At 42.0% G+C, this 72,089-nt stretch overlaps 2 protein-coding genes and 1 long non-coding RNA gene across 3 annotated transcripts; all 3 read right to left on the bottom strand.

Annotated features, from left to right (window-relative positions):
• Positions 1 to 18,305: 18,305 nt before the first annotated feature.
• Positions 18,306 to 21,437, bottom strand: LOC308326819. The gene is made up of 4 exons (XR_013965133.1): positions 20,458 to 21,437; positions 20,148 to 20,198; positions 19,905 to 19,961; positions 18,306 to 19,406 (listed from the first exon to the last, which is right to left on the bottom strand). It is a non-coding gene; the product is annotated as an uncharacterized lncRNA (long non-coding RNA).
• A 1,766-nt stretch (positions 21,438 to 23,203) lies between these two features.
• On the bottom strand, positions 23,204 to 51,601 carry LOC308334487 (protein NLRC3-like; the record flags this gene model as incomplete). Its single annotated transcript, XM_080791277.1, has 7 exons — positions 23,204 to 23,278; positions 25,575 to 25,627; positions 26,187 to 26,257; positions 41,983 to 42,165; positions 45,267 to 45,395; positions 47,840 to 48,016; positions 49,863 to 51,601. The coding sequence occupies 7 exons, from the start codon at positions 51,599 to 51,601 to the stop codon at positions 23,204 to 23,206; spliced, it is 2,427 nt and encodes an 808-aa protein (XP_080647403.1).
• A 64-nt stretch (positions 51,602 to 51,665) lies between these two features.
• On the bottom strand, positions 51,666 to 60,688 carry LOC308334479 (uncharacterized protein; the record flags this gene model as incomplete). Its single annotated transcript, XM_080791264.1, has 6 exons — positions 51,666 to 51,670; positions 52,389 to 52,516; positions 52,815 to 52,928; positions 55,075 to 55,188; positions 57,785 to 57,898; positions 60,471 to 60,688. 6 exons carry the CDS (start codon positions 60,686 to 60,688, stop codon positions 51,666 to 51,668), a joined length of 693 nt encoding a protein of 230 aa, XP_080647390.1.
• Positions 60,689 to 72,089: the final 11,401 nt, after the last annotated feature.

Here is a 72,089-nt window from a genome sequence, read left to right as displayed (position 1 = left end):
CATAAAAACATAGTTTTAAACACTTTATGTACGCTTAAAAAATATTTCTCCTAGTATAATCATAGTACCTGATGATCATGTTTTAGGGGGATTTAAAAAAAATCATCGCTCCATCTTTAACATTGTTGCCTGAGCCTCTCAGAGACTGCTGGTGTTTACAGCTTGGTCAAAATATATAAGACTCTTTCTAAGTGTTTTCTTTCATTTATTTTATTATTACAATTATTAATCATTATTAATTACAATTTTCAATTTAGGAATTTACTCTTAATTTGAAATAATTAAACTAAGAACCTCATCCGCCTACAGTAGAATATCCCGACATTGAAGACTTGTCAAGTCTGTGAAATAGACAGACAAAGGTAGCCTAAAACCATGACAGAAACAAATTAAGTGGCGTATGCAGGAATTAATTATTACCTTGGGGAATATCTGCCTGGGCACACAAATTCATTGATTCATTAATTGTCATTTCTAATTAATTAATTAATATGCATTTTTGCCTTCAATTTCCTAAACATGTCAGGTGTCAGAACTGCATTTAAATGAACAATTTACTGGACAATACAACCAACCAACCAACCAACCAATACAACTGGACAACACACCAACCAATACAACTGGACAATACACCAACCAATACAACTGGACAACACACCAACCAATACAACTGGACAACACACCAACCAATACAACTGGACAATACACCAACCAATACAACTGGACAACACACCAACCAATACAACTGGACAATACACCAACCAATACAACTGGACAACACACCAACCAATACAACTGGACAACACACCAACCAATACAACTGGACAATACACCAACCAATACAACTGGACAATACACCAACCAATAAAACTGGACAACACACCAACCAATACAACTGGACAACACACCAACCAATACAACTGGACAATACACCAACCAATACAACTGGACAATACACCAACCAATACAACTGGACAACACACCAACCAATACAACTGGACAACACACCAACCAATACAACTGGACAACACACCAACCAATACAACTGGACAATACACCAACCAATACAACTGGACAATACACCAACCAATACAACTGGACAACACACCAACCAATACAACTGGACAATACAACTGGACAATACACCAACCAATACAACTGGACAACACACCAACCAATACAACCAGGTGTACTTAATGAACTGGTGGGTGTGGCCACATAAAAACATAGTTTAAACACTTTATGTACGCTTAAAAAATATTTATCCTAGTATAATCATAGTACCTGATGATCATGTTTTAGGCCAGTTAGTCTAGTTTTAGTCCACTAAATATAAGATTTTAGTCGACTAAATCTACAGGTTTTTATTTGTTGACAAAATTGTCAGTATATTTAGTCTTAGTTTTAGTCATTGTAGCTTAGTTTTGATGTAGTTTCCATGTAGTTTTCGTCAGTGGAAAAAGGTAGTTGACGAACAAGTCCCCAAATGAGTGCAACTGGCTGCCCAACCCTGACCGCCAGGGGCGCTGTTGCGCAGTAGCAATCAAGGAAAGATCCAAGATAGATGAAAGATTCCTGACAGAGTGGATTAAAAACTTGTTTTATAAAAGTACACAGTTCATGACACTGTGTTCCTTTTATGCCCATAAATGGGCATGCTGAATTGCCCATATATGGCGATCTCTGTACCTTGTCTTTTAGTATATGGAGATTCCTGATGGCATCGGTATATATGCCCATATATGGGCATACCCCTTTTGTACCCGTATATGAATCTAACTGATTTTGATTGCTGTTGCCATGACGACACATTGAGGTTAGAGTAACTCCGTTGGGAACTCCTTATATGGTTATGGCTGAGTCATGGTGACACGAGCACAGCGGCCAGGCTATTGTCCAGGTTAGTTGGAGGCCAGTGTCGCTGATGTCAGAACTGTGACATCAGCGTGACAGTGTCTACAGTATCTGTCCATAAAAGAAGATCGCACTGCAGACTCATAGTGCTCATCAGTGCTCTCTAAGTTACAGCAACACTCGCCTAACAGCAGCTTTAGAGCTGAAGCATCTCTTCCATCCCAGAGCGTCCACAATGCCTTCATCTGCCCTAACGTTGATGCTCCTCCTCTTAGGCGCCGTGGCCTCCATGTCTGTTCCGGTCCAGAAGAGCATGGGCTCAGTGACCGGCCTGTATGGAGAGACCATCGTGGTGCCGTGTCCTTACCGCCTTCCCCCGGGGGACACACTGGAAATGGTGATTTGGACACGCATGTTGAACAGTTTGAACGTTAATTTGTTGATAAAACATTCCAACATGACCGAAGCTGAGATTATCGTCCCGCGGTTTAACATCTCTGCTGACTCCAGCCTCCTGATCAGCCAAGGAACGCTGACCGACCAGGGGGTCTACGTTTGCCTGGTTTCGTCTGACTACAAATACCAGCGTTATCCCAGCTCCGTGTCGGTCTACAAGAACCCGGCGTTCCCTGTCGTCGTCGAGAAAGCAGAGTTCATGGTGGAAGGTGCGCTGACGACGTTGGGAACGTGCGTGGCGAGGGACGCCCACCCCGCAGCCAACATCACGTGGCAGAAGAACAGCCAGCCGTTGGAGTCCGACGGGACGCGCGTTGTCCTCACGTCCACCGTGGCGGTAGACTCCTCCACCGGTCTGTCCACCACGTCCTCAACTCTCCAGTACGAGGCCACCAGGCAGGACGTCGACGCACGTTTCTCCTGCCTGTCCAGCTACCATGAGCTGGGCACGGAGGAGTCTGAGCCGTTCACCGTTCCCGTCCACTACCCGACGGAGAGGCTGAGTCTAACGGTGTCGACCCCCGAAGGTCCAATCACGGAAGGGGACAATGTGACTTTGAAGTGCCTCGCGGACGGAAACCCTCCTCCCAGCAGCTACAACTTTCACCTCAAGAAACAGACGCCGGTTCTGGTGGAAAACTCTGACAGTTACACCTTGACGGCCGTCACGCGGGACAGCACCGGCGAGTACAAGTGTTCGCTGGTCGACGACGAGACAATCCAGACTTCACTCAGCATCACTGTGGGTCCTCCGGGCGGGACCAGCCGGGCGACGCTGGCGACCACCTGTGTGCTGACGGTGCTGCTGGTCCTGGCGGTGGTGGCCGGTACCGTGACCTACTGCATCTACCAGAGCAGACGGAGAGGATCCTGGACACCACCCCGCTGTCCAGACGGACCCTGATATGATCCTTCCGAGATCCCGACAGCCCCCAGCTCAGACAGCAACCCCAATGTGCAGCTGACAGCCCCCAGCTCAGACAGCAACCCCAATGTGCAGCTGACAGCCCCCAGCTCAGACAGCAACCCCAATGTGCAGCTGACAGCCCCCAGCTCAAACAGCAACCCCAATGTGCAGCTGACAGCCCCCAGCTCAGACAGCAACCCCAATGTGCAGCTGACAGCCCCCAGCTCAGACAGCAACCCCAATGTGCAGCTGACAGCCCCCAGCTCAGACAGCAACCCCAATGTGCAGCTGACAGCCCCCAGCTCAGACAGCAACCCCAATGTGCAGCTGACAGCCCCCAGCTCAGACAGCAACCCCAATGTGCAGCTGACAGCCCCCAGCTCAGACAGCAACCCCAATGTGCAGCTGACAGCCCCCAGCTCAGACAGCAACCCCAATGTGCAGCTGACAGCCCCCAGCTCAGACAGCAACCCCAATGTGCAGCTGACAGCCCCCAGCTCAGACAGCAACCCCAATGTGCAGCTGACAGCCCCCCAGCTCAGAGAGCAACCCCAATGTGCAGCTGACAGCCCCCAGCTCAGACAGCAACCCCAATGTGCAGCTGACAGCCCCCCAGCTCAGACAGCAACCCCAATGTGCAGCTGACAGCCCCCAGCTCAGACAGCAACCCCAATGTGCAGCTGACAGCCCCCAGCTCAGACAGCAACCCCAATGTGCAGCTGACAGCCCCCAGCTCAGACAGCAACCCCAATGTGCAGCTGAAGAGCTATGTGGTTTCAAAGGACAGCTGCTCACCCATCGCCTGGCGGGGTGGGGCGCTGATGGCCAACAGAAGCCTGATTGTCAGAGTGGGCGGGGTCAATGGGCAGGAAACCAGGTTAAATAGATTTACTGTCATTCCTTTCAAAAAATTTAAAAAATAATAATAATAATAATAACCATCCAAAAAGATATAATAAAAATCACACCCGTGTGAAGTGAGGGGCTCTCTTATCATTATAGGCTAGTGCTACATCATCACACATCATCTCATAACGGCCAATCACAATTTACGTCTTCACTTTGTGTCCTCACTTTTGTCTTCAATGTTGTACCTGTGTGAAAAGAGGGGCGCTCTTCTCATCGTACATCATCAATTCGCCCTTCACTAAGTCCCTCCCCAACCCATCCTTGTCCAATAGGCACAATAGCAGTGAAGAAAGCTTGACCTGCCTAGCAACCGTTGCTAAACAATTTGGATTGGCATTGGACAATCACTTTTTGGGGAGGGATTTAGTGAAGGGCTAATAATGTTAGCGGACATTTGACAATGCTACATAAGGTACATAAGGTGTTCCCTTATTGGCCAAGCGCTCCCACCAACATGTGATTGGTTAGCTGATTTGCTCGTTTACATATGATGTAAGTTTTCCCTTCAATGTCAATGGCGTTTAATATTTTGTTTAATTTTTGTCATATTTAGCGGAATTCTGACGTCATTTCTCCGTTCATTGTCAATGGCAAATCTTGAGACGTGTGGGGGCGTAGCGCCCCTTAATCATAATATAGAATATAGAAGAACAAAGTGCGTGCAGGACAGTGGGTGGGGCCTTTACAATGCCTATATATGGAGAGCACCTTAAACCAGTGGTTCCCAAAGTGGGGTCCGGGGCCCCCTATAGGGGTACTTTGAGGGAGTTCCAGCCTCCAACTAAATGATAGTTTGGAACCAAATAGACCATTATGGATCTGTAACTCAGAGAGTGTACAAATTGTACATTTGTACACTCTCAAGAGTTAAATAAACATTGATTTTACAATATAAATTGTGGGTCCCAGAGATAGAAATGCCATTCAATGGGAGTCCGTAGACTAATGCATGTCAAACTGGGGGTCCTTGAAATTAAACGGGTTGAGAATCACTGCTAGAGCCGTAAAAATCTTCTCTTATGGGGGTCCCTGGCATATGTTTTAAAATGGGGGGTCCGCGGGATAATTAGTGTCAATTTGGGGGTCCTTGGGAACCACTGGGCTTAAACTATATACTGTATATGTGAAGGCCTGAAATTTTAGTATAATTACATACAATATAGTAAAAATCACACCTGTGTGAACTGAGTGGTGCAACTCCCCCCTCTCTCTCTCTCTCTCTCTCTCATTAGCAGGCAACAGTGCAGCACTATGGGCTGTATTTTGCGTGTCTTAAGTACCAGGTCAAAAGCTGGATATAGGAGGGGCTAGCGCCCCTCAAAAATCACACCCGTGTGAAGTGAGGGGCCCTCTTATCATCACACATCATCATACTCTCATTCTAACCAATCACAATTTACATCCTCGCTTTTCGTCTTCAAAGTTTGTGTTCAGCACCCTCAAAGTTTTTGTGTAGCACCCTCAAAGTTTGTGTTTAGCACCCTCAAAGTTTGTGTTTAGCACCCTCAAAGTTTTTGTGTAGCACCCTCAAAGTTTGTGTTTAGCACCCTCAAAGTTTGTGTTTAGCACCCTCAAAGTTTGTGTTTAGCACCCTCAAAGCTGGACATAAAACGGTATAATGCCCCTCAAAAAGTATTGGGAATTGGAAATTACAGTACAAATACATACATGTTTTACTTTAAGTATATAAAGGTAGTCTATTATTTATGCCTGATGCCATGATGACGTCACGTTGACGTTAGACAACACATTACATATTTGGGCGTAGGGTATAGCTGCTTTGGAAACGCCTTATATGGTCATAGTTTAGTCACGATGATGACATCATGAGTGTGATGTCAGAGAATCTAATTCAGAGAGGTTCTCAAACTGCGGGCCGGGGCCGCACGTGGGGCCACAGGACGGGGTCGCTTCCCATTGAGGGGTTTTTCCATATACCAGTGATACTCAACCTCAGGCCCGCGGGCCACATCAGGCCCGCGGGACCATTATGACTGGCCCACCAATGGAAATCTAAAAAAAAGAAGAAAAATAAATCTGGAAAATGAAATAAAAATAAATAAATCTGAATGAAGTTATCTTTAATTACATTATTATAAGTAATACTATTAGAGTTGTACTATTACTCGAACGAAAATAAAAGCTTGGGGGGGAGGGGGGGGGAGATGCAATGCAAATGAAAGACATATACTGTGTATCCCTATTCCCTGACATAATTTTATAGCTAAACGGACAGAATTCTATTTTATTTGAATGATGAAACCCAGCTGCCATTAATAGTTGGAAATGGAAATGGAAATTGTGGAAATTGCGGAAATTGCAGAAATGGAAATTGCGGAAATTGTAATTGCGGAAATTGCGGAAATGGTGGAAATGGAAATGGTGGAAATGCGGAAATGGAATTTGTGGAAATTGCGGAAATGGTAATTGCGGAAATGGTAATTGCGGAAATTGCTCTTCACTTATAGCTATCTATTTTAAGGTAGATTGTTTTATTTTACTCAGTCAGCCATATCACTACTCATTTTTTTCATGAAAAAGGTCATAGCTGGGTAATCTATTTTCAGGCAAATTGTGTTTATTGTATTTTATTTTACTCAGCCATAACAATTTATTTTCTGTTAACCAACTTGCTGGCTGGCAGGCAGGCAGACAGCTACTCATAGACAGACAGACAGACAGCTACTCATGGAGAATTGGACAGGCAGGCAGTCAGACAGCTACTCATAGACAGGCAGACAGACAGCTACTCATGGAGAATTGGACAGGCAGGCAGACAGCTACTCATGGACAATTGGACAGGCAGGAAGGCAGACAGCTACTCACAGACAGACAGACAGCTACTCATGGACAATTGGACAGGCAGGAAGGCAGACAGCTACTCATAGACAGGCAGACAGACAGCTACTCATGGACAATTAGGCAGGCAGGCAGACAGCTACTCATAGACAGGCAGACAGACAGCTACTCATGGACAATTAGGCAGGCAGGCAGACAGCTACTCAGACAGGCAGACAGACAGCTACTCATGGACAATTGGACAGGCAGGCAGGCAGACAGACAGCTACTCATAGACAGGCAGACAGACAGCTACTCATAGACAGGCAGACAGTAAGACAGCTACTCATTGACAGACAGACAGACAAATAACTACTCATGGACAGACAGACAGACAGACAGACAGACAGGCAGGCAGGCAGGCAAAGATCTACTCATGTTATGTTATTATGTTATTATAACAGCTACTCATGTTATGTGCAATAATTTGTGCAGTTATGGAAACAGCTCTTTGTGTTTATGCAAGAAAATGTAACACATTTATTTATTTACATATTGTGTGCATGCACATTGTACTTTGATACATTTTGCAAAAATAAAGCAATTGAAAGAGAGAAGTTATCAAGTATCATTAATGTCGTAATTTTATCTACTGGCCCCTGGCCCCTTGCCATTTTTGTAATGTGGCCCACAGGTAAATCTATTGAGTATCCCTGTTTTAGGGGGATTTAAAAAAATCATCGCTCCATCTTTAACATTGTTGCCTGAGCCTCTCAGAGACTGCTGGTGTTTACAGCTTGGTCAAAATATATAAGACTCTTTCTTCGTGTTTTCTTTCATTTATTTTATCTCAACAATTACAATTTTCAATTTAGTTATGTACTCTTAATTTGAAATAATTAAACTAAGAACCTCATCCGCCTACAGTAGAATATCCCGACATTGAAGACTTATCAAGTCTGTGAAATAGACAGACAAAGGTAGCCTAAAACCATGACAGAAACAAATTAAGTGGCGTATGCAGGAATTAATTATTACCTTGGGGAATATCTGCCTGGGCACACAAATCCATTGATTCATTAATTGTCATTTCTAATTAATTATTTAATATTCATTTTTGCCTTCAATTTCCTAAACATGTCAGGTGTCAGAACTGCATTTAAATGAACAATTTACTGGACAATACAACCAACCAACCAACCAATACAACTGGACAACACACCAACCAATACAACTGGACAATACACCAACCAATACAACTGGACAACACACCAACCAATACAACTGGACAACACACCAACCAATACAACTGGACAACACACCAACCAATACAACTGGACAACACACCAACCAATACAACTGGACAATACACCAACCAATACAACTGGACAATACAACTGGACAATACACCAACCAATACAACTGGACAATACAACTGGACAATACACCAACCAATACAACTGGACAATACACCAACCAATACAACTGGACAATACACCAACCAATACAACTGGACAATACACCAACCAATACAACTGGACAATACACCAACCAATACAACTGGACAATACACCAACCAATACAACTGGACAATACACCAACCAATACAACTGGACAATACACCAATTACAACCAATAATGAACCAATAAAGAAATGTTTACTTTATCAAAGCATCCTCCTAACAAAGACAACTGAAAAGAATGAGTGTGGGCATCACCCGGTGCCACTATAGACCAACGGCGGGGGAATCGACAACATAGAGGCGCCAGTGGGGGAGGATTCGCCAGAGGGGATCCCACAGAGACTGTGCGTACCAGGTCTGGAAGAGAGGTTAGAAAACCACACAGACTTGATTTTTGACTGATTTATTTCTTGTCTAAAAAAAACTGAAAAAAAAGAAGGAAGTGAAATGTGATTGTGATTGATTAATGTGACTGATTGAAAGTTGGAACTACTTTGTGAATTGTTCTGCTTTACTGTTTCTATACCTGAAAGTTTGAGTTGAGAATACACAGCCTGCTGAATGTATGGTTCATAGTATGGTAATGTTGTGCATTAGTACCATTACAACAGTGGTTACAACAGTGGTCCTTAAGGGGGTTCCAGGTGGTCCCCAGCTAATTGAGGGACCTTATAGAATATATCTTTAACTCTTGCCAGTGTAAAATAAATGGTAGGCTAGATAGATATTAAGTAGCCTACTGTACTTTTAGACAGACATAGCAGAATAGAAAATGCAATAGATATGGAAATGGTATACAACAACCACAAGAACAGCTTTCGGGGCGAGTTATCCACGGCTTTGGGGCGAGTTAACTTCAATTTCTGAAAATCAGGGGCGACCGTTCTTCACTTTTTGCGGGGCGAGATGGAAAAGGGGCGACCGTACCTGTTACCGTCAGGACGCACAGCGTGTCTGAGCCCTGAACCCCCTGGTCGGAACGGATCCTCCACCGTAGAGAGGATCGTATTTATTTTTTTGGGGAGAATGGATATTGTCAAGATAGCATTCCTCTCCAACTTCACACCTTGTTTTGGGCACTTTGATTAACGTGAAAGCAGATCAACTTGAAATCACGTCACCATTGTCCTAGTAACGGCTGATGTTCCATGGTCCTACACGGACCCTACACTGCGTAGCTGTACAAAGGTACGACTTTGTTTTTGTTATTTTTATGAAGGCTACGTGAAAGTTTCCCGTAGCTTATTTCGCTAGCATTACTCCCCTCGTTGTAAACGACAACTTCACCCTGAATACTCTTGCGTTCGTTCTCTTTAATGTGGGTTACTTTTGTTTATGCATTAAGAATAATTACACGAAACGGTCATTCAAAATTAAACATTCACTGTAACGTTATTGAGGGGAAAAATAACTTCACAGCGAAAAACATGCCATATTTGTCTAGTTTACACTTTACAGCGAGATAGCAATTGATCACATGGTGTCCATGCTTTACGCATAGCCTATTAAACATGATTCCGCCAATTATCCTATATATTCTACACTCATAATTTAGGAACAGTGTTTTTACAGTATTTGGGTTGCTTTCATATCTTCTGTTAGGACGACTGCAAATGCTATTCTGATTTATGGACACAATCGCAGAGACTTTATAAATGTAATATTAGATATACTACCACATTAGATATAGGCCACATTAGATATACTACCATCTCATAAATACAACGAATAGCGTCTCATATCACATTTGCAACCACAATCTTTTGACTTGCACCAGAAGAATGTCTTTCGGAGGATCGCAGCCACTTGATGCGCCGAGTGCATTTGGGGAAGTTGGACGCGTGCCACTGTGCACTATCTAGATTCTAGAATCATGATATCGAATAGCTGCATACTCACTTCATTCCAGCCTAAAAAGCATTAGTCCGCGGAGCCTAGCCTAAAAACCTATTTTATCGAGTCTGAGATTTCCTTTGATATGAAAGTAAATGTCAGACTCGATAATACATGATATAGCCTAAGCCTATGATACTTAAAGTCAAACTGTGATGGAAATTGATGGGGTAAATGACATAGGGAAGGTTGTAGGCTACAAATTACTTTCTTCCACATTTTGGTGATTATAGACATACCTGTAGGCTAATTATAACCCTATTTTATTATCGTTATTATTATTATTATTTGTATTCAGTACCTATAGCCTATGGGCCATTCATATGCATATCTTTTCTCTTATTACCTTATGTTTAACAACAATATAACAGTTCTGTCTAGGACTGCATTTACCGCTGCAGTTTTAACTTTTATACTGTGGCTCTATTGCTGTGGCTCTGACAACTACAGCCATCTCTCTCTCTCTCTCTCTCTCTCTCTCTCTCTCTCTCTCTCTCTCTCACTCACTCACTCAAACACAGTTAAAACACACACGCACACACACACACACACACACACACACACACACACTTGCTACACCACTGTGTAAGATGAAGTCATCCCTTTAATGGAGTTACTTTGGGCATACCGTGTTGGCATACTGTCTCTAAGACCGGCGAACCTGCACGTATTTTGTGTAGAAACCACAAAATAATAGATCTCAGTACGCACATACGACATTCACAATGATAACTACGCAATTTTGGTTTACGGTGAAATATCCCCCCAACAATTTCTGACAGAAATTTGTTGGGGGCTAATTTGCTGGGCAGAATGGTGAAATCAGCCCTCAACGGCTTCTGAAGCGATGCTGACTCCACGCACTGCATCCTGACAGCCAGTCAGCGTTGATGTTGTCCAGAAATGTATTGGCGATGCTCCCCTTCAACCACACACGTGACTTCCACACAAAATAACACCAGGACACGGCAAAAACACAGCATGACTCGCAAAAATAGATGTTTGGGATTAAAGATATAAGTTATAAGTTATAGTAATCAGGTTTAATAAGTAACGTTACTTGTAACTTGTCCATGCAATGCATCGATGAAAACAACATGCAAATCTCAGAACTGCGCTTCCCTGGCCCCAAAACATTGTTAAAAAACAAGCCTACTTTGACATATAAATGTATACGTTTAATTTGCCCAAATGAACAATCTGTTGGAATAAAAACCTTCTTCAACATTCAAACTATGTTAATATGAAAAAAAAAGAAAATCACATAAAAAAAAAAAACGATTTTATTTAGACCATTTCGACCATTTCATTCTGGCGAGTTGAGGACCAAAGTGCTGGCCTGTGTCACATATACCTTGAGTAGTAGTGCATCCGTGATGTCTCGGGCATGGGCAGTGGAGTAGCCTACAACAAACTTTGCCTTCCTGGCTGTCATGATATCGGGAAGATGCTGTGATGCACTTAGGACAGAGGAGATAACCCAGAAATTAGTCGTAATAATAATTAGTTGTACTTTTATATGTAGGCCTATTTGAATAAATTACATTCAATCTTTAGATTATTAAATGGAAATGTGTTCATTCATAAAGTCGCTGGAGATAGACAGACTGTGCTTTGACATTTACACTTATATTTATTGATAGACATTATGTTAACTCAGTCTGAGCAAGTATAGGCAAGGCACTTTTATTTATATAGCACCTTTCATACACATTCAAAGTACAGCTCATTTATCAGTTCATCAGTCTATCTATCAAGACTAGTTGATAGACATCATTGTGAGTAAGCAATGTTAAATCAATGTTTTTAAATTGGACTTAAAAACAGCTATAGTTGGACATTTCCTAATGATCTGGAATATTGTTCCAGGTTGGTGGTGTACTGCGTACTAGTAGTGAAATGCTGATTCACCATGTTTTGTTCCAACAATGGGGTGAACAATTAGTACGCCAGCCCCATATGATGTAAGGGTTCATATGGCTCCAGCTTGTCTGATAGTGATATGTAGCTGGGCCCAGATCCACAGATACATTTATAAACATCAAACAGTATAATAATTTTCCTAATAGTGCAATTTACAAAATTTCTCGTGTGAACATTTCTGTAAAACATCCCCCCTCCCCCAAATTTGCACCTGCGGCACCCCCTGCCACCAAAGATCGCCGTGCCCGCGCTTTGCGTGGGCGCTGGATTTGGCGTGCCGCACATGGTGGTACGCATGTCAATATCCCAATGTTTGGAACTATAGCCCATAGGCACCCACCTTGCGGCGATATCAAAGCGTGTCGCCACTCTCTTACTATTCCGTCTGACCTGGCAAAGGTCTGGAACGCTGTACAGGCAGTATGATGATCTACAGTGTAGATAGAGACATCCTCGCGGTGCTGTAATTTACTGCCTTCTCAAAGATAACCCACTGCTGGGGAAACTCCATCACTGCCGGTCACTTGATTGATCAAATCGTTACCATCCCAGCTCAGTGTTGGTGTTGTAAGGAGCCAACCCCTTAGTGCTTGTGATATGTGGATGAAATATAGCCCAACAGGGGGAACTAGTAGAGTGTCCCCCAGTCAAAAATGTAATTTGTGACTGGGGGGGGCTACAGTACACTTTAAGGCCCTCATTTATCAATCGAGTGTAAAATCTGCCACAGATTCGAGTGCAGGTTTCGTAGTACACCCACGTCGCCACGGCATTTATAAAGTGATCGCAAACAGCTGATCCTTCCTTAATTTCGTTCTGACGTTAATAAATGTGACGGCTGAAATCTATCTGGCACGCCCTATGAAATCAAGCCTCGCCCTCGTTTTTGCGACATGAACAACGGCAATACGTTTCCTGAGACCATGGAGACCAAGGAAAAAATAAGTTTCTCCCGTGCCTTGCTGCCCGCCTCACCCCCCTCTCTCATACACACGCACACGCAACTTGCAAGCCCAACTAACTGGTTTGTTGTTAAATAAATAAAGAACGAACACGTTTAAATAAAGTTGTAGGCCTGCACTGTCTGTTTCCTTCTCACCTCGCTTGCCTTGCTGTCATGCACGCACGCACCTACATGACACATTGACATCGCATCGCCATGAATGGAATACGTTTGTAGGCTGGCCTACTAATTTTACCCATTTGTGCGCAGTGCACGGCAAAGGCGTGAGACTTCGCACTGCTGTGATACGTCCTGTCTGTGGGTGAGTGATGCCTGCATGAGAGATAGGCTATCATGTCGTCAAGGCAGTCATAATCAACGTTTATGTAGTGATTTGATTATTGATGAACGAATCATAAACATATGAATGAAGGCTTGCCGCTTGCATGTGTGCTGGTATGTGTTGGTGACGCACGCCGCGGTCCTGTCCTCCCGACCCCCGAAAATTATCTCGCTTTTATCTGAACTGTCGAAGCACTTATTTAAATAGTGAATGATTAAGCCCCTTATGCCTATAGAGCACCGAAGTCCTGACGTAACTCGCTCATCCCGACGATTCCCCTGGTTCGCGGAAGTAATTTCTCTATGGAGAATAACATGGGGTGATCTTAATATCGTCTACTATAAGCGCTGTGGTCCAAAAATAAACAAGCTGTCTCGGCGTTATTGTTAGGGAGGTGTCTCTGTATCGTTTGCAACAGTCAGTCACTCATATATGATACAGTCTGCTTCTAGCGAAAATCTAACTAATTCAGCAGCAGTAACATTAGCGTTTTCTCTCAGTCAGTTGATTCTTCATATCCATATGAGTGAAGCGGCCGGGGTGACATGTTTATTTTTCAAACACAGTTGTTATATGAGGCGATCTAAAATCGCCTCAATGGGGATTTCAATGCAACTAAACAAATACATGAACCTGGGGACTGACGCCCTCTACTGAAAGTGACGTCAGACTTCGGTGCTCTATAGCAGATAGATAATATCACAGTACAGTGATATAGGCATCTGATGTCATGCGCTTGCACATGCGCTCCCAAATCATCTCACAAGTGCACTCGCATAACAAGGCCAGTAAAGCACTGTTAGATTAAGCACAAACTAATACATTGTAAACATGTAAACATGCTTAGATGCCTGTGACAGCGTGTCAGCAGTTCAGACAATGCTGCTCCGCTTGTGTACGACAGAAAAACAGCCGAGAACAAAGCGTACGACAGCTCCCGACCAGACGTGACTTTTTGTCCTACTCAAGTTCAATTTCAAGCTTGGCGGAAATGGTAAATGCCGAAAATGTCGGTAATTTCGGCGTGCACCCATATTTTGGCGTACGCACGGTTGATAAATGAGGGCCTAAGCCTGGATATTACTGACTGACCTTGGTTGAGATTGGAAGTGCTCAAGTTTACTTGCTGTCATATGTGTAGCCAGGCGATGTTTGTGCACACCTGTCTCTTTGCTTGTTTGTGAGGACAGAATCTAATTTATCCGCAACAAATTAGTGTTTGGGAGAGTGAGAAAAGCCCTGTGCACTTTGCACTAGCCAATCAATGACTTTAATTCTCCAATTACATCCCCATGTGGACCCTGAGTCAGACCATGTGGCAGGACCTCGGGGGGGTGTGGACCGTGACCTTTATTGACCGCATGGTTGGGGAATTGATCAACCACTTGAATCCCACCATCCGGAAATAGCATATCTACAAGCTCACAACGCATTGTGTCACACCATTTCTGGATGCTGGACAGATAAGAATGGTTAATAAATGGTTAACGAGATTATAATTGTGTTAGAAAATTGTTTGTTGAGAGAGAAAATAATTTGTGCCTTTGATGTTCTTTTTCCTCTTCAATACAATAGTGTTTTGGATGAAGGTAATGTGGAACCATGTATCTGTGTTTATAAAAACTTCTAAGACCAGAAAAAGCACTAAGACTTTACATCAGGGTCCTCCAGATTAGATCCTTGTAGATCAGCTATTTTCGCTATTATGTAAAGGGTTTGAATATTATTGCCTATAATATCATGTCTAAACTAAGGTTGACATTTCTTAAGTGTGTGTGTGTGTGTGTGTGTGTGTGTGTGTGTGTGTGTGTGTGTGTGTGAGACTGAGTGATGGTTTTGGAGTGGACAGACCAGGTTTCCACCTGACAGTAATCAAACTGCGTCTGATTTATTGCCTATAGTATGGTTTTAAAATAACTCCTACAAGAAGGAACAATATTGAACAAGAAATCTGGTAAGATAACATCTAGCACCATTGACTAATATCATGTAAACACAATGCAATATAATGGCTGTAAGAAAGTGGCCATCTCCTCTTTCACATGCTAGGCATTTATTGGGCGTCTGTGCTTTTAGTGGAATGCACATTATAAGGCTATGTAGCAGCAACGCAGATGGCAGAATGGATCCGATCTATTCCAGGCTGATTGTGATTAATGTGCCAAAAGTGACTGTAGTCCTGGGAGCTTCAGGACTCAGGAGCCATTGCCATTTTCAGGCGAAACACTTTTCACAGGCGTGTGTGCATGACTTCTCCAGTGTGCACAGAGAAAACAATCACACACATACTGTAGCCTATAGTTCATACACATACTGTATGCACGCACATGGGCAAACAACCCGTCCCTGCCCCTCGTTCCGAAGAAGCAGTCCACCGTTGTGAGACATTGATTACCGTTTAGACAAGATGTGGTGGAAATGTAAGTGCTATGGGAGAGCTAGCTTGTGGAAAAAGCAGAGATGGAGAGCAATAAAGAAAGACATAGAGATGGAGGGGAGGTAACACAAGAGGGAGAGAGAGGTGGGCGAGTAGTGAGCCAGAGACTGAAAGAAAGTCTTGATAGATTGGTGGCGCCGGGGCTGTAAAGATGACAGATACCGCTGCTACTAACTAGAGGGGCTTTATGGCTCCCGGAGAGGGGACCTATTAGAGAGGACCTATTAGGCCGTCTAATTGATCTGGACCTGCGGTTTGGCGGTCGCTCCATTCTCAGGGATCATTCTTTTTTATAACCACATCACACACATGCACACACACACACACACACACACACACACACACATATCCACAGATCCAATTTACGCTCATGCATGGCACACCTGGTCTGTACTACACATCTTCGGCATTCACACACACGCGCACACACACACACACACACACACACACACACACACACACACACACACACACACACACACACACACATACACACTCGCAGTTGCTACATAGTGGGGACGTATGACTAGAACCTCCCATGCGGGAACACCCCTTTCTAGACATGGTACGCCTGTGAATAAAATCAGGCTTGATCAGAAAAAAATCAGGAACAAGAATCTGACATTAAATTAGTAATATTCAATACTTTTTCCCCCAGACATGACTGGGTCCTCCCATTTGGGGACTTGTCAGATATTGTTATTTTTGTGGGGACACCATAACACACTTTCAGAATTTAACATCTTGGTGGGGACACCATAACACACTTTCAGATCTTAACATCTTTGTGGGTACACCATAACACACTTTCAGATCTTAATTTTTGTGGGGACACCATAACACACTTTCGGATCTTAACATCTTTGTGGGTACACCATAGTGGGGACACCTTAACACACTATCAGATCTTAACATCTTTGTGGGTACACCATAACACACTTTCAGATCTTAACATCTTTGTGGGTACACCATAACAGTTTCAGATGTTACCAACGTTATGGATATTCAACTGTCATAGACCTCCCTCTATGGTTTGCGATATCTGGGGTCCCCTTGCCAACCAAGAACTTGAAAAATGGAACAAACACCAAACCGAAACTGCACACATAACTCTGCAAATCCATTCTCTGCACCCAAAGAAAAACAACAAACAGTTCTCTCTGCCTACAAAGCAACAAGGGTGCCAATATTTGGTTCTATTGTGAATCAGCAACCTTTCATAGGCGGAAATCCCTACCTTCCCAAGTTAATCCAGCTCCACTGTCTACCTACATTTTGGATTTCAATCATATTTGCACATATCAGGTCCTTGTGCTAAACCCCTTACTCCTTTTTTTTACTATTTTGAAAAACATGAAGATCAAGACACTGACCTCGGATAGCCATACATGGAGAAGACTAGATCTGCATATATGCCGGCCAGCAACTCTACATCTGACCTCAAACCCTTAGATCTCCATATATGGAGCTGACCTGTTCTGACATGTTTATTCATCCCCACTCATACTTCCTCTTCGATGTCTCCCTGTCCATTCAAACTCTAGATGGGAAGTTATTATACTCGATGCTTCGCTTTTGCTATTTTAGTCCTCTGGCTGTCATACACACGTGTGATGTGAGCAGCTGATTGAATGCTCAATGGCATCTTTATGTAATTACTAAGGTAATAAGTGATTGGTACTTACTTACGTGCCTTTGACACTTGACACTTATTCTGATTCTTATTCTGAATATGAAGTGGCTGGGTAAATAGTAAATACATGGTACTAAATTGTATTCCCTTATAGTCTCCACCAGGCCGGAATGCATGACCGAGACTGTTTTGCACCCTGTCCGCCCATCCAGGTTATATTCACTAAACAAAACGGGTCTTTCAGATTTGTCATATTCCATCCTCATTGGCTAAGATTGGCTTCCAGCCCACTATAACCTGTCATTGATCTGGCCTGTACTCAAGGATTCAAACCTGGGTCTCAAATCCAAATGGATTTCCCTGTGATTCAAGGGAGATAGTTACATTTTAAGGTATTAGGCTGAGGTTGTGAGACAACAGCTACACTTGGAGCATGCCTACTGGAAGAAATACAACAATGTGGGAACACAGCACCAAGATGTGTGTACTGTTGTGATAGAAGGCTAGAGAATGGATTACAACCACCCTATGGACCACTAGCACTGCGTATGTAAACAGATCTGCTACCTTTAAACACATTTAAAATCTACTTAAATCATTGAGGAAAGATGCAGCTTTGTCAAAAAGATTGCGGATGAGGACCCAAATGCAGGCGACAGTAGGCAGAGCAATAAACTTAGAAGGATTTATTAATCAAACTGAGGTTCTTCCATAAACAGGGCAAAGAAGGCATGACAAAACACAGAAACCATACAGGAACTCACACCACAGGGAACTACGAAACAACAAGAACAATATGCAAACACAGGACTTAAATACACACAGGATAACAGGTCACAGGTGGAACCAAAATACAATAAACATTAGGATAGGCTGGGGGACTAAAATGACACAGGTGGAAACACTGACAAATTACAAGGCAGGAACACTAGGCACAAATACTACAAAAAGAAACAAACCAACAGTCAGGAACACATGAGCAAATACATACAAAACATACTGAAATCAGTGAAATGACAGAAATACATCCAGAAGTCCAATATCAAATAAGGACAGTCAAAGTTCACAGTCCGAGGAGCGGACTGCGACATAAACTTAACGCAGGCACATAGGCAACAATTAAACTGAGGCTAAAGCGTAGCAGCATAGATATAGGGGTTCCAATTTAATGGAGCTAGATACTGAGAAGATACTACTAGACATGATACTGAGAAGATACTAGACAAGATACTACTGACATGATTCTGCTGACAAGATACTGACATGTTACTAGACATGATATATACAATGAATGTCAATGATACTGACATTATACTGACCATGATATTGACATGATACGAGACAACTGACAACCTGTTACAGCACAGTAGTGTTCCTCCCAACCTCTCCGTCAGTGGCTTCTCCTCTCCTCACGAGGTCAAGCACAGGTATCATGTTTTTTAACACTAGAAGGTCTGAAATAAAATCAGCTAAAGTTGCATGTGCTTAAATTCACATTTAGATTTTTTTTCAGATGTCAAGATTTTCTGAGATGATAGAATGGTGATGGATGATGATGCTCTTCTGAAAGCTTCATGGGCAAAGATAATCAACTTAAAAATAATTTAAAAAACGGTCAAAATTACCTCTCAGACCTTCTAGTGTTAAGGAATCTATACAGACTTGTAATGTCCCAGGCAAACGTGACTGTGACAGGTGTCTGGAATCAGAGCCAGCCCTTACAAAGAGAGATTGGAAAGCTATAAAATTTTATGTCCATAACAAAATTACATCCCTAAAGAAGAAGATGTAGAAAACTTTACGGCTGCATTCACACTGTTAAAGTGCCTCTCCACGGCTTCTTTCTCTTCTGGTTCCCATTTCCGAGCTAAAAGAGAAATGAATAACAGATTAGTGTATTATAAGGTAATCGTTTTAGCCTAAAAGCTACAATTATTTCTACCACTGACTATAGATCCGGATTTGGCCATTTTAGTCATGTTACTGTGTTTAACAACTGATTTTGTAATTAATCACCATGTTCCGATTAATAGCTGCCAAAATTAGTACAGTAGGAAAACTGAGCACCCAGTGCTAAGGAAGCTACCAGAGGACACGCACCTGTTGTACCTCTCAAATTGATAAATATGACAGCTGTAAAGTGGATAGTTTAACACGAGCACGAAAAGAACCTCCAGGATATAACATTAAACAAACTGACAAAATGTTAGCCTTTAAGAAACAAAGTAATGTTGAACAGGGATAACGAGCCCCCGCCAGTTAATCACAAAAAAACCCCAACCAAACGCTATTTTGTACTTTGACAGACAGACCCAGCCAGGGACCCAGGGACACAAAGCTGTTGCACCACTCAAAATATCCTTACCTCTTTTTGGCTCCTTCTGTCCGGCTCCTGCTGGTGCCGACCCACTCCGTTTAGCAACTGTGGAATGACAAGTAGAACATTCTGTTAAGTGCCACAGGTAGGCTAGGTAAAGCTACAGGCGTTGATTCTCCTAAGGTACTCTGGTGCAAAATGACACATGCCACAGACTGACCGACAAAGCCACTTGTACGCTAGGACCTGGCTGAGGGAAAATAAAAGTAAAACCCTGTCCAATATCCTTACCTCCTGTTGGCTCCGTCTCCCCATCTTGCGCGGATCCACTCAGGTCAGCAACTATAGAATGACAAGTCAAATATTATGTAACTAGATGTGCTAGAGATGATCGTGTCTGCTGTCTCTCCCTGTAATATCTGTGTGTCAATTACAAATGGCGACAGTTGTTAAAGGTTTGGCTGCCTCCAAGCTAATGACTGTGAGAACCAGACAACTGGCAGGAACAGTTTATAGTTTAAACAGTTTAGGATAGGCAGATAGAGTTGGGGTGCTGTAAAGATGCAACAAGATGTGGAGATGTAATGATTAAAGCACATACCTTCCGTAATCTCCTCAAATGTGTCCTGACTGGCCTCAAGAGCGGCGTCCCCCTCAAGCGCGTCCTCCTCAGCATAGGCCTCTTCATTTTCGGATTTGGATGACAGAACGTACTCCCCCTCTGCCGATAAAAGTTAATGTGACGGTGATAGTGATTGGTTTGAGGATGTGGCCACAGAGTGTGACACCATAGAGAGACCTGTCCAACTTTCGAGAGACAGGGAAGTGGTAGTAACACCCAAAACGCTTGCGTGTAGTAACACCCAAAACGCTGTCCTTAAAGCCTCTGTGATTATTCCTGCTGTCGGAAAAAAAGCCGATGGATCTCGGAAATACAGTAAACGTCACTTCTGTGTCTTTTGTGAGATGCCAATGTTGAAATTGTCAAGGCATTTGGAGACTGTTCACCGCAAGGAGTTTGAGGTTGTAAAGGCATTCAGCTTTCCGAAGAATTCAAAAGAAAGGCGACTACATATAGATCTACTCCGAAACAGAGGCAACTTCGCACACAATATCGAAGTCTTAAAAACAGGCACAGGGACACTGGTCGCAAGCAAGCAGCCAAAACAAGATTTGACTGCCCAAGAGTACATGCATTGTGTCTACTGCCAAGGGTTGATGACCAGATCTGCACTGTGGAGACACATGAAGAACTGCAAATTTATCAAACCAGACGTAAAGCGACAACCTGGAAAAAAGAGAGTTCAAATGTTGTGTGCGTTTGCTGAACCCATCCCCGATGGGGTGTCCACTGATGTCTGGGATGTCTTGAGTAGAATGAAACAGGATCAAATCGCAGATGCAGCCAAAAAAGACTGGTGTATTCTCGAGTTGGCTAAGTCCCTCTACAAGAAGCACGGATCCGACCCCGCAAAATATGACTACATCCGGCAAAAGTTGAGGGAGCTGGGGAGACTTGTTGTTCATGGAAGTGACATCACACCACTGAAGAGTATCAAAGAGTACATCCTTCCAAAGAACTTTGAGCTCACAGTGAAGGCAGTGAAACAAAAGAGACGAGAAAAGAGAAATCTATCAGTCTTCCAGTGAAACTTGGATTCAGCCTCAAGAAAATCGCTATGCTTCTGGAGAGTCGTGCTCTCATTCAAGGTGACAAAAAGGCAGCGGAAGAAGCACAAAACTTCCAAAGGATCTACCACGCAAAATGGAATGAGGAGATTTCCAATAAATGTCAGGAGACCCTGTTGGAGGGAAAGTTGAATAACCCTCTGGTCCTGCCTCTGACAGAAGATGTCAAAAAGTTACACGACTTCCTGCAGGAGAAGCAGCACCAGTACATTGAGGACCTCAAGTCTACGTCGTCGATGGAGAACTGGAAGAAACTGTCCAAGGTCACTCAAGCTCTGGTTCTGCTTTTCAACCGTCGCAGACAAGGGAAGACGAACAAAGTTCAGCTCACATCATTCTTGTCAAGAGACAAATCATCCACTCATGAGGACATCAACTACGCTCTCTCTGAGTTTGAGATAAAGCTGTGCAGTCACTTCTCCAGAATTGAAACTAGAGGAAAGAATGGCAGGATGGTGCCCATTCTCCTAAGTCCGTCAATGTTGGAATCACTTGTCTGTCTCTGTGAATGCAGAAAGGAATGTGGCGTCCTCGACGATAACCGCTATCTATTCGCCGTACCAGGCGCCATGTCTTTCTATCGCTCGAGTGCTCTTCTCCGAGAGTACAGCAATCTGTGTGGCCTCAAGAATCCACAGGCAATTACATCTACCAAACTGCGGAAACATTTGGCAACTCTGTCCACAGTTCTGAACCTTAGGGAAACTGAGATGGGGCAGCTAGCTGATTTCATGGGACACAGCATCAGAGTACATAGCAAGTTTTATAGGTTACCAGAGAAGACCCTTCAGCTCGCGAGGATCAGCAAGGTGCTGATTGCCATGGAGCAGGGACGAGTTGGTGATCTCCAAGGGAAGAACCTGGACGAAATCCACATTGATCCAAATGGTATGGAGTTTCTGCTGTATTAACCCCTTTTGGTGTTGTATCCATTATGCTATACTTTAGCTGTTGAAAAATAGCAGATGTACAAGCTCATAGTGCTGCTGTGAAAAGCTATGAGCTTGTGTGTGTGTGTATATATATATATATGCCATTTTATAAAATTCTTGAAAATGTGGCTCAAATCTTTGAATATATATTCTTTCAGAGCAAACGTTTAATCCTAGCGCTGTATTTTATACCCTCTTGTTTCCGACAGCAGGAATAATCACAGAGGCTCTAAGGACAGCGTTTTGGGTGTTACTACACCCAAGCGTTTTGGGTGTTACTACCACTTCCCTGTCTCTCGAAAGTTGGACGTTCTGTCATCCAAAGAAGACTGATCGGTGTCCAAATCTTCATCTGATAAATCTTGGGGCAGGCTGGGGGGAAGACTATTGTGCTGTAACAGGTTGTCAGTTGTCTCGTTGTCAAGGGAGACGGGCACAGGACTGGGCGGGCGCAGAGGAGGTGGAGGCCAGAGAGAAGAGGCTACTGGAGGGCATGGGGGCAGCGTCATCCAGCCAGTTGAGCGGCGACTTGCTGGTCGAATGATCTACAGGGAAGAGAGGACAAGAGCAAAGATTAGTATAGGAATAATGATATAATAATAATAATAATGATATCATAACACTATGAACACAATCCCTGTTACCTTCGTGAGGAGAGGAGAAGCCACTGACGGAGAGGTTGGGAGAACACTACTGTGCTGTAACAGGTTGTCAGTTGTCTCGTTGTCAAGGGAGACGGGCACAGGACTGGGCGGGCGCAGAGGAGGTGGAGGGCAGAGCCGCAGACATGGGTTTCACCTTCTGCAAGAGAGGACAAGAGATCCAGTATAAGTCATTTTACACTTGGTCGCATGCTGAAAATAGCAGATCTACAATCTCACAATACGTCACAGCGCGACACGTGAACTTGTAGATCTGCCATTTTCAGCAAGTATAAAATCAGCCATTATGACGCCACCAAGGCCTGCCAAAAAACATTTAGTCGACTAAATAAACTGTTGATATAGTAGACTAGAAATCGCATGACATTTAGTCGACTGCAATTAGACTAAACATTCCAGGTAACTAAAATGTGACTAAAACTAAATGAAAACTACTCAAGAGACTTTTCACATCCTACCCGGTTTGCATTTAACCACCTCCGCAACAGTCCGTCCATCTTGCTAGTACTTCTACTCCAACATTAAACTGAAAAACAAAACACACACAGTCACCCCCACATACTCCTACTCCACTTTATAAGACTCTCCACTTCTTATAAACTTTATAAGAACAGGATTATTTTGTTGGGCAGTAAACACTCCAAGGAGCTGTGTGTGACATCACCTTCATGCGGAAGCTAATTTAGCTAAGATAGGTATACGTCAGGGGTGGGCAATTATTTTTCCCAAGGGGCCAAATGAGAAACAGAAAATATTTTGGAGGGCCGGGCCAAAAGGCTGAACTTAATTATGCATAATATCAAATTTATTTCTATATAAATAGCAGTAAATGGCATTGTTTGGCAAAGCAATGGTAAACTAAATGTGAAACATTTGACCCAAATTATAGGCAGAGTGACTATTTTACATCATGATGATGTACAATAAGATCACCCCTCACTTCACATGGGTGTGATTTTTTTACTTTCTACTTTCTACGTTTCCTTTCCCAGTTGAAAACTATGTTTTTGTTTAAGTTACAAGTCCTGTAAATACTAGCATTTTCTTTTAACAATGAGAACATTAGAGGTAGCTCTCTTAATAGTTCCATTCAGAGGACACTGGAGGTGCCACTTTCACAACCCATGGTGCGCTGCTTACTATCGAGAGATGAGTGTTAAGTCACAACCATTAAACAATAACGTTCTGAAAACAATAATAAGCCAACCAGTAATGGTATTGTTGAGACTTGGCAGCCTGGCAGGCGCTGTATGTTGATGTGTGCACGTTCGTTCTGCCAGATTTACTTTGTGGTACAACGGTGTCGATCGACTCGTGTGCCGAAAACAGACGATCCACAAGCTCACGGCGCACCGCCCAAGCTTTCTGAACTTCAGAAGCATGCAACATTCTGGGCGCAACAACGCCATACGGCAGCATCTTAACTTTATTGGCGAGGCGGGTTAAATAAAGCAATGAAGCATAATGGGATTTAACTTGTCCTCCTGCAAGGGAGTTTGGTAATCAAAGCATGCGCCTAAATAAAAGCGATGCTTTTACCCATAAGGTAATTAGAAAGTATGTTTTATTTTCGGATTATCAAGTAATCTTTCACGGGCCGTACAATGCCCAGGCGTTCATATCCATTAGCACTGGTTAGCTGTAGGGATGTTGCACACATGCCTAAAATTGCTCTTATTTGCGCCGCCCAGCTTGTCACACTTCAGGCTGCATGAACAGCGCTCTGGCTCTGTTTTCTGCCCCCTCAATGTCCCCGTTCTCTGTTGTATTTCAATGGCTAGTTGGCGACAAGCCTACAACGGTAGCGTTGCAGTAGTCAAAACGTAAGCGAGTGACAGGCTGACAGCGAGACGAGATTAACACATGTCGATCGTATCAATGCAGAGACCTACATTATTAAATCCATTATTGGCCATTTGGCCTGGAGGGAGAACGTTTACAGCCGCTGTCGCTTCCTCCTCAACCTCCTCCTCGAGTCCCCACACTGGCACGGTAGTTACGGCTATCAAGTTAGCCATGTGCTATCGATGTTTGAGGGTTTTCTCGTCAGCGAAATGTCAACAAACAGAACACGTACGGTGACATGCATGCTGATCTTCCTTAATAATAAAAAAAGGCTTAGCCCATGCGTCCAGTGGCTTTATAGGTATAACTTGCTCAGATCTGGACTGGATTTATTTATGTTTTGGACTAGGTACTGTAGACGCGCAGATGCGATGCGTTGTTTATTGATGATTAAGCCTACAACAATTTATTTATATTGTTAAATGTTGCTTTTTAGTTTGTCTTTTAAAAAGGAGCATATATAAATGTATACCATTCGTCTACCAACTTTAATTATAAACAAGAAGGTGGCCGCACATTCTATAATGTGTTTTACAACATCTTACAAACAATTAAAAGCTATTGTGAAGCTGAATAAAAATCACTTTTACCTGGAAGCGGTTGTCACTGGCAGCATTCTCCAGGGCCATGACGGAGAATGAGCCTATGAAAAAATAAAGGAAGTCAGTCACTGGAATAACAATTTTCTTCTCGTGCACCAAAGATGAAAGTTTGTCCTTTACTCCAAACGAAACGACGGCAACACAATTTGGGTGAGCGAGGCAGTATAGCTACTTACAACCAAGTGCAGTAAATTCACCCCCTCCCCCCACCTATCTGCTGGAGAGGTTTCCAATCGAGGTGCTCATTAGACGCAATTCAACACAGCTGCGCGAAATTGTCTAGCTCACACTAGTATTACTAGGCAAGAAAAGCCAAGAATGCACTATGTACAGACCTGCACAACATCAAATTAAAAAAAATACAGTCAGTCCAAGAAAAAAAAAAAACAGTCCACAGTGATTTAGGCTTGATGCCTGTATATATAAAATATAATACATTTAATAATATAATAAAATACTTATTTTATTTGGAACTTTATTGGTATTGTTTCTACTGTTTTACCACAGGCGAGTTGTGGACTAAAGCATTGTAATAGTTAGTTGAACTGTACAAAAACAATCCGATTCTTATGATAATTACAAAATAGTTCGAAAAGTTACCTTCTCTCTTCTCCTGCCTCCTGCCTCCTTCTTCCTGCTTCCTTGACGGTGACACCGTACGAGCCTTCAGGCTGGCGGGGGTGACGTGTGACTGGGGGGTGTCACCTTTTACCGGTACTGTAACCTGCTAAACTCGCGCTGATTGGCTAAAGTGACACGTGATAGGCAGACTGGGGGGTGTCACCTTTTACCGGTACGGTAACCTGCTAAACTCGCGCTGATTGGCTAAAGTGACACGTTATAGGCAGCACGGCATATTATTGGCTATAGGTGTGTGAAAATGCCTGAATTCACACACTTCTGCAGTTGCATAGTTTTGGTCAGTAGGGGGAGCATATTAACACACTTTTAACACACTTTTCATGATTTTCTATCTCTGTGGACACTTTTTTAAAAACCAAATAAATTTGCCCTAGGAATACTAGAAACTGTTTTTCTATCAATTTAAATGATAATCCTTCTGGGGACCAGGATTTTGGTGCCCACAAGGATGCAGGTCCCCACGTCGTTTGTGTGTAGTCATAGTTCGATCCCCACAAGGTAGCAAAAGCGCACGCACACACACACACACACACACACACACACACACACACACACACACACACATAGCTCTGGTCCATAGCATTAATGCTTCGATTCTGCAAATTTCTTTCCTGCATTAAGGCTATGGGACTTTCCCTATTAAATCTCAAATCGAAATCAGACCAGCCTCTCCTCTTTAGTGGAAATCTCACGAACGTTTGACCTACTCACCAATACAAACACGGGTTGTGTCAATAGAAAGCCTACTTTCCTTAGTGGACGCACTCTGAGCCCCCCACCACACGTATAAACGGTACTTTTTGGCCAAAAAGGGATATTTTTTCACCGGAGGAAAAATATCCTCTATGAGGCAGTTCTCTGGGCAATATCAGTAGAGGGCGCAGCGGAGTAACTAAAAATGTTTTTTTTCCGGTGGAAACAAAATCCCTTTTTGGCCAAAAAGTACAGTTTATACGTGTGGTGGGGGGCTCAGAGTGCTTCCACTAAGGAAAGTAGTCTTTCTATTGACACAAACCGCCTTTGTTTTGGTGAGTAGCAAAAACGTTCTTTTTATATACACTAAAGAGTAGAGGCTGGTCTGCATTCATGCGAGCGGCGGAAGTTGAAAGTAACATAGCTCTAAGGCACGCATTAGAGCTATGGACCAGAGCTAACACACACACACACACACACACACACACACACACACACACACACACACCCCACAGTCACACACACACACACACACACACACACACACACACACACACACACACACACACCCCACAGTCACACACACACAGGTCAGGGACGGCTGTCCCTTATTCACTTCATTATCCCCTGCGGGCAGTGGCTGCTACAGCCATATTAACTCCTGAGCTGTGTGATGGAATTGTTAGGTGGGAGGACATATATAGAGCTGAGGGCTGTGGACAGACCAGTGCTGCAGCTGCTTGCTGTTCTCTGTCTGTCTTGTTTGTTCCTGATTTCAAGGTGAGGGTTTAGCTAAATGCTTTCATCCTTTCAGCCGGTACAGTGTCTTCGCCAAGAAGCCCTAAGACTAATTTATACTACTGTAGTTTACTACAGTTCGCCGTTGTTGCTCGTTGGAAATGTGTCTTTTCAGAAAGTGAGGGTATTGTGTGATGAAGTATAAACAAAGCTTAAAAACCTGAACTCCAGCCCTCCCTGTCTTTCTTTATTTTTTAAAGCTTAGCCTACCCTAATTGTCCATTGTCACGAATAGCTGAATATAGGAGGGAATAGCGACCCTCAAAAAAACTCAAGTGGAGTTAGGAGGTTTTCGCCAAAGCACTTTTTAATACTTTCCATTGGTTCAATGTGTTTAGGGGCTCTAGCCCCTCCTATATCCAGCTATAGTCTCCTAACACAAACATTCAACTCTACTACTCTAAAAAAGGGGAATTACACTCATTTTCAACATTTTACTATGTCAATAGTATACCTTAGAGCTGTTGTGTGGAAATAATAGAAAAGTTCCTCCATTCTGTGTTTCTTAGTGGTATTCCCCTTTTAAGTACAATTACACACACATTTTTTTGTAATCAATATCAGATAAAACGTTTAAGATTTTATATTATGCACATGCCATGGTCACATGGTTACAGTTTTATAATCAGTTTTGATGAGTAAACCTTTGTGGAGATCTTCTCAGTTCTCATTGTATACTATAGTTACTGCCATTCAGGATGGACAATTAAATCCATTTGGATTTGGGGAGAAGTAGTTTCATAAGGGGCTGGTATGAAGTACTTGATATAAACAGAAAACGTTCAGTTCACTAGTCTACAGCTGCCTTCATTTTAGCTGATTGTCTGTCTGGCAGGCACTTAACAAGCGATCGTTAACTGTAATATTAATATATATATATATGTTCAAACTGTGTCTGTTAGAGAGAGGGGCAGAGAAGATAACTTGATTTATACTTATATTCTCCACTCTGATAAAGGTACATGTTCGATATGTCATGCAGCCTTATTTATTAGCCTATATTTTGGCTATTTTATTTTTATTTATTTTATTATTATGAAATATCGATTTTGGAGACTCCCGTGATTAATCGGAAAATCTATGAATCGGCGGCGTCCCTACTTTATGGCAGTGTTCCTCCAAGTGTACAGTACGTGTGGTCATTGACTTACAGTAATGACAGCTGTAGAGCGATAGTTATGTCATCATTAAGAAACAAATCATTGAGGGGCTCCATTGAGGCTGGACGCCTTTTTGGTTACAGGATCATAAAACCTATTTCTGGGATGTGGGCACATTCTGCCGTTCGTAACTGTCAGCAGCGTGGCAGTGAAACACGTCTTGTTTGGGTGTAAAAGCTCAAACAAATCTTTTATGAGTCTACAAAGTCTGCCTCTCCTGAACATTACACACGTCATCTCTAGCTCTGTGGCTTTTATTGTTGTGTCAGAGAGATGCATGTTTACATTAGTTAGATTAAACTGACAACGTACACAGTAAAATCCATAGCATTAATTTTAATTTATTTGTACGTTTTCTGATTAAAATGAACGCTGATGATTTTACTGTGTAGCAGTTAAGTCATTTTTATATCAATCACTGTGTGTGTGTGCGTGTGTGTGTGTGTGTGTGCGTGTGCGTGCAGTTATAGCAATCTACTCGGGAGACTGTGTTAATTACAAAGACTAGAATTCTGCGGTCCTTCGGCATGCTCATCCTAGCGCCACGCGTCGCAAAAAGGAATAAGGCAATAGTGGGAGGGCGATACTCAATACTGTTTTTTTGTTTGTCTTTTTTTACTTGGAAAAGCAAACATGGCAATGTTTTCATATATCCAGTTGCTTGGAAAGTGCAAACTTGGCAACCTGGCTGAGTGGCCCTATTGTTTGTTTTGCTTGTTTTTATTTCCGTATAAAAGCAACGCAAGCATGGCAATGTTTCTATATACCAAGTTGCTTGGATTTCGTAAATGTGTCAACCTAGTGGGAATAGTATACTGTAGTCCTCTGCACTGTCCTGTCCTGTGCTGCACTGCACTGTACTGTACTGTACTGTACTGTACTGTACTGTACTGTACTGTACTGTACTGTACTGTACTGTACTGTACTGTACTCCACTGTACACGCATGCACGCACAGAGAGAGAGTGCAGTGTTTTGTTATTGTAAGTGTATGACACACACAGAAACACAAAAAGAACACCATGTGTGTCTTGTTTGTGTAAGTGAATGGAACACACACACACACACACACACACACACACACATTTAACATCTTTATTTGTATTCACATTTTACAAGAAATTTCTTGTGCACACACACACACGCGCACAAATACACACACTGCTCATTCAGACAAAAACACGCACACAGTCACATGAGGGATTGCTGTTGTTTTCTTTGCAAGTGATTAAAAGGGAGAAGGGGTTCGAGGTGATGAGAGGACATACAAGAGGGCTTATTATCATAGTTTTTGTTTGGTCTTCCCTGCTCATTGTGTGAGAAAGCTTTTGGGTCTTTCCAATGAGTAAACAGTCTACACTCAATGGTAGATCATTTCATATTCTGCTCTCCAAGTGGATTTATGTCCTGTGAGTATAAATGTAATTTATTCTGACAGCAACATTTAGCGTTCTTACCCCTTGGTCTCATCTGTGATTACCTGCATGTTGGCCGAAGGACAACAACATTTTGGCAGAATGGAGAAGATGCTCTGGACATCCCTGAAATGGGATTTGTGATGTAGTGTCAATCTCAGAGGTGTTGGAAAGTGATTTGGCTACGGCCATGAGGCTCTGCTCTCTACAGTTGTCTTGCCCTCCAAACCTAGGGCAAAGGGATCACTTCACTTTTGATTAAATACCCATACATACTTTGACAGACTATAAAGTGAGAATTACTGTAATCATTCAGAAAATGATAAATGACATTCAAATGTCATTAGTTATTTTCTGGATCATTAACCAAATTGATCACATTTCTCATATATTGTAAAACAATCCTGTGTCCTCAGTCTCCATGGTGTTGGGCAGGAACTTTCCCCTGCGCCAAGTCAAAGCACTTTTTGTAAATTTACCAGAATGGGCTATATGCAAACGGAATAACTCTGCCTACTTCCGGGCCACCTTACCGATGATAAGGCTCTGTTACATTTAGTGTGCAGTGGTTCTCAAAGTTTTAAATTTCAAGGACCCCCATAACTCTGAAAGTGTACAAGGGTGCATGTGTTTGGTCCGATGTACTAACAGTAGTGAGTCCGACACCCTACCCAAAACCCAACCCTAAACCTAACCTCACAGGAAACCACAGGTTAGTTTTAACCTGCCACGGGTTGGTTGTAACCTGCCACATATGCCGTGAGCCACGGGTTATTTTTAACTCGCCACATGTTTGTTTTAACCTGCCGTACAACCCGTTAGTTGTAACTGGCAGCGCGTGTCGGGAGCGACGGTGTAGTCAAACTATGCACCCCCACAATAGCAGCACCCTGACTCTGTTTGACCAGAATAGAACAGAGCCATCACTAGTATGAGCGGCAGGGCTCGACAGTGCGACTAGGTTGTTGCATTTGCTACAGAAAATAGCACCGTGCGAGTTGTAAAATGTAATTTGTAGCACCGGTGCGACTACAGAATTTGACCGTTCAATCGTGATCAAGACAAGGCTCTGATAGAGCAAGTGCACATTCTATAGTCGCATTTCTATACCTACATTTATATTCTGTAGTACAGTGGTGTCGTTCGCCAAAAAGAGCAGATCTTCAAGCTAACAACGTGTCGAGGCTCAATGCGGCGTTCATTTGAAGATCTATGCCCCTTTGCTCCCACCGCCCCGCCCCTCCCTGTCTTGCTGCTCTGTGCTCTTCCCTGTCACTGCTGTCAGCAGCGGCAGACAGAAAAGAAGACAGAGCTAACGCGGCAGGATAGCATTAGCATGATAGCACAGATTCTGAAGGAATTGCTTGGACCCCGACACGTTGAATACTAAAGTTATTTGCAAAGTCTGTTTGTAATGTTCAAACGTAACTTGATATAACTTTTAACCAAATGCGGGTGAAACAGCATGCAGCCGTGCACGCAAAGAGTGCACGCGCACACGCACATGGAGTGGACGGATTGATGTTTATCAAAAACAACCCTTGCTTAGCGTTTGCTTACAAAAGCATGTGTGCAGAGTGAATGATAATACGAATGACCGAACTGGCTGGATACATATCAGTCTGTGTGACCTGCGTAATGAGCAACGGAAAAAAGGCAAAGATCTGTCCCCACACCACCTCCTTCCGACTCGCCGAGGTTTATCCGAGGTTTCTGCGTAGCAGACTATAGCTTAGTAAATCAGTAGCCTACTGTAGCTGATATGTCCGATGTTCTGTCTGAACTGAAGCAGTCAAAGCCAAAGAGAATGTTTCAATACTAATTCACCATCGAGCAGCCTCTGCACTGAATGTCAGTGTGTCACAATCACATGATAGAACAGCAGGATGAAAACGGATTGTCTGTCTGTCTGTCTGTCTGTCTGTCCGTCTGTGTCTGTCTGCATAAAAAACAAATAGTCTATCAGCATAAAACAAATTGGTTATATAGATTATATAAAAACAAACATAAAAATGATATCCTGATGAATATCAATATTTTGATAATTGCTGAAAAGATATTGTGATGTAATATTTTGCCATTATGTCCCGCCGCTACCTCATATCACTTTATTAAAGATAAATCACACCTGTGTGAAGTGAGGGGCACTCTTATCATCATACATCATCAGAAATCATCTCATACTGGCCAATCAGAATGCCTGTTGCCTGTGATTGGTTAGCTGATTTGCTTGTTTACATATGACATAAATTTCCCGTTCAATGTCAATGACGTTTAATGTTTTGATGTTTAATTTATGTCATATTTAGCTGTTCATTGTCAATGGCAAATATTGAGATGTGTGTGGGGACAAGATTTAGCATACATTTGACATGAATTCCCCTTTCATTGTTAATGGCAAATTTTTAGATGTGTGGGGACAAAAGCTGTATATACGTAGGTGACTACATTTCAGCCAATCAGGGGAAAGTGTTGAATTACCTTTGGAGCATAACGCCGAAGTATTTGCAGCTTTGATTCCCGGAAATCCGGCGGGAAATTAGTCCCATGGTTTGTTGTTGAAGAGAAAAACATGCCGCCGTTACGATGCGAAAACGAAGACGGCCTCCACAGCATGTTGTAGTCCAAACAAACCGCCCCGTTCACATGCATTGAACTCATTTTCCCAGAAGCCCTAGCAGTCCAGAGCATGGCTTGAGCATGGCTTTTCGTCATCATAACGCAACGGCCTCGTCACCAGGTCCGCCACAAATCTTTTTAACACCATCGTGGCCCATGGCGTAAATCACCGTCAAGTTCAAGTGCACGGCCATGTGCCCGAGACGGAGATTGATAATCTCCGTCAAATTAGTGCTATATGAAAACTGATCGCATCGCTCTACAGCCTAGCATGCTGACGATGGGCACATTTTATTAATGGATAAATACTGTAGGCCCGGGCCCTCAAGGTGAATGAAACACATTAAACAAATAGCGTGTTTCGCATATTAAACATGGATTAGACACGCCTTTTATCCACCGTTTGGCTTCCTCCCGGGGGACACAGGTATTCATAGGTGATGTTTTGACGTGTTCTCTCGTCCATCTGCTCCACAGAGAGACGCTCATGGTCATGAATGGTTCCATGGCGTGAACAGAGAGACGCTCTAAAAATAAAATAAAATAAAAATATATTCTGATGCGCAGTCCCTGCAACCACTCGCGAACAGAGAGACGCTCTAAAAATAAAATAAAATATATATATTTTGATGCGCAGTCCCTGCAACCACTCGCGACCACAACCCCAGAACTAAAAAAAAACACAGCATCCATACACCCATACACTGCAATTGGCAATGGCACTGTAATTCGCAGATGGGTTTGTAAATAGCGCATTTTATTATGGGGGGGAGGAGGGGAAACTGGTGTATTTGTATTTTTTTTTTAATACTGTTTTTATTCGGCATTTTTTGTATGACAATTTCAGATTTAGACAATGATAAGTAATTCAGTTAAGTAAAAATGAAAAAAATAACAGGCAATGTAAATGTTCCACATACAGTATAATAAAAAAGACATAAGTGTGATAAACATGAAAAAACAAAAAACAGTTAACCAATGACAAGTGTGAACAGACAAACAAAACAGACAACAGGACAGACACTCTTGCTCTCAAACTTCCAACATGTTGTTGTAAATTAAGTAAGTTACAGACATTCTTTTTTAAATAAGAAAAAATAGAATAAAGAAAAAACACTCAGTTCCTTTTCTTTCAGTTCCTTTTCTTTCTTTCCAATTTTCTATTGTGCTATCTATTGTGTAGGAGGGGTTAGCGTGCACCTATTGAAATATTCAATGAAGGGTTGCCATGTCTGGTAGAACCTATCTTCACTCCCTCTCAATTCAAACTTAATCTTTTCCAATTGTAAGTAGTGCATAACATCTCTCATAAGTGAAGTGTGAGTTGGAACCTGTGCTTGTTTCCAATTCAACAGTATCAGTCTGCGAGCCAGTAGAGTCACATATTTTACCATGTTATATTGGAAAGTAGACAGTTTGACCCCGGGCCCTATGACTCCCATAATTGCTGTCAGTGGATCCGGGTCAAAAGGTCTTCCAACAATGTCTGACAGTGATTTAAATATACTTTGCCAATATGACTTAGTTTTGTGCAATGCCAGAACATATGAGCTAGAGTGGCCGGCGACTGGCCACATCTGTCGCAGGCTGGATTCACATTTGGATACATTCTGTTGAGTTTTTCCTTTGACAAATGTAATCTGTGTAATATTTTAAACTGTATAAGACCGTGCCTGGCGCATACTGAAGAAGAGTGCAAAAACTTTTGAGATGTAGACCATTGCTCGTCAGTGATAGATATTCCTGAGTCGTTTTCCCAAGCAGTTTTTAAATACTCCAAGGAGGCATTATTATCTAAACATGAGAGAGAATTATAAATAATAGAAACACCTCCTTTGAGCAATGGGTCAGGTAGAAATATAGATTCCATTGATGAGTTGGGAGGTATGTTTGGAAATGAATCAGTGTGTTGTGTTAAAAAATGTCGTATCTGTAGAAATCTAAAGAAATGTGATTGGGGTAAATTGAATTTGCGTCGTATTTGTTCAAAGGTCGGAAATAACCCATCAATATAAAGATCTTTGAAGGAGTGAATACCATTTCTATGCCACACTTTAAATGATGAGTCAGAGAGGGACGGTAAAAAAGCATGGTTAGCGACCAGTGGTGCGCGCACAGAGCCCGGGTGCCAACCGAAATGCCTTCGTATTGAGAGCCACATTTTTTGAGAATGCGAGACTATGGAATTCTTTGGCAACTTAGTATATCTTGAGGCCACTGGGGAAAAGATTAAAGCTGACAACGATGTTGGGGGACAACATTGACCTTCAATAAATGCCCATGTAGGCAATTGATCTTGGAGCCAAAATGAGAGTGCACGTAAATTACACGCCCAGTAATAGAGTTTGAAGTTAGGTAATCCCATTCCGCCATCTGATTTAGGCCTCTGCAAAAAATCCTTCTTTATTCGGGGGTGTTTCTTATCCCAAATGAACTTGGAGATAATTTTATCCAGATTCTTAAAAAAAGTGTTGTTAACAAAAATTGGAATACATTGGAATAGAAACAGATATTTAGGGAGGACATTCATTTTAATTATATTAATTCGGCCGGCAAGTGAGATAGGAAGGTTCGACCATTTCGTTAAGTCTTGTTCAGTACGTTCAAAAAGTTTTGTATGGTTTTGCTTGAGCAAGTCGTTAAGTGCTTTGGTTACTATGATTCCTAAATATCGAGCCAAAAGTTTGATTGCCTTGTGTATTGATAGGAAATAAAACGCTTTTGGAAACGTTGACTTTATACCCCGAAACCCTGCCAAAACTCTCTAACATGATACTAGGAATAGATGTGGAAGGTTTGGATATGTATAATAATAAATCGTTAGCGTAAAGTGAAACTTTATGCTCTCTATCTCCTCTGAAGATACCAGTGTAGGTGTCTGAAGCACGCAACGCAATTGCAAGCGGCTCAATAGATAAGGCAAAGAGCAGTGGTGAGAGAGGGCAGCCTTGTCTGGTCGAGCGATTCAAAGGGACGTTTTCAGACCTGTATCTGTTTGTATGTACAGAAGCTAATGGATAAGCATAAAGTAGTTTAACCCAGGAACCCAGGACCAAACCCAAATTTTGACAGGGTCGAGAGGAGGAAGTCCCACTCGAACCTATCAAAGGCCTTCTCGGCGGCAAGAGATAACAGTATTTCCGTATCTTGGGGGGTACTACTGGGAGAATATATAATGTCGAATAGGCGTCTAAGATTAAAAAATAGATGTCTATCTTTTATAAACCCCGTTTGATCAGTATGTATCACAGTTGGGAGCACTTTTTCCAAGCGTGTCGCCACAACTTTTGCTAGAATTTTAGCATCAACATTCAAAAGACTCAGAGGCCTGTATGAACCTGGATTAAGCGGGTCTTTATCCTTTTTAAGTAGTGCTAGCTTGGTAGAAAGTTGGTGGGAGGTGGCCGGCGTTGAGAGATTCATTAAACACTTTAAGTAAAAGGGGAGATATGAGTTCAGTAAATGATTTGTAAAATTCAGAGGTATAGCCATCGGGTCCTGGGGCTTTTGAGCACTGCATTTGTGAGATTGCCTGATGTATTTCATCTAAGGTAATAGCTCTTTCAAGTTGAACCGTATGTTCTTGACTAATGGAAGGTATGTTTAAATTTTCTGAAAAAAGTATCAATCAAATTAGAATCTCCTAGTGATTCTGAAGTATACAAATCTGAATAAAAGCGTTTAAATACATCATTAATTTCCTGCTGATTAATAGTAGTTTGACCAGTGTTTGTATGGATCTCTGTAATTAATCTAGAAGCAGCTGATTCCCTAATTTGAAGTGCAAGTATTTTGCCCGCCTTATCCCCATGTTCATAAAACCTATGGCGTGACCGTGTCATCAAATTAGTTGTCTCATTTGTGGATAGGAGATTGAATTCGGCTTGAGTCGAAACCCTTTCTCTGTATAATTCAGGAGAAGGAGATTCTGCATACTGTAGGTCTACTTCAAGTAATCGATCAGTCAGAGCTTTGCCTTGTACCTTACGTAGACGGGAGATTAAAGCCTGTCGTGAAATAAGCTGCCCCCGTATATACGCTTTAAGTGCTTCCCATAGTGTACTTCTTGATACATCGGGTGTGTCGTTTGTAGAGAGATAGAACTGTATTTGGGATTTAATATCATCCACACACGCTTGCCTAGTTATTAGTGTGTTATCAAATCTCCAAGTCCTGGCCATATGTCTGTTCTGAAATGCTAATTTGAGGACTCGGGGACTATGATCGGATATTACAATTGCTTCGTACTCACAGTGTCTTATTGAGGGAAGAAGTTTTGAATCTATCAGGAAGTAATCTAATCTTGTGAAAGTGTGATGTACAGAAGAAAAAAACGAATATTTACGTTGAGCTGGATTTAAGAATCTCCATGGATCTGATAATTTAAATGTGTCCATGAATGTATTCACCATTTTAGCTGATTTAGTCAGAGTATAGGGTCTATGTGAAGATCTATCAAGCGTAGGATGAAGAATAAAATTCTGATCTCCACCTAAGATCAATTGGTGAGTGTCAAGGTCAGGCAAAGTAGCCAAAAAAGAAGATATGAATCGTTCATCGTCATGGTTAGGGGCGTAGATATTAGCCAGAACAATAGGACAATTATAAAGCTTTCCAGTAACTATAATATATCTGCCGTGTAGGTCTTGGATAGTTTTATTTAGTATGAAAGGAATGTTCTTGTTTATAAGTATTGCTGTGCACCTGGATTTGAAATTGAAATGAAATATTTGGCCTACCCAATTTCTTCGTAGGCGGTTATGATCCTGATTCCGTAAGTGAGTCTCCTGTAAAAAAGCAATTTCTGTCCCCAGCTTCTTTAAATGAGCCAATACATTGCCACGTTTCACCGCTCCATTCAGACCTCTACAGTTCCAAGTAGTGTATTGAACCAAGCTTTCCCCTCTTACAATATTAGAATTTGGAATAGAATTAGCCATTGTATAAATCAGGAATTAATATAAAAAAAGGACTGAGTGTAAATGCTGACATCAATCTGAATTCGGAATAGGAGTGCAAGAGAACAAAAACAAAAACAGAGAAACACAAAAACACATTAAAACAACAAACGGGAGAAACCCCAAAACCCTCCATGCCTGCTCTCAAATAGCAGTCACAGAAGAAAAAGCCTAAGCTAACCAGCTTTCTATGTCTAAGACACAAGCAGCTATAGTGAAAATAGAGAAACAAAACAAAAACTACAATGGGAAGACCTTAGCTAACCGTCCATTGTTATGTGTATTTGTATTTTTCTAATGGGTAAACATAAAATGTATCCAAATGGCCATCCCTGCTTGGACATGCAGGGCATAAAGCACTATAGTATACTAAGGGCAGACATGTGTAAAATAATACAGTATGCATTCCAAACTCCCAGTAGCATTCAGAATAAAGTGTTTATATGGTGATCTATAGCGATTCAAACAGTACAGACCACCCCTCCATTCATTAATAAAGTGTTTATATGGTAGATCTACAGCGAATCAAACGCTACAGACCACCCCTCCATTCATTAATAAAGTGTTTATATGGTGATCTATAGCGATTCAAACAGTACAGACCACCCCTCCATTCATTAATAAAGTGTTTATATGGTAGATCTATAGCGAATCAAACGCTACAGACCACCCCTCCATTCATTAATAAAGTGTTTATATGGTGATCTATAGCGATTCAAACGGTACAGACCACCCCTCCAGACCGGAATGAAAAAAAATCATTCGGAATGGGATGTTCTATTCCAATTGAGGCGTTTACTACATGAGCATTTTTATTCTGATGACTGGAATGAATCCATTCATTCCGAATGAATTTCTGCATGTAAATATGGGGCCAGTGACTCCCAACACACACACACGGCTGGCTGACATTCAGAGCTCCAATCATTGATGGTCAAATCTGGTCACATAATGTCAATTACTTACATGAGAGAAGAAGTGGTGGAGCTGTTTTAGCAGACAGTTTGAGGGTCCATTGGTGGTATAAATTTTTTCGCACCGACACTAAACACGTATATTTTACCCAATGTAAAATGTTACATTCATTCTCTCTCTCTCTCTCACACACACATAATTCTCCAACTCCCAGAGGGCCGTGCAGCAGCAGAGCTGGGAGAGAACTCCAACTCCCAGAGGGCCGTGCAGCAGCAGAGCTGGGAGAGCACATGGCAGAGCAAACAAACAGTCCAAGGACAGACAGAGAGCTGAGGGCTGGACGGAGCTGGACCCCAAGGACTGACCGGAGACAAGTTAGTCACTGTTTGGACATTATTCTCCCTTTGGGACGTTTGGTGTTGTCTTTGCAAACTGCAATACACCTGAGTTCATTAAACACACCTGAGTTCATTAAACACACCTGAGTTCATTAAATACACCTCTCATGATGACTTCACTAGCCTGCTCTGTAGCTCTCATGATGACATCACTAGCCTGCTCTGTAGCTCTCATGATGACATCACAATTATGTTGTTATCATCATCATAGTATCTGGGAACCCAAATACTAGTACCATGTAGCCTATACCATGTGGAACCCGGTACCTCCACACAGCCTGAGCAAGGCTAGAAATCACCCCTTCCCTACCTCCCCCTGGTGGTGAGATAATGCTATAATGTGATGTATGCAAACATGCCTTTAAACTGTGTTGTTGAAGAAGTAGACGTTCTTTACTAGTAGAATTAGAAGCACGACATGTCCTGGCACCTCTCTGAGGTTGAGAATAAAACCACAGTACCCAGGGAGAATGTTCTGTATTGATTGAAATATTTATTAACAGTTTGCCAGAATTACATTACATTTCAAGCACAAAATCAATACAAAGACTGTTAACTGTGAGTGGACGACCCAATTAAGCATTACTCTTGTTTACAAGAGGGTCCACCATGTTCAATTCATCAAAACATTTAGAGACGTACAAATAGACACTTCTATATAGCCAAAGAACAGAACAGGAATTCATTATAAAGGAGGTAAAAAGGGGTGGGGGATTCAAATTTTATGGGGCCAGTTTCGAATTGCAGCCGTCCGTAGGTGCCCTTTGAAGGAGTCAAGGGATTTGCATGTCTTAATGACTGTTGGTAGGGCATATGTAGTCCAAACATCACTAATTAACCCATGAATCGAACAACACAGATCGATACAACACATCCATAAGTAAATATGATTTGTTCATATCGTTACACAATGCACACCATTAACTTCTAGTCTAGTCCAATTAAGTCAAGTCCTGTAAAATCTGTTTATTTGGCATAACTATTATTGTGAGTTACACAAGTTTGTGTGAAATGTCACAAATCAAACATACATGAATGCATCCAACGGTGATATTTAATAATGATCTATATTACATTACATTTACACACATGTATTTGTACAGCACTTTTCATGACATGAAGTTCAGCTCAAAGAGCTTTACAGAGAAATAAAAAAATCACACCTGTGTGAAGTGAGGGGCGCTCTCGTCGTCATACTGTACACACCATCTCATTCCGGCCAATCTTAATGTGGCCGACGAAGGGGGACATCTGGTGGCCACGCAGGGAAGCACAGCACTCCTGGTCCATCAACAGCATCACTTACTTCCTAACAGGAGAAGAAGAACAACACCGCTGCTGTGAATAACCATATCTGTGCAGAAACACACATTCAGATTTTACGGGGGCCAGTTTCAAATTGCAGCCGTCCGTAGGTGCCCTTTGAGGGCAGTTTTGAAGGAGTCAAGGGATTTGCATGTCTTAATGACCGTTGGTAGGGCGTCCCACATTTTGGTGGCATAGGAACGATATTAATTTGGTTCCTTGTTTGTGCCGAATCTGGGTTGCACATGGTTTGTTGAACTCCCTCTGGTGTTGTGGGTGTGGACTTCATTTACATTAAGGAAGTATTTAGACGGGTACATGGGTATCTTGGTGAAGTATTTAGACAGGTACATGGGTATCTTAGTGAAGTATTTAGACAGGTACATGGGTATCTTATTGAAGTATTTAGACAGGTACATGGGTATCCTAGTGAAGTATTTAGACAGATACATGGGTATCTTGGTGGTGTAGTGAATCTTGTGGACCAGACCCATTGCAAGATGCTGTACTCTGTCGTCAACCCTAAGCCATTCCAGCCTGTCAAAGTGGGCAGGGGTGAGGTGGGTTCGGTGAGTGAGGCCAAGTAGTAGCCTGACCAGTTTGTTTGGCTCTTGGGAATCAGAGGATGAATTATAATGATTCAAATAACACGGCCCGAAAAACTCCATTCTCTTGTAAAAATAAAAACAATTTAACCCATTTAGGCCTGACGTCGAAATGTATAAAATGTCTTCTAAATTCTGACAGTTTTCTGAAACTTTCTGTATCAGTGGTGCTCAATATTTCATGTCAAGGACCCCAACAATTATATGTAATTGGCCACCGATCTGAAAATAATATGTTGTTCCAGCTCGTGCTCTGTACATCCGATAGCGTTGTTATTAACCCATTCTGACCTGAGATCAGATTCTAAAAATGTCTTCTATATCCTGATAGTTTTCCATTCTGACCTGAGATCAGATTCTAAAAATGTCTTCTGTATCCTAACAGTTTTCCATTCTGACCTGAGATCAGATTCTAAAAATGTCTTCTATGTCAGTTGCTCTTCGCTCTTTCAAAAATAGCAGACCTGCAAGCTCGCAATATGATTATTTTGGGGGTCCGACTCCTCAGTTCAAATATGATTATTTTGGGGGTCCTCAGTTCAAATATGATTATTTTGGGGGTCCTCAGTTCAAACATGATTATTTTGGGGGTCCTCAGTTTAAATTAAATCACACTGTGGAGACTTTAAGACATTCTGCCCCCTGGTGGAGACTTTAAGACATTCTGCCCCCTGGTGGTTGGACTCTAACACTTCATCCGACAGTGACGATCTTCTTTATTACGTGTGTGTGTGTGTGTGTGTGTGTGTGTGTGTGTGTGTGTGTGTGTGTGTGTGTGTGTGTGTGTGTGTGTGTGTGTGGACGTGGTCTGGAATTAAATATGTGTGTCCATTATACTTACTGCTCACACAGACACGCTGAGGAGAAAGAGGAGGACCATAACCCAAACCCAGCATAGAGAGGTCCAGTGGACGTGGTCTGGAAGGTGTACAGGTGTCTCAGTGAGTCAGAGCACACTGCGTAGAAGGACAGAGTCCCAGCGGGACGGTCCACATACACTGATACTCTGTTGGAGCCTCTAGAGGCTCTGACAGGGAGGAAAGTCGTCTGTCCGTTGTGTCTGACATAGTAACTGGAACCAGTAACACCATCACAGGTCAGACTCCAGGACTTATCATTCTCTCCAAACCAACAGTCATCACCATCTCCTTTCCTGCTGATTGTTCCGTCAGCCACTGCTATATAAACCTCTCCACTGCACTCTACCTCCCAGGAACAGCGTCCAGTCACACTCTGTGAACTCAGAACTTGTTCATGGCCATCAAACCTGTCTGGGTGATCAGGAGGACGCTGACCCCCTGACCTCTGTGACCTCCGTGTGACCTTCCTGTTGTCCTCAGACAGAGAGAGGTCACAGTGTGCTGTGTTTGAGTCCAGTGTGAGACGCTGGAAATCTGATGAGAAAACAACACAGTAAACATTATATACATCATTCACTGACTGATGCACACGCATGCACGCACGCACACGCGCACACACACAGACTGATCTACAAACTCACTGCAGTGTTCATTTTGACAACAGATTTAGTACTATTTTAGTCATTTGTACATTATTTAGTCTTAGTCTAGTCTTAGTCGACTAAATTAAGACTCAATACAATTAAAATGTAATAAAGAAGATCGTCACTGTCAGAGTCAAACCACCAGGGGGCAGAATGTCTTAAAGTCTCCACCAGGGGGCAGAATGTCTTAAAGTCTCCACCAGGGGGCAGAATGTCTCTGCACCCCTGTCTGTCTCTCTGTGCTACTGTGTACCTGTCTGTCTCTCTGTGCTACTGTGTACCTGTCTGTCTCTCTGTGCTACTGTGTACCTGTCTGTCTCTCTGTGTTACTGTGTACCTGTCTGTCTCTCTGTGTACCTGTCTGTCTCTCTGTGTTACTGTGTACCTGTCTGTCTCTCTGTGCTACTGTGTACCTGTCTGTCTCTCTGTGCTACTGTGTACCTGTCTGTCTCTCTGTGTTACTGTGTACCTGTCTGTCTCTTTGTGTACCTGTCTGTCTCTCTGTGTTACTGTGTACCTGTCTGTCTCTATGTGTACCTGTCTGTCTCTCTGTGTTACTGGGTACCTGTCAGTCTCTCTGTGTACCTGTCTGTCTCTATGTGTACCTGTCTGTCTCTCTGTGTTACTGTGTACCTGTATGTCTCTATGTGTCTGTCTCTCTGTGTACCTGTCCGTCTCTCTGTGTACCTGTCTGTCTCTCTGTGTACCTGTCTGTCTCTATGTGTCTGTCTCTCTGTGTACCTGTCCGTCTCTCTGTGTACCTGTCTGTTTCTATGTGTACCTGTCTGTCTCTCTGTGTTACTGTGTACCTGTCCGTCTCTCTGTGTACCTGTCTGTCTATATGTGTACCTGTCTGTCTCTCTGTGTTACTGTGTACCTGTCCGTCTCTCTGTGTACCTGTCTGTCTCTGTGTGTTACTGTGTACCTGTCTGTCTGTCTGTCTCTATGTGTCTGTCTCTCTGTGTACCTGTCTGTCTCTCTGTGTACCTGTCTGTCTCTCTGTGTTACTGTGTACCTGTCTGTCTCTCTGTGTACATGGCTGTGTCTCTGTGTACCTGTCTGTCTCTATGTGTACCTGTCTGTCTCTGTGTACCTGTCTGTCTCTCTGTGTACCTGTCTGTCTCTCTGTGTTACTGTGTACCTACCTGTCTCTCTGTGTACGTATCGTCTAACACACAGTAACTAACTATTTTTTCCCCAAAATAATCAAAGTACAGCATAGAGCACAGTACACTACAATACAGTACAGAGCACAGTGCAGTACAGTAACTATAACAGTAAATGTATAGTTGCACCGTTCAGTTTTATATTTCCAGTTGTCTTGTATGTTGTTAAATGGAGCGTGGACCCATGCCAATGATCGACACGGGAGATCACCTGTGACTTTCAAACCAAAACGAGATCCACCTGTGATATGCACACATCACGGCTCTGCACCACCTTTCATGCATCGCACGTCAGAACTGAACTTATGCCAATAGACGAAATACATGTTGTTTACGACCAGGTTAGTGAATGAGGCCCATTGTTTCTGTCAAACCACATGACCTCATCTTGATGTGTTAAGGACCAGGCCAAGAGCAGAGAGTAGAGAGCACAAGAGTTTTCAGGACAACATCAACCAAGTATACAACAGTATATAAAATGTTAATGTAGACGCAGATACTCACGTTTGGTAATGAGTTGACTCAGTTGAGGATTAGTAAGCCAATCTTCTCCTCCATGTTTCACTCTGTAGGAAGTAGAACAACAATGTATCAATGTCTAACTGTCTAACACAACGTCTCCACTAGCTGACACTACAGTGTTTCACTCTGTAGGAAGTAGAACAACAATGCATCAATGTCTAACTGTCTAACACAACGTCTCCACTAGCTGACACTACAGTGTTTCACTCTGTAGGAAGTAGAACAACAATGCATCAATGTCTAACTGTCTAACACAACGTCTCCACTAGCTGACACTACAGTGTTTCACTCTGTAGGAAGTAGAACAACAATGCATCAATGTCTGACTGTCTAACACAACGTCTCCACTAGATGAGACTACAGTGTTTCTCCTATCATTATCTTGGCCCTGCAGCTCATCCAGATGTAACCAAGTGGAGTCGCTAAGTACTCCTAATGTCACAGTAATACTACGCCACTCCCAATTACAGGGTGGGAGTCCCGGAATACACAAGGTAAGTGTTCAGTTTGAGTGAACAATAACTGTCGGTTGCTTCATGGAATATAACTTTATTCTGAGAAAGTACACAGTATTGACATTTCCTTTAAAACATATATTCACAGTATTGACATCTCCTTTAAAATGTATATTCACTATTTTCAGAGATACCAATAGGGGGTTATCAAGTCGTCCACTACACAGATAAGGAATCGGATCAATTGCACTAAGATACACTCATTTCCTAGGTCCATAAACACAAGGTTGAGCACTGCAAAATAAGCACACCATCACTCTGAGCCAAATATGGTTGGCATTAAAACACTGCAAATTAATAATAAAGGCTAAAAGCCCAAAAGAACATTGCACTGTAAAAGGGACAGTAGTCCTTGAGTGAAACTATGCAATATAATCCTGAAACCAATATATCCGTCGTTGGCGATTAACTAGTTAAGGGAAAAACACTGCACTGTCCAACATGGACACAGCCCAAGTCTACTCACTTGCAGTTCTCCAGAACTGAATCATTCACCACGTTGAGGCTCAGGTCCAACTCTCTTAGGGAGGGATTAGAGTTTACAGCTGAGGCCAGAGCTTCACAGCATCTCTCTGACAGGCCGCAGTGAGCCAGTCTGAAACACCAGATTAAAACATACATAAATAAATTAATGAATTAATTAATAAATAACACATTTAAATATGCATTATTCCTGGATTTAGAACCAGCTTCCAGCATCTATTAAAGGACTCTCTAGTCCCACTTAGGGTGCCTTCACACCTGGATGCTTTAGTTCCATTAAAACAAACCCTGGCCTCCAACATACCGTAATCATATTTGAACTGGGGATTACAAATCTACAAGCTCACAACGCCTCACAGTGAGCTTGCAGATCGGCTATTATTACAATGTTAGTCTCTTTCTTTCGTAATATTAATAATAATTAACACTACTGCCTAACCCGTGTTCTTCGCTATTTAATCCATATGTCGGTGTTGCGTAATACGCTAAACCCGCTATTTGTTTAATGTGTTTAATTCGCCGTTTTTTAATAATTAAAAAAGAGCTGATTTGTCGTGGACCTGGTGACGAGGCCTGGAAATCTAGCCATGCTCTGGGCTGCTAGGGCTTCTGGGAAAATTAGTTCAATGCAAGTGAACGAGGGGGTTGTTTGGACTACAACATGCTGTGGAGGCGGTTGCCGTTTCGCATCGTAATGGCAGCATGTTTTTCCCAACAAACCATGGGACTATTTTACGCCAGGGTTTCGCGAATAAAAGCTGCAAATACTTACAGTATATGCGTTATGCTCGGTGTGATTTTTTTCACATTAATGTGAAAATATTACCAAACTACAAGCTCACAACGCCTCACAGTGAGCTTGCAGATCTGCTATTTTCACGGTGTTCTGCTCTTTCCTCCGTAATATTAATTATTATAATATTATTAAGAAGCTTGATAACTGTGGCGTAGCTACAACGGGTCGCCAGGCCAAAATAGTCAGAAACTCTATATGATGAAGTAGCCGATACGTTACGATATTACACTTCGTCTACTCAGACACATAGGCTTGGGTTACCATTATATCAAGCTTATTAATACATTCTCACCACAGCATTCATATTATATTCACATAATACAGTACATAATAAAACAGAAGTGATCATAATAAAAGTGGTAAATGAATCTTACTTTAGAACTTCCAGTCCACAGTGTGGGCTCTTCAGTGAAGCACAGAGCAGCTCCACTAGTCCTGAGTCCCGCAGGTCGTTTTCACTGAGGTCCAGTTCTCTCAAATGGGAAGGATTAGAGCTGAGAGCTGAAGACACAGCTTCAACACCTGTCTTACTGAGTTTACAGCCAACAAGTCTGTAAATGCAGATCAAAACAAATGATACCTAGTTCACTGTCATGGAAGTAAACATCTATCTAGTTATCCAGACATAAACAGTATTGTGGAATAGACCAGGGGTTCTCAACCTTTTTGGCTGGGGGCCATGTCTCGCGATACAAACACTGCATTTATGCAACTGAATTGCAAACTATGTTTTGGAAAATAATTTGGGGACCCCCGAGGGGTCGCGACCCACGGGTTGAGAACCCCTGGAATAGTAATGGAATAAGTAATGGAATAATTTGGCGGAATAATTTGAAGTCAGCCATGTGTTTGGAAAGTCATCTTTTTTATGAACTAGTTCAGTTCACAGTTCAAACATTCAACATTTTTAACTAAAGTTCATGGTTCCAAAAAATGAACAATTTTAGTTTTTTTAATTTTTTTCTTTGCTTTTTGTTTATCTAAATGATTGCCACAGCACATAGCCATAGAACTGCAGACTTTATTCCTATTGGGAATAACTTTGGGATTATTAAAGTTACAACTTTTACAATTTCTCCATTAACATTAACCAAATTAATTCCTTATTGTATATTTTTTTTACATTTTGGAAAAAATTGCTCTTTGGCAATGTGGAATGCCACAGAATTCTTAATCATTTTCCTTGTCCTAATTATGGACCAACTTGTGAAAGCTGCATGCTTTTATTGTGAAGGCTCTCAGTTCAGTTCTCACAGCCTGCATATCTCCGCGTGCTGAAAATAGCTGATCTAGACGCTCACAACGCGTCGCGGACGCAACACGTTGTGAGCTTGTAGATCAGCCATTTTCAGCATGGAACACGTTGTACGACGATGAATAAATCAGGCATCACTGCGCTTCTGTGGAGGGAGATGTCTTTAGTTGCCTGACCGAGGTGATCATGTATATGGACAAATACCTCCTTGAACGATCTTCAGATTTATCGTCCCGGAATGTATGCTAATTAGCGCATATAATGCCTAATTTGCATATTTAAACATTTCATTTCAGCAATACAAAAAATCTTAGTCTTAATATAATTAATCAACTGGAGAAGTTTCATTGTGATAGCTATTAGTTAACTTTTTTCCCCTATTCGCCTACCATGTCTCACCATCAAGCTTATTAATACATTCTCACCACAGCATTCATATTATATTCACATAATACAGTACATAATAAAACAGAAGTGATCATAATAAAAGTGGTAATTATCTTACTTTAGAACTTCCAGTCTACAGTGTGGGCTCTTCAGTGAAGCACAGAGCAGCTCCACTAGTCCTGAGTCTTGCAGGTCGTTTTTACTGAGGTCCAATTCTCTCAAATGGGAAGGATTAGAGCTGAGAGCTGAAGACACAGCTTCAACACCTGTCTTACTGAGTTTACAGCCAACAAGTCTGTAAATGCAGATTAAATAAGAGATGATCAAAACAAATGATACCTAGTTCACTGTAATGGAAGTTAACTAAAACATCTCCTATCTAGTTATCCAGACATAAACAGTATTGTGGAATAGACCAGGGGTTCTCAACCTTTTTGGCTGGGGACCCCCAGGGATGTTTTGGCCATGTCTCGCGACCCCCCCCCCCCCCACCCCACCCCAATACAAACACTGCATTTATGCAACTGAATTGCAAATTATTTTTAGCAAAATAATTTGGGGACCCCCAAGGGGTCGCGACCCACGGGTTGAGAACCCCTGGAATAGTAATGGAATAATTTGGCGGAATAATTTGAAGTCAGCCATGTGTTTGGAAAGTCATCTTTTGTATGAACTATAGTTCAGTTCACAGTTCAAACATTCAACATTTTGAACTAAAGTTCATGGTTCCAACAATTTTAGTTATTTTTATTTTTTTATTTTTTTTCTCCCTTTTTTCTTTGCTTTTTGTTTTTCTAAATGATTGCCGCAGCCCATAGCCATAGAACTGCAGACTTTATTCCTATTGGGAATAACTTTGGGATTATTAAAGTTACAACTTTTACAATTTCTCCATTAACATTAACCGAATTAATTCCTTATTATATATTTTTTTTACATTTTGGAAAAAATTGCTCTTTTGCAATGTGGAATGCCACAGAATTCTTAATACTTTTCCTTGTCTTAATTATGGGCCAACTTGTGAAAGCTGCATGCTTTTATTGTGAAGGCTCTCAGTTCTCAGCCTGCATATCTCCGCGTGCTGAAAATAGCTGATCTAGATAGACGCTCACAACGCGTAACGGACGCAACGCGTTGTGGGCTTGTAGATCAGCCATTTTCAGCATGGAACACGTACGACGAAGAATAAATCAGGCATCACTGCGCTTCTGTGGAGGGAGATGTCTTTAGTTGGCCGACCGAGGTGATCATGTATATGGACAAATACCTCCTCGACGCAAAAATAACAAGCTATTGGAAGATATTTTTCGTGGCACATTATGTTTAATCAAACAAGAATAAGTTTCCAGTGTTTGGGTCGGGAGTCGGGATGTTCTGTGTCTGCGTGCATGACAGGATCTTCATGCAGAGATGCGAGCGGCACGCTCCAGTGAAATTGTACTGCTGAGAAAGATTAGTTAAATTGTGTCGGATAAGGACTTATTGGTGGGTTTAACGTTAGATATTAAGGCCTGTTTAGGGTGTGTCTTAGCGGGGATTTGGCCTGGAAGGCTCTATGGAAACACTCACTCTTGAACGAAGTTGAACGTGAGAAAGTGACGTTCACACACGACAGAAATGAACGTGTTCACAATGACGTTGATCAAACAGAAATACAGTACGTTCACCCAAAATATGAACGTGTTTGTGAACGATCGTTCATTGAAAGCGTTCAGGGACAACACTGAAGTCAGCAGAAGACAGGGTTGAGATTGAAGCAGTCCTGTGCATGCAGACAGGGTTGACATTGAAGCAGTCCTGTGCATGCAGACAGGGTTGAGATCGGGAAAATATAGAACCGGCTGTATAAAATGCTGCGTCATTGTAAATGGTGCATTTATGTATCACTTTTATCCAAAGCACATTTCTGTTTAAATTGAAGCGGACGGGAGGCAGACTTTCAATTCTGGTTCATTTCTGGTTTTATCTGTTGCCTAGCAACCTAGCATCATTCATACAGTACGTTGATGAAGAGCGCCATCTATACGAATCCACTGAAAAGACCATAGGACACAATACTGCGTGCTTGGCAGTCAAGCGATGGATTCGATGCGACGTAACATGACGTGATTGGCAGTCAAGTCAATGTGTTAACTACTAACCGAGCCTTTCTGCAGTTCCTCACAGCTGGGACCAGTCTCCTTCGCCCCTCCTCTGATGCGTTGTATTTGTCCAGGTCCAACTCTTCCAGAACCTCCTCTGACATCTGCAGCATGACGGCCAGAGCTGAACACTGGGTCTCAGACAGTTTCTCTGTTCTGTTCTCTGACTTCAGGAACTGTTGGATCTCCTGATGTAATGAGTGGTCGTTCATCTCCATCAGACAGTGGAAGATGTTGATACATCTGTCAGGAGAGGCATCACCATCAGTTAACAACGTCTTCAGGTTCTGGATGGCTTTCTGGATCTCCTCGGGACTGTTCTCTGTGTGACCCAGCAGGTCTCCTAACAGACTCTGGTTGGACTCCAGTGAGAGGCCATGAAGGAAGCGGACTAAGAGGTCCAGGTGGCCATTTTTACTCTCCAGGGATTTTTCCATGGCAGCTTTCAGGAAGTCTGAGAGGGAGCTGTAGTATCCATATCCCAGGAATGTGTTCAGGACCTCCATGTTCTTCTGTGTGAAACAGTGGAACAGGTAGACTGCAGCCAGAAACTCCTGGATGCTCAGATGAACAAAGCTGTAGACCGTTTTCTGGAACAGCACACTCTCTGTTTTGAAGATCTGTGTGCACACTCCTGAGTACAGCGCGGCGTCTTTCACATCAAGACCACACTCTTCCAGGTCTTCTTGGTAGAACATGATGCTACTTTTCTTCAGGTGTTTAAAAGCCAGCATGCCCAGCGTCAGAAGAACATCCCTGTCAGTCTTAGTGAGCTGCTTTTGAGTCCCCTTTTCTTTGTCTTTCTTGTTCACATCATGAGTCTCGTCATACTTCTGCTTCTTCGTGTTTGTCTGAACCAACAGGAAGTGGCAGCACATCTCAGTCAGGGTCTTGGGCAGCTGTCCTATCGTGGTGTGTGTCCTCAACATGTCCAGCAGAACGGTAGCAATGATCCAACAGAAGAGTGGGATGTAACACATGATGTGGAGGCTCCTCCATGTCTTCAAGTGTGAGAGGACTCTGTCGGCCAGCTTCTCTTCACTGAATCTCTTCCTGAAGTACTTCTCCTTCTGGGGGTCTGTGAACCCTCGCACTTCTGTCACCATGTCAACACAAGCAGGAGGGATCCGATTGGCTGCTGCGGGTCTGGTGGTTATCCAGAGGAGGGCCTTGGGGAGCAGATTCCTCGTGATGAGGTTTGTCAACAGAGCATCCACCGATGATGTCACTGTGACATCAGAGATGATTTCATTTTTGTCGAAGTGCAACGGAGACCTGGTTTCATCGAGGCCATCGAAGATGAAGCAAACTTTCCAGGCAGCGAGCTGCTCTGCTGTGACCTTCTTTAACGTTGGGTGGAAATCATGGATCAGGTTCAGAAGACTGTACTGCTTATCTCTGACCAAGTTTAGCTCCCGGAATGAAAAGGGAACCAGGAGATCTATATCTTGATTCTCCAAACCTCTTGCCCAGTCCAGAGCAAACTTGCACACAGAGAATGTTTTTCCGATGCCAGCGATGCCATTTGTCAGAACTGTTTCGCTGGGTTTCTCTCTGCCAGGGAGGATGATCTTAAAGACTTTACAGCAGTCGATTGCATCGTCATGGAAGGTCTTCATGTTGGAAGTTCTCTCAAGCTGTATCACTTCATGTTGGCTATTAACCCCTTCACTCTGTCCCGCTGAGATGTAGAGCTCTGAGTAGGTGCTGGTGACGGAGTCTCCAGACTCTTCCGTCATGTGGTTTTTCACTTCATTAAGACTGTCCAAACTGACCTTCAAACTGACCTTATAATCGTTCAAATCAACCTGCAGACGGACATCTGAAATGAGAAGAACATTTATGTTTAAAACATTCAGGTTAATTTATAACGTTACATGTTTACAGCACACATTACTAATTAATTACCCCCAGATAATATGCTTTTTGATAAGAAACATTTTTCCAAAGGTAACAACACAAGATCAGCTGTTTTTGTCCAGTTGTTGAGTTGACAGATGTTTAGCTTCATTATTTGCACTTAGATATAATTGATACAGACAGATCATTTGACCATTTGTGACCAGATTTGACTGAGAGCCTGCCATCGAGTAGCCTCCAGCTTTTCACCAGAGTAGAAAAACTAATATTTTTGTTTAATCCAAAATTTGTCCACAGAAGACATGTACTTATGAAACAAATGCTTAAACGTGTAGCTAGGTGTAATGTTAGAGACCACAGAAGACATGTAAATATGAAATAAATGCTTAAACGTGTAGCTAGGTGTAATGGTAGAGACCACAGGAGTGAACCTTTCAAGCCTGTTTTCTCAACTCGCTGTTTCTCTGCAAGACATAGTGAGATTGACATAGTCTATAAGCCATATCTCCAAAACTGGTGGGTCAAACTGAACAACCAATATGTCAACTTGAAGCTATGATTCCCTGCTTTCATATGACATGGAAATTACAAAAACTCCAATGGGCCCCAGTCAAATTTGGTCACATTTAGTCTGACTATGAATTTTCAATGAGTGCAGATTCTTACTTTGTCCAGGTGTGGTTTGACTGGGTGTCTTCAGTCCAGGTGTGGTTTGACTGGGTGTCTTCAGTCCAGGTGTGGTTTGACTGGGTGTCTTCAGTCCAGGGTTCTGCTCAGTCTCACCATGCCTCTCTCTGTGGACATGATTACATATTTACATCCTCATTGGAGCCACCTGGTTCCTATGTAGATCCCAAAATCCATCATTGATTGATTGATTCATTATTACATTTATATTTTGGGTTGGATATGTGGCTAATAATTAATCAGATAATGTCAGCTAAACGGTTTTTCTATCCCTAGGCTAGTTGTAGTGTGTTATAGTGTATATTGTTATAGTTTATATTGTATAGTGTTATAGTGTATATTGTATAGTGTTATAGTGTATATTGTATAGTGTTATAGTGTGTATATTGTACAGGATTGACATACTGTGTATCTGGAGGTCCAGATTCATCACTGAAGTTAAGAGGAATGTCTTTAGAAAAGTCACTCTTCACAGACAGAAGGCTGGGTGTTGGAGACTCTGCTCTGTGGTACAGACGTCTGGAATCATAGAAATTGTTTGTGTGAATGACATTGTCAATTAGTTTTTTATTTTGTATTGTTACATTCCATTTTACTTCCAAAAGGGTAACATCTTATTACTTTCATCTCACAGCATTGCAGCAACAAGTAAACTGAATAAAATGGCCAAAAACATAATATAAATTGTTATGTTGTGGTTTTACTAGGCATGTCAAAAAATAGTTCTAAAACGGTTATAGTCCCAATACTTGATTCTGATTGGAGACACTCGATGTGCTTGTGTCTCACTATGCCTCTCACCCATTGTAAAATGCATGGTAACCTGAGACCTCTTGTGGCTTATTGCTTTATTACAGGGCCTGGCCAAGAGGGGGCGCAAGTAAACCAGACTAGGACTAGGCAGTCAGTAGTAGCCATAGAGTAAGACAGAGTTACGACAACTTCATGGGGCTTCAGTCCAATCTTCTACGTCTAGACTTCTATTGGTGAAGAGCATAGCGAACAGTGACAAAGTCCTTCTATTGGTGAAGAGCATAGCGAACAGTGACAAAGTCCTTCTATTGGTGAAGAGCATAGTGAACAGTGACAAAGTCCTTCTATTGGTGAAGAGCATAGTGAACAGTGACAAAGTCCTTCTATTGGTGAAGAGCATAGTGAACAGTGACAAAGTCCTTCTATTGGTGAAGAGCATAGCGAACAGTGACATCTAGACTTCTATTGGTGAAGAGCATAGCGAACAGTGACATCTAGACTTATATTGGTGAAGAGCATAGTGAACAGTGACAAAGTCCTGGATCGGGAGTTGGCAGAATGCACTGGACTCAGCTTTCTGCCCCCTCAATGTCGTAACTCTGTCTTACTCTAACAGGAAAGCACCAGCTTGGAGGAAGTGACTTTATTATGTGGCGATAGAGCTTCCAGTCTGTGTTCCTCACTTGGGAAATAAACAACAAGCATAATTTTGTACTGTAACCTTCAGTATTCAAGTATCAGGTGATCGTTTAAACATAGCTTGTGTCATACTGTACTCATAGTCTCATACTGTACACATACTGTACATGCACACAAGCAGCCAGCCTGTCTACTGAACACCACACTGTGATTTGTACCACTTCATTCACAAACTGCTCACACAGTAACTTACAATCTGTAGATGAACTTTGAACAGGGTTGATACGACATTATTAGATGTTATGTCTTGTTATGGAATTTATATAACTTAGCATGAGATGACATGGTTGTGTTAAAATGTTGTGTATATAATGCTGCTGCATTGTCTGAAACCAAAATAAGTTTTACTCTCACGTACCTGTAGAGTACACAAGATGGAACAATAAAGTTATATTCTTATGTACCTGTAGTGTACACAGGATGGAACAATAAAGTTTTATTCTTATGTACCTGTAGTGTACACAGGATGGAACAATAAAGTTTTATTCTTATGTACCTGTAGTGTACACAGGATGGAACAATAAAGTTTTATTCTTATGTACCTGTAGTGTACACAGGATGGAACAATAAAGTTTTATTCTTATGTACCTGTAGTGTACACAGGATGGAACAATAAAGTTTTATTCTTATGTACCTGTAGTGTACACAGGATGGAACAATAAAGTTTTATTCTTATGTACCTGTAGTGTACACAGGATGGAACAATAAAGTGTTCTTATGTACCTGTAGTGTACACAGGATGGAACAATAAAGTTATATTCTTATGTACCTGTAGTGTACACAGGATGGAACAATAAAGTTTTATTCTTATGTACCTGTAGTGTACACAGGATGGAACAATAAAGTTTTATTCGTATGCACCTGTAGTGTACACAGGATGGAACAATAAAGTTTTATTCTTATGCACCTGTAGTGTACACAGGATGGAACAATAAAGTTTTATTCTTATGTACCTGTAGTGTACACAGGATGGAACAATAAAGTTTTATTCGTATGCACCTGTAGTGTACACAGGATGGAACAATAAAGTTTTATTCTTATGCACCTGTAGTGTACACAGGATGGAACAATAAAGTTTTATTCTTATGTACCTGTAGTGTACACAGGATGGAACAATAAAGTTTTATTCGTATGCACCTGTAGTGTACACAGGATGGAACAATAAAGTACAACTCTGAACCTTGAATTGTAGGCTATTGGAGGATTTACATACTGTGTATCTGGAGGTCCAGGTTCATCACTGAAGTTAAGAGGAATGTCTTTAGAAAAGTCACTCTTCACAGACAGAAGGCTGGGAGTTGGAGACTCTGCTCTGTGGTACAGTCGTCTGGAATCATAGAAATGTTTGTGTGAATGAGGACCATAGTGTATATACTGTACAGTGTTATAGTGTATATTGTATAGTGTTATAATGTATATTGTACAGTGTTATAGTGTATAATATACACTATAACACTGTACAATATACATTATAACACTATACAATATACACTGTATATTGTATAGTGTTATAATGTATATTGTACAGTGTTATAGTGTATATATTGTATAGGAGGATTGACATACTGTGTATCTGGAGGTATTTTCTGTATTTCAAATACATAAAATATTATTTTTTTAATGTAATTTTATTCTCAAATGGACACATTTACACTGCCTCAGGTTTAAACTGTAGGGGCAAAACACACGCACCCATCCATACACACAACACAACACAATGTGTGATGTCACTTCTATTCCGCCTTCTGATTAATCAATCAGATTGATTGATTGAAATATTTATTAACAGTTTGCAGAATTACAGTACATTTCAAGCACAAACTCAATACAAAGACTGTTAACTGTGAGTGGACGACCCAATTAATCATTACACTTGTTTACAACAGGGTCCACCATGTTCAATTCATCAAAACATTTAGAGACGTACAAATAGACACTTCTATATAGTCAAAGAACAGAACAGGAATGCATCATAAAGAAAGCAAAAAGGGAAAAGAAACATATACAGTGAGGGGAAAAAGGTGGTGGGGGGGGGGGGGATTCAGATTTTATGGGGGCCAGTTTCGAATTGCAGCCGCCCGTAGGTGCCCTTTGAGAGCGGTTTTGAAGGAGTCAAGGGATTCACATGTCCTAATGACTGTTGGTAGGGCGTTCCACATTTTGGTGGCATAGGAGCGAAAATAATTTAGTCCCTTGTTTGTGCCGAATCTGGGTTGTACATGGTTTGTTGCACTCCCTCTGGTGTTGTGGGTGTGGACTTCGTTTTCATTAAGGAAGTATTTAGACAGGTACATGGGTATCTTGGTGGTGTAGGAGCCTGACCAGTTTGTTTTGGGAGGTCTGGAGCCTTGTTTTAAGGGCCTTTGAGGTGCTGTGGTACCAAGAGGTGCATGCATAGTCAAAGAAACCTTGTACGAGGGCTCCTGTTAAGGTCTTCAAGGTGATTTTGTTGACCAGTGAGGAGATCCTGTAAAGGAATCTTGTTCTTTGATTGACTTTTTTGATTACGTTGGTGGCCATTTTATCACTATGCATGCACCTCTTGGTACCACAGCACCTCAAAGGCCCTTAAAACAAGGGTCCAGACCTCCCAAAACAAACTGGTCAGGCTCCTACTTGGCCTCACCCCCCGAACCCACCTCACCCCTGCCCACTTTGACAGGCTGGGATGGCTTAGGGTCGACGACAGAGTACAGCATCTTGCAATGGGTCTGGTCCACAAGATTCGATACTCCACCAAGATACCCATGTACCTGTCTAAATACTTCCTTAATGTAAACGAAGTCCACACCCACAACACCAGAGGGAGTGCAACAAACCATGTACAACCCAGATTCGGCATAAACAAGGGACTAAATTATTTTCGCTCCTATGCCACCAAAATGTGGAACGCCCTACCAACAGTCATTAAGACATATGAATCCCTTGACTCCTTCAAAACCGCTCTCAAAGGGCACCTACGGACGGCTGCAATTCGAAACTGGCCCCCGTAAAATCTGAATCCGACCCCCCCCCTTTTTTCCCCTCACTGTGAGAAGAAGAAGAAGAAGAAATGCGTTCTGGTAAATCAAGTTTACCAAGGGTAACTGGACTAAGCATCAGATACTTGTTTACAGCCAGGCCCACATGGAGCATTTCATGGTAGAGGTTCAATGCCTTGTCCAAGGGCACTTCAACGGTGGTAATTTTAACGTGTCGGACCGCTGATTCGAACTGGCGACCTTCCGGTATCTAGACCGCTCCGCAATCCACTCGGCCACCGCTGCCTCAAGTGTCTGTATAAAGTGTATATGTTTCTTTTCCCGTTTTGCTTCCTTTATGATGAATTCCTGTGCTGTTCTTTAACTACATAGAAGTGTCTATTTGTACGTCTCTAAATGTTTTGATGAATTGAACATGGTGGACTCTGTTGTAAACAAGTGTAATGCTTAATTGGGTCGTCCACTAACAGTTAACAGTCTTGTTTTTTGCTTGAAATGTACTGTAATTCTGCAAACTGTTAATAAATATTTCAATCAATCAATCAATCAAAGCTTACACACTCAAATTGAACCACAAATGAGAGGCAGAGTAGGGCGGGCCTTCAGTTGTTGGAGACTAACCTCACAAGGCTCATATCTTCAAGTTCTTCTTAATAATCTTCAATGTATTAGACATTCTGACAGGTCATTCATTTAATATTTGGCAATCAATTATGAATGTACTTATCATTATACACATGTTCATGAAAATGTATTTTCATGTATTTTCAAAATACAAAATACGTATTTGTATCTCAAATACATTTCTCAGACCAGTATTTGTATTTTGTATTTAGATACATTTTTTGACCCAGTATTTGTATTTTGTATCAAAATACATTTTCAATGTATTTTGCCCATCTCTGGTTATAGTGTATATATTGTACAGGAGGATTGACATACTGTGTATCTGGAGGTCCTGGTTCATCACTGAAGTTAAGAGGAATGTCTTTAGAAAAGTCACTCTTCATAGACAGAAGGCTGGGAGTTGGAGACTCTGCTCTGTGGTACAGACTTCTGGAATCATAGAAACAAAGAAGTAAATTTATTCAATATGTGTTCAGTTGTTTTGGGAGGTCTGAAGTTTAGTTTTTAGTGACATTGAGATGTTGGAGTGGCATTGAATGAATGAGGCTCCAGCAAGAGTCTGCCCAAAAATACATCTTTATCATTTGTATTTTTATCACACAGAAAGAAAGAAAGAAAAGTTTTTTTATTGCTCCCAAATTGCACCCATGTTCTACCAGTCATAGGCTGGATTTTGAAGGTGCGTTTTACCATGTGGTAATACATAAATTGGCCTCGCTCTGCGCACAATCGTATTATGAAAGCCTTATCGTCCCGTGTTGAACGCACACACATATGGAATACGACGTTGCTGAATATTTTAGCATTGTGGGAGTGTCCATATGTTAATTATTTTCGCTTTGCGCAATTTGCTATTAAGCCCCTTGACCTGCGCATAACGATTAGACGTGGGTCTAGGCACCTCATAAACGCAAAAAGAAGATTAAAGCACTGTTTGATTTTACACTTGAGCGGCTCTGGGACGCTGCTGGAGTGTTGCCAAGTCTGTTTATTATAAGCGGCTTCTTTTTCTGTAAAGTTGCTTGTAAATATTGGTAGTTGTGGTTGCTTTTCTTGTTTCTAAAGGTTTCTCCTAATGTTGTTTAAACCAGTGATCCTCACACAGCACATTCCCATGTCAAGGATCCCCAGATGAATGCATTTGCCCAACTAAGGACGGCTAATACAAAAATGTAATTAAAATTTTCCAAGATTACTTTTGAAAATAGCAGATCTACCAGCTCACAATCACATTCATTCATTAAAACTATGAACTCTGACTGCAGGCGGATATATAATGATCATTATAACAATGTGCAAGAAAATATTTAAAAAGATGGAAGAACTTTATTATATTTGTGGACAATCAAAATATGTTTTTTATTTTAATGTGGTGTCATTAAAATTAATCTGTATATGGCAGACTCACTATATAGAAAATAAAAACATGGCACTTCATTTAAAATAGGTTACAGACCCCTGTTATATGCGCTTATTTTGGGATTATTTTTATAGACCTATTTACTTGTTTCTATGAGACATGGCAACAGCGCAGCAAAAGACGCATCCATTCTTTTTGAAAGGTTGAGATTAGAAACGACCATAATTATTTCATTTCTCAACCTTAAAAAAAAATAATCCTTGAGAGGTTTGCTTTCATACGCTGTATCACACTCGATCCAAGTCTTCTTCAATAAAATGCTACGAGCGAAGACCATACCATCACGGGCATACGCACCACGCATTCAACTCATTACTCATTTCAAATATAATATAATTATAATTTAAATTAAAATATAATTTTACTGGTGTTTCTCAATAGAAACAACTTATTTTGAGGCATGAAGGTGACAGCATGCAGTGCAATAGGAATAATTAACCCAAATGTGACAAAGTCATATATGTCATGTCTTCTATGGTGCCAGCCTGAAGAAATGTAATATAACGATCCCCAAAGTGCGCATTCCGTATGTGACATCAGCTGACTGGTAAAGAAAATAGTAGGGACATGTTGATTGGGTAACTCTCAAACACGCCTTAAACACTCCCATGACTAATTCAAGCCCGTTTTGCGCACTCCACGGGGTGTCGAAAGCGCTTCTTAACATGCTTAAAATTGCAATCTGACATACCTCACGCCCCCAGCTCATATTACTGTAATAGGTAAAACGCACCTTCAAAATCTAGCCCTATAGGCTACTATTGTTATCATATTCTGTATGATAACAACTCCATCATGGCCCGTAGCACTTGCCCTAGCCCTGAACACCTTACATGCGTATGCAAATACTACAGTGTTATAGTGTATATTGTATAGTGTTATATTGTATAGTGTTAGTGTATATATTGTACAGGAGGATTGACATACTGTGTATCTGGAGGTCCAGATTCATCACTGAAGTTAAGAGGAATGTCTTTAGAAAAGTCACTCTTCATAGACAGAAGGCTGGGAGTTGGAGACTCTGCTCTGTGGTACAGACGTCTGGAATAACATAAATGTTTGTGTGAATGAGGACCATAGTGTATATATTGTACAGTGTTATAGTGTATATATTGTATAGGAGGATTGACATACTGTGTATCTGGAGGTCCAGGTTCATTACTGAAGTTAAGAGGAATGTCTTTAGAAAAGTCACTCTTCACAGACAGAAGGCTGGGAGTTGGAGACTCTGCTCTGTCGTACAGACTTCTGGAATCATAGAAAATGTTTGTGTGAATGAGGACCATAGTGTATATATTGTACAGTAGTGTTATAGTGTATATATATTGAGGTACAGACGTCTGGAATAACATAAATGTTTGTGTGAATTAAAAAGTTAGTTAAAGGGTTTCTAAAGAGTTTTTTGTTTCGTCTCTTGCCATTGCATGACAAGTAAATAAATAATAGAAACCATACAATCTTACTAAATATACAGTACAATAACAGGTGATATTTTAAACATATATGTTGCATACTGTACACAAATAATTTACACAAATACTGTACACGTATTATAGTGTATTTATAGGTGCATTCACATACTTAGCATCAGGAGGTCCAGGTTCATTACTGAAGTCAGGAGGTAGAGGTATAGACGAGTCACTCTTCATAGACATGTAGCTGGTTGTTGGAGACACTGGTCTGTGGATGAGATGTTTGTCAGCCCCCTCCTCCTCTCTCTCCTCACGGCGACTCATCTCTGCTCTGTGGACGAGATGTTTGTCAGCTCCCTCCTCCTCTCTTTCCTCACGGCGTCTCATCTCTGCTCTGTATTAAACCTGTCAAGATCACATAGTCACAATACACCAGACAACAGTCAATGTTTGCTGTATATACACAATGTGCGGACACTCCCGCACGGCGCACGCACACACAGCCGCTTTCCAACTTATATTGTTGTCACAAGAAGATGTTCATGTTCCAACATGTAGGGGAATTTGCTCCACATCAATACGACGCAGCCTCGTCGGCCCGAGCCGAAGGCTGTTATTGAACTGTAACTGGACCCTCAGGCCTTATTGCGACCGGAGGTCGCAGTTAACAGGTCGTACTAAGTATATATATATAATTATATATACTTAGTACGGTCTGTATATATATATATATTGAACCACTGATACAGAAACATGAGGTTTTTCAGAAAACCGTCAGGATTTTGAAGATTTCTTTTACATTTCGATTTAAATGGGACCCATTTTGGGCGGGAACCCCTTTTGGTGTTTTAAACATTATGTTATAATTTAGCTATTGAAACACAGCAGATCTACAAGCTCATAGAGCGCCAGAGCTTGTAGGTCTGCTATTTTTTTTAATCGTGAAAATATTTATTTCAGAAAACTGGAGGATTTCAAAGATCTTTTTTTTAAATTCTGCAGAGGTCAGGCCTAAATTGGTTAAACATATCTTAAATGTGAGTTTTGTAACTATTTAAATAGTCTTGAGGGGGGAAAAATGCTATTTGTGCCAAAGTTACTGCAAGAAATGCTATTTGTTTTAAAAAAGCTTCATATTATAGGCCTACCATAACATATTGCTTCATATTATTGGTCTACCATAACATATAGCTTCATATTATAGGCCTACCATATAACATATACCGGTAGCTTCATATTATAGGCCTACCATAACATATAGCTTCATATTATAGGGGGGGAGAGAGAGGGGGAGGGGGAGAGTGTTGAAAGAGAGAGAGAGAGGGGGGGGGGGGGGGGGTAGGGTGAGGTTTCGCCAGAGGTAGAGAATGTCGGAATGAGAGGAGGGGGAGGGGTGTTTTTTTTTTCTTATCTTTGGCTTGTTTTTCAGTTTGCAGAATTACAGCCTACATTTCAAGCACAAACTCAATACAAAGACTGTTAACTGTGAGACGACCCAATTAAGCATTAGCCTACACTTGTTTACAATTAAGAGGGTCCACCATGTTCAATTCATCAAAACATTTAGAGACGTACAAATAGTCAAAGGTATAGGCTGCATATAGAGCCCATTATGGTGAATTGAACACGGTGGACCCTGTTGCAAAACAAGTGTTTATATTATATAGTGTTTAATATATAGTGCTTTATGGTTTTGTCCACAATAAAGTAGCAGTTTACTGTCTTTATTGTGATTTCGTCTGAAATGTGTAAACATATTATTCTACGGCATGTGAAAAAACTAAACAAATCGATGGATTCTTTCTGCCATTGTATAAACACTGTAAAAACGGCACAGTTCCAAAATGATTTAAAAAAAACACTTACCAGATATTAATCTGTGGGCTTTCATCCAGACGAGGCTAAATGGAGTCCAGATAGTGGTCAGTTGTCTGTGTCCAAGTGTCCCCTATCTAAATGGAGTCCAGACTCCAGAGTGGTCAGTTGTCTGTGTCCAACTAGTTGTCCACAATCTAAATGGTCAACTGCAGTGTTCTGTGTTTTAAACCAAATGTAAAGGTGCTCAGACCCGACAGGTCTACTATGCGAAACCCCACCCACCGCGCGCGCACGCACGCACGCACGCACGCACGCACACACACACACACACACACACACACACAGTAATACCTCATGTTCCAACATGTAACAGTAACACAGTAACACACACACACACACACACACACACACACACACACACACACAGTAATACCTTGTTACTGTACAAAGGACAACACACTGCCAGTGCAGTTTGACAGTTGGAGAGCAGCCAGTTACAACGTGCATGGACGGCAAAGCATCGTTACATACAGTACAGCACACACACACACACACACACACACACACACACACACACACACACACACACACACACACACACACACATTGATTGGTTGATTGAAATATTTATTAACAGTTTGCAGAATTACAGTACATTTCAAGTACAAACTCAATACAAAGACTGTTAACTGTGAGTGGATGACCCAATTAAGCATTATACACTTGTTTACAACAGGGTCCACCATGTTCAATTCATCAAAACATTTAGAGACGTACAAATAGACACTTCTATAGTTAAAGAACAGAACAGGAATTCATCATAAAGGAAGCAAAAAGGGAAAAGAAACATATACAGTGAGGGAAAAAAGGGGGGGGGGGGGGATTCAGATTTTACTACAATTTACAATTTAGGCCTTTAGCAGACGCTCTTAATCCAGAGCGACTTACATAAGCAAGAACAAAAAAAGCATGGGAATACATCACATGAAAACATTTATCATGAAACATGCGTAAGCTAAGAAAGTAACAGTGGAATATCTATATAATGAAACTATACATATAAACTATACAATACATCTATACTACTATGCTATACATATGTACTATGACGTGCTATGACTACATACAATGCACTTATGCTGTCTACATAACATGCTATAAGTCTGTATCAAATGCTATCTAAGTCTACAGAAAGGCTATCTAAGGGGGTGGGGTAAGTGCTATATGATGGAGTCTGAAAAGGTGGGTTTTCAGACTACGGCAGAAGATTGGGAGTGATGCTGCAGTTCTGACTGCAATGGGAAGTGCATTCCACAGTTTTGGAGCCAGAAGGGAGAAGAGTTTGGGACGTGTGGAGCTTGTCCCGGCATTTTTAGTGGGGCCAGTTTCGAATTGCAGCCGTCCGTAGGTGCCCTTTGAGAGCGGTTTTGAAGGAGTCAAGGGATTCACATGTCATAATGACTGGTAGGGCGTTCCACATTTTGGTAGAATAGGAGCGAAAATAATTTAGTCCCTTGTTTGTGCCGAATCTGGGTTGTACATGGTTTGTTGCACTCCCTCTGGTGTTGTGGGTGAACACACACACACACACACACACACACACACACACACACACACACACACACACAGTGTAATGCTTTATGGTGTTAATTGTTCACAGTTAACAGGTTTGTCTACGGCCAGTATAGGGAGTAGGGTTACGAGATGTCCCCCTTTGCGTGGGACAGTCCCTCATTGCCAGGACTTTTCAGGCGTCCCACAAATTGAGACCATGTCCCACATTGTGACTGGCAGGCCTCACTGCTGAAATGCCTTAATAGTTAGTCCCCTAATAGTTGGCTCTCTTTCCTGCAAGATCTGTTATTATTATGTCTGTTAAGATAACATGAGAAATATCCCCTAGGCTATGGTACCAAGTCGGCCATAAAAGGGCATCGAGGGCTTTCCTGTTGTTCTGTAGCTGCTGTCTATGAGGTCTATAGTGGCTCAGTGCAGGGTGACAGGTTTGCACTGCATGGCCAAATTGTGTCTCTTTATAGACGGAGCTTGAAACAGAACCTGTATTCTCAGTTGAGATTCTGGTTGGTTTACATTACTGGTCAGGTCAGTTGTCAGGCTGCATTCAGGTGTTAAAATACCAACATAAATCAGAAGTCCATGAGCCAGAGCTCCAAATGATTACCTAATCTGGGTTCCCAAGAGTTTTCGAGACGAGATTACCAAATGAGTAGGCAAAGCCATAGAAGACATTTTAAAAATTGACGTCAGGCATAAATGGGTTACTGTTTCAAGTAAAGTACCGTATGATGACCCTTCCACAGGAGTTTTTGGATATTTACATGTTATTTTCACCTAGATGAATTGGATGACACATTTTAAGACATTGTTATCACCATGAAACTTCCCCAGTTTTCTGAAATTGTACATTTAAATATGCAAAAAAATCTGAAGAATGTGATATAGCCAAAGGCAACCTTCTTATTTAATGTTGTTTACATGTTAGAATCAAAGGTTTTAAGTAATAAGTCGCTAACCCCATCCCGTCCCCCCTGTCCCACACAAGTGATACTTCTGCCCCTCAAATTAACACTTTGGATCTAGTCACCCTAATTGGGAGGCGTTTCACTCAGAACGTATTATTCTGGTTGACATGTTTCTGCCTACCAGTAGGATAGTAGGCTGCAGCCTCGCTGTGGAGACATATTGAAACGTATGTAGGTTATTCTGGTTGACATGTTCCTACCTACCAGTAGGATAGTAGGCTGCAGCCTCGCTGTGGAGACATATTGAAACGTATGTAGGTTATTCTGGTTGACATGTTCCTACCTACCAGTAGGATAGTAGGCTGCAGCCTCGCTGTGGAGACATATTGAAACGTATGTAGGTTATTCTGGTTGACATGTTCCTACCTACCAGTAGGATAGTAGGCTGCAGCCTCGCTGTGGAGACATATTGAAACGTATGTAGGTTATTCTGGTTGACATGTTCCTACCTACCAGTAGGATAGTAGGCTGCAGCCTCGCTGTGGAGACATATTGAAACGTATGTAGGTTACTAGAATTTCGCCGGCCTTCGGCCGGCGAATCCTAGTTACATTGCAGCGCAATATGGGAAGAAGGAAATTGCGGGAGGTGACAGACTCCACTTCATGTTTCAGCTGTGTTTTTAAACTCAGTAGTGTGCCCTGCACATGTAGTAACGGATGGGTTATAAATTATTATAATAACAGAAAGTGTTTTTTATTTCTCATAAATACGCAAACATGGTGAAACAACTACAGTCACAGAGAGCAGTGCCAAGGTAGCTGCTGCCTGCTAACGATGCAAACAGCCTTGCCTGTCGTGTGTGTGTGTGTGTGTGTGTGTGTGTGTGGGGGGGGGGGGGATAGCACTAATTTTCGACATTTTACTGTGTCTAAATATTTACATCTGTAGCCTATATTGTGATTACATTTGACCGTACATTTGACTCTTGTGTTATATTCTTGTGAAATATTCAGTAAAGTATTGTGGTGAAATATTCACCCCAAGTTGATAAGATATGCAGAGAATATAATACCAAGAACCCCCAGTTTGAAATGCATTAGGCCACAGACCCCCATTTGATACCATTTGCTCTCTGGGAAAATCAGGGTCCATTTGGTTCCATTTGTATGCTCTTGGAGTATGATGACTGTGCTAACAGTATTATCATAAAATATGTCTCAGTTTGAAGATTCAAAAAAACATATTTCATATGTGTGAGCTTGTAAAGTAGAACGTTCAACCTAGAGACAGTGTTGCCAAGTCTGATCATTATAAGCTACTTTGGACTTGTTTATCTATTGGTAGTCCTTGACATGGAAATGTTTGAGTTCCACTGCTCTGAAACAACATTAGACAACAAAGTTTGACAGTCAACACTATAATTGATTATTTTAAGACTAATTTCCGGACCATTTCTGATTTACCTACTTTGAACTGGCCTATTAACATTTTTATAGACCTGGTTGCTTGTTTCACTCTCAAATCCACGATATGTGGCAACCCTGGTCCCTGGTTTGTTTTGGTATGCGTGTGGATGTTTTTTTGTGTTGCTTTAGCATCTTTAGCACAGTAGCTATCAGAGGCTGCAGCAGCTGCTGCTGTCATGAAAACGCAAGTTTCTGTCCCAGAAGCTCACGTTAGGTCTGCGCACACTGTACGTTGCTATGGCAACCTGTCATCAAATGCTGCTAACGTTGTGGTCAGCACTGTTAGCATGTGTGCTATCAGGCAAAAGCTGAGATAGATATAAAACTACTGGCCAAAATGTCATACAAAACACAACACCTAAAATCGGAATGTTATTGTGACCTACAGACCATCATGATTTGCTTGCTGGACCTATAATTAATTTATTTGCATTAAATTGCCACTCGCCCATATAAATAAAAAGCAAGATGGCTGCCGATTGCGAGCGGAGAGACGGAGAGAGTAGTGACGTGTGAGCCGGGAGCGGGCCTCTGACAACAGCATGAACACAGGGCAGTGTTGCCAGGTTTGCGAATTGTAAGCGAGTTGTAGTGTGTGTAAGTAGCCTGGTTAAAAGGCCTTGTTTCTGCCCCTGTTGGGGCAACAATGTCCACCGTGTTGGGGCAACAGCATAATGTCCACCAGTTTCTGTCCACCGCTTTTGGCACGTGACCAACTTAAGCAATGTTATATTAGATCGAATTTCGCGCCCGCTTCGCGAGCACTCTAATCCCAGAGTTACTTGGCCACGCACTCCGCGGCAGAAGTGCCCTGTTTGCATGAATGAAAGGGACTGTATGTAATCGCGCCTGTGTGTGTGTGTGGCGTGGCGACAGAGAGAGAGAGAGAGAGAGAGAGAGAGAGAGACTCCGCACGTCAAAATGAATCTGCTAACGTTGTGGTCACCACTGTTAGCATGTGTGCTATCAGGCAAAAGCTGAGATAGATATAAAACTACTGGCCAAAATATCATATTGTGACCTATTGAGCACAAACAGACTGTTGTAATCTCTTGGTAAGGACCCTGGTCCGGTTCTGGCTGACCGGTAGTGTGTGTGCAGACTGGGTGGTGTGTGATAATCCAACTGAATTATTCCTGTGGTAACGGCGGCGATCGGACGGGCCCGGGAGAACAGTAATAACGGGACACTCAGACAGTATCTCGCCAAAGGTTCACAATTTATTACACACATACAGAATCATATATACTAACTCTGGATCCTCGTGTCCTCATGACGTGCCACAGAGACATAACAATAACATCGGCTAGCAGCAAGTGTCCTTGCTCTGAGATGGCTTCAGTGGCTAAAGTCAGTCTGTTACAGTTCATGGCAGTACACAATACATATCCTGTACATTTGTATATTCATGTACAAGTACACAGCATAGGCACTCATACACATATCATGTTGTATATCACAACAGTGCCCTCTTTTGTTCTGAAAGAACAACTCTGCTGTGGTTACGGAAAAGCGTACAATCATGTCTCGATACCGAAAAACCTAGACAGTCATTTTAATATGACCCTTTCACTTAATCTGTGATAAATCTTTGCTAGGAAAATTGCATCGAGCCCTCCTTTATCCTCATCAACCATCCTAAGGACGAGCACACGCATGCGACATGTTTGTACGCGAAAAACAGAGACAGGGACAGAGAGAGAGAGGGAGAGAGAAAGAGAGAGAGAGAAAGAGAGAGAGAAACACAGAAAGAAAAGAGGAGATCGAGCAATCCAAACTACATTATTCATAAAAAATTAAAAGGAAGGTTTGGGAAGGGAACAAGGAAGATAGGATTGGGGGAAGAGGGAAAGGTATAATAAAATCAACACTGAAATCAACCTGAAATCTGATTGTGTTTAAATTACATCATTTCTAACTAATGAAGAACCAACCTTTTTTTAAGTCAGTTGTGTCTAATTCCAACACTATTACACGGATCAGTGTAGTCTGACTCTATTCTACTCTTGTTTTTTTCCTTTATCTGTCCTTACTCACTGTCTGGCGCTACATAGCCACAGTATTCACAAACATTTTCAGCGACCGGTATATTATCCACTGTGTGAGTACTCCTAGTCTGTAACAGGAATGCTGTGTTTACAGAGCTACCTACAGCCTTACTAATACATGCTTTAACACACATCAACCCAACACAGAAAACAAAGATGCACATTACTATTGGAATGGCTATTCGGAATAATAGACCTGTCCAACCTGACATTAATGAATCTAACCAACTGAACTCTCCGTCATCTGTCACTTCTCTATTCTGGAGCTCCTGTCTTATTTGAGTCATGTTGGTTAAGGCCTGTTGTATGATTTGACCATCAGCATCGTTTTGTGGGATAAAAGTACAACATGTCTGTTCCCCTTCCCCTATGAGTACACAAACCCCCCCAGATGCCGCTGTCAACAAATCTAACACAAGCCTGTGAGCCATGACCATCAAGCGCAAGGCCGTTAACTCCTTGCGCACACTCTCTCCTTCGATGACGGATTCATTGATAAATGCCATTAGTCTATACCTGTTCTCTTCCACTTCCTCACGTACTTCACCTACCCCCACCCATGGAAAAAGGGATTGTAAAAATTTGTCTCCCCCTGTCCACAACTTGTGATTGTGGGGTACTGTACTGCGTCCCTTCGTAACTGAGGCCCTCTTTGAACGACTGTGAAACGTGTTGGCATGTGCAGTGTGTGGAACAACATAGGTCGGATCTTGTAACCATACCATCGTACAGACCCCTCCCCAGTTGGGCGGGAGTGCGGTCCATACATTATGGCCACACAACCAAAACCAGTCCGGTAATACTCTGGTTCCCATGCATGTGGGAGCAATACCTGCACACAAAGTTTTGTTCCCATTGTCCAATTGTAGAGCAAAAGTAAGGTCCTTTGCATATGCATACCCACTCAATTTGGGATCTTGTTGACAGGTGTCATTGCAGTATTTTGCAGCATGCTCGTGCAAATAAGGGCAGTGGGACCAGACCCTGTCACACTTAGTTAATGTGACGTTTCCCAATAGCCTAGTTCCATCATTGACAAAGCAGCTGTCAAATGTCATGTCCTCAGGGACAACGATTGGGCTCGGGAACTTGATAGGGTTCTGGGGCCCTGCAATGAGTTTTGGGCATTTGCCAACCAGCCTTGATGGGGTGTCTGTTAAATCCAAAGGTTTAGAAAAGTCTGCATCTTTCCAATCAGTGCTCACCCCAGGATGTGTCGCCAGTGCCACTAAGCACTGAGTGTGCTCCCAGTCAAGGTCCCTGACCTTGAGCATCGGTGTAGAGATAGATTGTGGCATATGCGAGCACACGTAGCAGGAAGCGTTATGCCCCCTTGAGCGTGCTGTGAATCGGGCATATCTCCACCATGAATTGGTCATATAGACATGCTTGGGGTCATAACTGTCAGCCCATGGATCGTAGGATGCAGATATCGTGCCTCGAGTTGACCTTTTGACCTGGTCACTGGAGCACCGAGCGGGGACGGGAAAGTACTTGCATGCCATCCAGTGAACGGCTATTCCAGCCATTAGAAGCAGGGTGGTTAACCCAAAAAGGGTCCTCTGGCTGCATATCTTCCTCCGTCCCTCGCCGTCCTGATGTGCCATTAGCACCGTCAGCCGATATTCTGCTCCTTGGGGGCTGGCTTGAGCCTCGTGGCGTGGATCCATTGGGCGGCAGAATCTGTGAGTACTGCGGTCCTTGTCACCGCTAGTACTGTCGTCGGAGGGCCGTATGGGGGTTCCCCGACTCCTTTCGTTTTTAGCGACAGTATCAGCACCCTGTCACCAGGCTGGAACGGGTGCGTTGGTTTATCTGAGGGAAGAGGAAAAGATAGAGACACGTCACCATAGATGCCATTCAATGTGTGGATTAACGCATCGGTATAATCACATACAACTACATCTAAATCCCCCGGGAGACACGGCGCCCTCCCGCCTCTAACCCATGGAGTTGGAAATGGCCTTCCCATGATCACCTCAAAGGGTGATAATTTAGTGGTGGCACTCGGGGTCATCCTGATTTCAGCTAAAACAGCAGGCAAAACATCAACCCAGCTCTTTCCCAAGTCCATGGCTGCCTTCGTGACTCTCAACTTAAGAGTCCTGTTCATCCGTTCCACATAAGCGGAACTTTCCGGATGATATGGAATATGATATTTCCATTCAATCTGTAAATATTTACAGAGCAATCTAGTGACCTTTGCTGTGAATGCTGGACCTCCATCTGAATTCAAAGACATGGCTAGACCATACCTAGGGAATATCTCCTTTGCCAGTATTCTAACAACAGTCTTTGCCTTCTCGTTTGAACAGGGAAACGCTTCAGGCCATTTGCTAAATTCACACACAATCACCAACATGTATTTGAATGGACCCTTTTGGGGCATGTGAGTGAAATCTATTTGCAAAGATTGAAATGGTGCTGTCGGAGTTGGCAATGCGTCATGTTTTATGGGGACCTTCCCTTTGTGCGCTCTGACACAGATCAAACATGAGCCTATAATCAACTTCACTGTGCTTTGCATTTTTCTGATGCAAAACCTAGTCTTTAGAATACCAATAACACCTGTCTGACCAACATGTCCAACGCCATGAAAATGACGGACTAGAAATGGCAAACAGCTTAGTGGCAGGCATAACCTTTTTTCTCTGTCATATATCAACCCATCATCTGCTGTAATGCAACCCCTTGATGCCCAGTGCTCAAGATCTTCAATATTGGCACTGGTCTGCAATATCAGAATGTCTGTGTATTGCGGGGTGTATGTGGCAGCAAACATTGAATATGAGGTGTTTTCTGTGAAATGGGGAGATGGCAGGCCTTCACGGGAGGCCCAGCCGGCCACCCGGTCTGCAAAATTGTTTCCCTCAGCATCAGTGTCTCCCTTCTGGCTGTGACCCTTAACCTTTACTACAGCTACCTTATCTGGGAGGTTGACAGCCTGTAACAAGTCTGCTATTAATGTTTTGTGGGAGATCTGCTTGCGGTCTGCAGAAACAAACCCTCTCAAAGCCCATAATTTTGCGAAACAATGAACCACATTAAAAGCATAGATCGAGTCAGTGTACACAGTTAAAGTTTCTTTACTATGTAATCTACAAGCTCTCAACAGAGCTACTAATTCAGCCGCTTGTGCAGAGATAAATGGTAATGAATACGCCTCAAGGACTGTGTCTGGGAGCTGGCACACGGCATACCCGCATAGATAAACCCCGTCAGCAGGTTTTGAGCAGGACCCGTCTACATAAACATGCGCTCCGAATTAAAATGGAACTGTAGACAAATCTATTCTCGCTGCCGTTGATGCATTAATCTCCTCTAGACAGTCATGGTCATGTGGGGCTGTGTCCACGGTATGGCTGGACTGTGTACTGTTAGTAAGTAACGCATGCAAAAGTGCAGCAGGATTAGAGTCCGGCAATGACTTTACAGTCAGGCCTATAGTATTGGTCAGAATTTGGTCATATCTACACCGTCGTTGTGCAGTCATGTGCTGTGATGAAATGTGCTGTAAAATAGTCAATACATGATGTGATGCATGTAGTATCAGGGAATGTCCTTGTCAGTGGTGGAAAAAGTACAAAAATATTTTACTTAAGTAAAATACTGATTCTCTACTTGAAAATTACTTAAGTAAAAGTACAAAGTGCCCATTAAGAAAGTTACTTAAGTAAAAGTATAAAAGTACCTCAAATAAAATGTACTTAAGTACAAAAATTTACCCGGCGTAAAATGTACTTAAGTATAAAAGTAAAAATTACAAAGTACAAGTACAAAGTACAAAATACAAAATTATTTTCAAAATGAATACAAAGAAATGAATTTCCAAAATTGTCATCCTGTCAAAAGTGGCTTTATTCCAAAAAATACTGAAAATACAGAACCCCCAACAGCATACATCGTGTTGAGAAAGTTCTTTTTTTTTAGGAACTATAGTTCAGTTCACAGTTCAACATTTTTTAAATGA

This window comes from Protomyctophum bolini, assembly GCF_963924005.1.
Source record: "Protomyctophum bolini genome assembly, chromosome: 2".
In the NCBI taxonomy this organism is placed as follows: Eukaryota; Metazoa; Chordata; class Actinopteri; order Myctophiformes; family Myctophidae; genus Protomyctophum; species Protomyctophum bolini.
The sequence above is the reverse complement of the archived record's forward strand: the minus strand, read 5'-3'. Positions and strand labels throughout refer to the sequence as shown.